We start from the raw sequence: 72,089 nt of genomic DNA, 5'->3' as shown, positions 1-72,089 counted from the left end.
TCACCCATGCGTCTGCAGACGACACGTTGGATGACCATCGCAGTAGACAGACAGTGCTTGATTCTTGGCCAAAAGGCAACCATCCTGAAGGACCTTTCAATAGAAAAAATAAAATGAGAACACAACCTTCTCTTTCGTTGGGTGTGCGGGATTGAGTCTGCGCACTGCATTACACTCACCAGTGCGTCTGCAGACGGCACGTTGGATAACCACCGCAGCACAGGGATGGTGCTTGATTCTTGGCCAACAGGCAACGATCCTAAAGGACGTTTAAATAGATGAATCAACTGAGAACACAACCTTCTCTTTTGTTGGGTGCGCGGGATTGAGTCTGCGCACTGCATTACTCTCACCCGTGCGTCAGCAGACGGCACGTTGGATAACCACCGCAGCACAGGGACGGTGCTTGATTCTTGGCCAACAGGCAACCATCTTGAAGGACCTTTCAATAGAAAAAACAAACCGTGAACACAACCTTTTCTTTCGTTGGGTGCGCGGGATTGAGTCTGCGCACTGCATTACACTCACCCGTGCGTCTGCAGACGGCACGTTGGATACCCACCGCAGCACAGGGACGGTGCTTGATTCTTCGCCAACAGGCAAAGATCCTGAACGACCTTTAAATATAAAAAATAAACTGAGAACACAATCATCTCTTTCGTTGGGTGCGCGGGATTGAGTCTGCGCACTGCATTACTCTTACTCGTGCGTCTGCAGACGGCACGTTGGATAACCACCGCAGCACAGGGACGGTGCTTGATTCTTGGCAAACAGGCAACGATCCTGAAGGACCTTTAAATAGAAAAAATAAAGTGAGAACACAACCTTCTCTTTCGTTGGTGCGCGGAATTGAGTCCGCACACTGCATTACTCTCACCCGTGCGTATGCAGACGGCACGTTGGATAACCACCGCAGCACAGGGACGGTGCTTGATTCTTGGCCAACAGGCAACGATACTGAAGGACCTTTAAATAGAAAAAAATAAACTTAGAGCACAACCTTCTCTTTCGGTTGGTGCGCGGGATTGAGTCTGCGCACGGCATTACTCTCACCCGTGCGTCTGCTGACGGCACGTTGGATAACCACCGCTGCACACGGACGGTGCTTGATTCTTGGCCAACAGGCAACCAACAGGTTTCTTTGATCCAGGAGTTCGGGACTCCTTGCTATTTTTCGTTCCGGTCCTCTTCCTCTCAGCCATCCCAGTACGTTATGGACGGGTTGTCTCCTACGGGTAGGGAAACCCTGAACCTCAGCGCAATTCCCTGTGCGGAGTACCTCGAAGACGAACTTGCCGGACACGAACGAATGATCCAAACGTTCGACGATTTCACCTTTCGGCCCCGACATGATGGGCTGGTTCGGAGTGCCAACACCCAGCTCCAGGACTCCTGTTAATCTATGGAGTGGCTTATTCCCCCGATGTCGTTCTCGAGCTGGAATGCCTACTCGTGTCATGGCTCGTTCAATTGATTTCTTGTTTGATGATGATGATGTCCTTTGTCGCCCAACAAAGACCTTCGTCTCCCTGACACAGCTGGTCAATAGGGGCCTGGATATGCAAGCATAAGCTATAAATATCGATTAATAATGCGAAAGCAATATATGTTAGATTAGCACGAACGCTGGAGTCCTTCGTCCATGGCAAGAAATTCGGATGTCAGCACCCCGGAAAAATGTGCCAACACATGCAACGAACATGTGTAGTTATGAATGACGAAACGTAACGTATACAAGTCATGACTTTAAAGTAATGCACTTTAAAAGTAATGAAATTTAAAATGCATACAGTTCGTACAAACTGTGCATAGTCATGCTTCGTAGCCATATATCATTGACTCTGTCACAACGTAGCATTGCATAACTCAGAACTTTAATGTAATCGCATTTTCACACTTAGAGGGTCTTAAGTTCCTCGCTAGAATTTTTGCTCACGCCTCCTCATTAGTAGCATTCTGTGTGGCGCATATAACGTCACAGTAACAGGGAAAGAAAAAAAGAGGCCGCTCCTCCGCAGGCGAGGCACGAGGACAAAGCGCGGGGGCGAGCGCGAGCGCGTGTTCTAGTGAACGAGCGGCAGAGGGACAAGAGGGCCTATTGTTGACACGCATGGCTGCCACTCGGCGCCATATTTATCTCCGATTGGCTCAGAGAGCGGTCACATGCAAGTCACGAGTTTAAAATTTTTGGCGCGAAACCATCATGCTCCGAAATCACGTTCTGCTTTCACGTCAATATATGACAGATACTGCGCCATTTCCTTTCTCCAAAAGCAAATTATTATTAATATTATTTCACGTCAAATTGACGTGACCTTGAAGACTGATTTTTAGCACGGTTATACTTTGAGTCGTTTGGTAAAGTGTCTGTTAAGGGGAAACGAAGCTACAGCTGGGAGGGACGAAATCACTTGCGCTCAATTTAGCAGTTTTCAGAAAATAGCGGCGCACTGAGGGAGCGTTCCAATACCTCCATGTAGACGGCTACTTAGACGTCTTGCCGGACAGCCGCCATCTTTGAACGCGTTCCATTTCTCACGAAGCAGTCCAAGATGACTGCTTCGCCTAAGTCAACACCGATGCAGGCTAACTTCCTGTCTCAAGATGGCGGAGCTTACGTACGCGGAGAGATTGTTGCTTTTCGCGGGCGTCGGACTGCAGCCGGAGTGTGGATATTCACCGTCCTTCAAGTGTGAGTCATTCCTTCAAGTTAATTGGTACGCAAACTAGTGGCTAATTAAGCTGTCTTCGTGGATGCGCGATTCCTAGCGGTGATTCACGCAAGAGAGAGTCGTGCGGTTGAGAGACGCTGTAGGTCTGCTTAAATGGTCGGTTTATAATCTGAGGATGCCGGTTCTTAGCGCCTTGATTATATGAATTAAAACTCGTCGCTGTCGCCGGGTTCTTCGCCGGCGACAAGACGGCTGGCGTAACGGTCTACAAGTGTGTTTTTCCGTGTCCTTATTAGCAGCATCAACTCTTTCATGCACACTCTTTTTATCTCTACAGTCTGGGAACAAACACACCAGCACGTTGCGAATTGATTTTAGCCTGTGCTGGATTAAATCTTGCTGCTGTATTTAGGTTTTTCGCCGCCGCCGAGTACCACGTACGGCAGACAGCAGGTTCAATAGCACGCATGTGTTTTTCTGTTGCGCTATCACATTTTCGCGCATATTAATTTTGTGTTTACAGTCTTTCGTATTTTTTATGTTCAGAGGGTCATCTGGACGAGCACATTCATTATCCTCTTGAGGACAACAACAATAATGGCGTAAATAATAAATGAATAATAGCATATGTCTTTAGCGTCGTCTTCGGAGAGCTGACACTACCGTCTGCTACAAGTAGACTGACCGATAGGCGCTGCCACTAGTCTGATTTACGCTTAAAATCATTTCAGCAGAAAATGTGTGAACCGTTGAAAGCGCGTTTTCAATAATCGTCATTGCGAAGTTTAAGAAAATTTGCAGTATAACTGTCCATAAGCTTTAGTTACATTTTCATGCCGCGAGGCGGCGTGGGTAGTAGACAAGTTCCAATATGTGGACATGTAGACGGCTTCCGAGACGTGACACTAGACGTCTTGTCGGACGTGGAGAGAATTGGAACGCATCCTGAGAAAGACGACTTCCTGAAATATTATTGGGTGTCAGTTACTGCTACGTGATCACGTGATGCGAAGCATTATGAAATGATATCGAAATAATGTTTACTGACGCAAAGGAAATGCTGCCATTGCTGAAAAATGCCTTGTTTAGCCGCCATAATTTGGGACGGCCGCAAGATGGTCGAAGTATGCTAATGAGAAAATGGCGAATACAATGCTGATTTATACGGCTGTTAGCTCACCGTAGTTTGGTAGGCGCTTATTTGAAAGTTCCGTTCTTTGGCATTCCTGCGCGCTAGTAGACTTTAAAACAAACATATAAATAAAATTGTAACAAAGCAACGAAAATAAAAGTTGAAAACACAGTAAATAAAAACTAAGAAAAACGAAAAATTAAAATTAAAAATGAACGCAAGGAAATAAAAAAAAATTAAAAGCAGGACGTAAAAGAAGACGGGAGGGGGGGGAATCAATTGCTGACACATTTGACGACCACGGCTTGGAACAAAGGGAAGCAAGGAACAGAGGCAGGTGCAATCAGCCAGACGTTTGCCAAAGCAGGTAAAAAAAGAAAAAATAAACGTAAAAATATAACACCGGCAATAAAAATAAAAGAAACAAAAGTTCATAAAAAGGGGGTACAGACGGGGCAAAAAAAAACGCGTTCTAGAAACTTCCATGCTTTCGCGTTCCTGCACGTAAACACACCTAAGGGCACTCCGAAATTTTTGAAGATCGCTTTGAGTAGCTTCCTTAGGGATATCATGTTTCCCGCGTGGAGGCTGGACTGCGCCGAGTGGTGCGGATGAACGCCACACGTCGTGGTAGCATGTCCCAGTGTTCCACTTCTTCCTTTTCGTTTGCTCGCATCGTGCTGAGGCTAACTTCCCTGCCTTTTCTCAGTACACGGAGAGAGCGCGAATAACATTATCGCACAAAAGAAGATGTGGCGGGGGCCAAAGCCCTGGAAGAGAGGGAGGCAAAGCTCACTGGTCGAGTGGTAGGCGAAAAAACCGTTACTAGGCGAGGACACCCCACCCTGTCTCATGACACCTATATTCGCCTATTACAAAGTGCACACCTGAAAAGAGAATCCACTAAGCTTAATTTAATGGTGCACTAATGAGGAATTTGAACTCGTCTTTTTACCGCGGGAACTCTATCTACACGTTCCGGGCATTCTTAGAAACCTCGAATTATTTTCCTGTGAGGCCGATTGCACTAAATAAATCGGATTAAACGTCTTGGCTCCCCCATTTTTTTTTAACTGAACGCGGTAGGTAAGCGGAGTCAACCAACGCGTGTAGTGCCTTTATCCATTCCAGTGGCGGCTTGGCTTTCGCTTTTAACGCGACAACGTTTAGGAGCTCGTGCCGTAGAAAAGCCGGTGTCGACGTCGGTGGCGTTGGCCGTCCGCGAAAATCCTCCTCCTCGCACTCCTCCACCTCCTACTCCTCGCAATGTACCCCACTGATCCAAGAGATGGCACGCGACGGTAGCCACGGTAGCGATGAAAACCAATTTTCATTTCATTTTCATTCCCTTACGGCCCGGTTCGGGTGTCCACTGAGATATGTGAGACAGGCGTGTTTTCCTTAAATTCACCAACGGGCCACGCGTCGCGCTGAACAGACGATGACGTTCCGTGGACCCCTTGGTAACGCTGCAACACGCTGTCGTGTCTCAGTCTTAAAGACGAAGCTTAAGCGTTCTCCAATTTTTTATTTTGTTTTTTAGGTTTGAGTGAATAAACACTTTCAGTCACAGATAATATAGCCTCAAATTAGGAACATAGAAATAAAAATACACGTGGACTCTGATTTACGTATCACTCCGCTGATGGCAGAGCGGCAAGCCGCCGCGCTATTGGCTGACGCCTTGGTTCACCGCTCCCACCTACCGCGTTGAGTTAAAAAAAGAGGGAGCCGGGACACTTAATCCGATTTAATTAATGCAAACGGCTGCACAGGACAATAATTCGAAGTTTTTAAGAATGCCTGGAACGTGCATATAGAGTTCCCGCAGTAAAACGACGAGTTCAGACTCCTGTTTAGTGCATCTTTAGGAATGAAAATCTAAAAATATTAGCTGCCGTTTAACTACTGCTAAACCTGGTTAGGGAGCGAAAGCTGAGGCAAGTAGGCGCAGCTTGGCGTCTGTAACGTTCAGTGCATTCCCCACAATGGACAGCCAGCGCGCCCACGCACACTGGATAGCCAGCGCGCCCGCAGTTTCATCTCGGCAGGTGGCAGTTAATGGTTCATCGCGAAAGGTTCGTCACCCAATGAACGCTGCGGCCTATTGCTGCAGTGCCGCGTGTTTGCCACAACGTTGTGAGCGCTAATGCATGCAACCCGCGTGTGCCTCACACCACCGCCACGTACAGTGCGGTACACTGTTAAACGGAACATGCGATCACGTGGCCTCCGCGCACCCGCGGAGCGCTGCCGCCGGGAACTTGCGCGAATTGACGGCAGAACGCCCATGCGCAGTGAGTATGGCGGCTCGTGTTCCCGCACATAGGCCAGATGTCGCCCATTCTCGCCGCATCTAGGCAGCAGTGCTTCGAGAAGCGCTGAGGCCACGCGATTGCATGTTTCCTTTAACAGGAGACCTTACTGTACCTCAAAGCGCGATTGAGGGGTCCACTGACCCAGGGAGCCAGTCATGCGTCCTTCCTTTGCTCAAAATTTTCCTGACTCAACATAGTCAACGTAAACATCAATGAACAAAATGAACGCCGAAGGCGTTCAGAAACAGGCGAGTGCTCGGTTTCGGCGTCGGCGGCGGCTGAGTGATGTCATAGCTGGCATATGGATAAAGGTTGGTTCAAGGTCAAACGCGTGCACACAGCGCACACGGGGAAATAGGTCGCAGTGTTCTTTGGGTGACCAGCTTCTCGCGATCAGACATTAACTGGCACCTGTCAGGGTGGCAGGGTGGGCGCGTTGCCTATGCAGCGTGCGGAACAACGCACCCAACTTTGCAGGCGCCAAGCCGCGTCTACTTCCCCAATTGAAGGTCGTTGAAGGTCATTCTCCGGCCTACCCGACGACTGCGTTACCTAGCATTGTGAAGCTTCTAGCTTCAAGAACATATACTGATTTTGCTGCAGTTGTTCTGTTGGCTTGACTATGGCCTTGCGTTGCAGCCAGACACACTGCTGAAGGCGACGGCCTTGCGCATGCCCTCTCAAAAAGTTGCACTACTGCGTCAAACACCCGAGCGTCCGCTACGGTTTGTTCATACTGCGTCGCAATGCGGACACCCGTCTAGAACATCGCTGATGATTCCGGTAGCAATAATCTTTCACGCACTCTTTCAGACGCACTTCCATTATGAAGTTGTCGCAAAGAATCTCTAGTCTTGCATAGCTGTAACATACTCGGAAATTGTCCCCCCTGGATCTCGCCATCTGCGTTGAAAACGCTGCCGCTCGATGATGACATTTCACGATAGGGAGCATATTTGCTTTAGAATGGGGAGCGTAGCTCTTCGTCTGGGGCGTCCTGGCCGCTTGCGTTCGACGTCGTTACAGGTGGCCGAGTAGCTTTTTGTGCGTAATAAATGAAACCGCACTAATCATCGAGGGAATAAATAAGTACATCACCTTTGTTCTCTGCTGCCAGTCGTGACACTCCTTACAACGACCTCTGGTATCAGCTAATGAAAACCGGGACCCAAGGCCGGCCGGTTTCAGTAAGGACGCCGGTGGAGGCTGCATGTTGAATTTCGGTATTAGCGCGAACTGAGACATTTTTTCAAACTCTTGAGTATTCCTAAAAAAAAATAAGTGAAAGTCACTTTTTTATGAGCGCTGACAGAATATTCCAAGTCTGCTACCGTGCGTAGAACTCTCGGTTCCGTTAGGCCTGGGGTCTGACTGTTGCCGCCATGTCCTCCTTCCCCGTCGGCAAGTGGACAGAGTTGTCGTTCACTTACGCATCATATTATCAAATTATTTTTTGGTTCCCCACAAAACTATTCAGTGCTTGGCCCTTTCCTTCTAATTTTCCCTCCATTATGCCTTGATTTGAAGTCGCTTGGCTGTATTTTATGTCGATGCGTATGGATTGAAGAACTGAGATCTCGCATGCCTCTTTTGATGAGACGCCATATTGTGCGCCACGAAGAAAACGTGTCCACGGACGCTGGCTACTGAACTCGAGCATTCCACATTAGCTTCGGGTTTTTCATTGAAAATACTTGTAGCTAGAGAACAGGCTTTTTATATCCTCTTACTAGTTCATTTAAATCATGCTGTAAGCCAGCTCTATTTCTGGATGATCATGGATTTCGAAGTGATGCCTTCGCACCGCGGTTACCACCGAGTACTAACGATGCCTGCCAAGGCAACCTCGAACACTTGAAAACAAATAAAATAATTCCGTCAAAAAGAATGCAGATGAGCAAATTACTTGAAATGGATCATCCCTGTAATGGATCATTTTGATCCCTGCTTGAGGGCAACGCTCAGTCCAGGCGAACAAAGGAAAATGGCGTGAAGGACTCACATTTCCTGTAGAAGTTGTGTCGACCAAGCTTGAAGTAACTCCCGAAGCTAAAGGACCCAATAAATATTAGTGGCCATTATTTTGCAGCGGCTTTTGCCATGCGGCCTAATTATAAAACTGGGGACCCATGTCGATGAGATAGGGAACGCAGGCCTAATCAATCAATGCGGTGGAGGCCGAAGCCTCTGAAGGAGAGAGAAGAGGCTCAGTTGGAAAGTGGTATGCGAAAGACGCGTTACGAGACGAGGACACCAATATTTATACCGTTTAGTCACATGACTGTTATAAAAGCCAATGACAATCTACACAGCCACAAAGACAAGACAATCCACTGAACTGAAACAAGCACGCAAACAAGCGACACAATAATGTGGTAGTGTTTCTTTATATTAAAATAATGGTAAAAAGAAAGGAAAATATTTTTGCTAGCCCCGGCATCTGCCATCGATACAGAAGCACCTTAGCGAGGGCTGCGGAAATAAAGGATAGCAGGCAGAATGGAGACATTAAATAAAAGAGGTGAGGGCACAGGACGAGAGGAAATGTGAAGAATTTAGTTTAGCCCTCACCTCTTCGTTTCCTCAATTTTTATTCCAATCTCCTAGAAATATCTGAATATTTATTATTCGTTTTCCTACAAAATTGAAATTGGAAATTGGCTTTTGCGGAAAGGAGATGGCGCATTATCTATCTCACAATCCCGGCCGACAACGAAACCGCGCTGTAAGGGAAGGTATAAAGGAGGGAGTGCAGGAAGAAAGGTAGAGATGCCGTGTTGGAGGGCTCTGGAATAATTTGGGGCACAACGGGTGTCACAAATTTATCCAAGCTTCACCTTCTTCTAAAAAGAGCTGTAAGATGCATTGCTGTTGTTCCTTATTGTTCCCCCACACATGACTTTTTAAAATATGAAATCCTGCCAATCTATACTTTAAACAATTATAGACGTTTAATGATATATAAACGCTCTTCACAAAGTGATGAACATTATAGTAGTTATTTGGCAAAACTTGAGAAAAACACCCATATCCAGCAGACTAGACATAAATAAATTTGGTTAGTGCTAACGCCTAGGGCATATTATACCGAGCAGTCTCTTTGTTATACTGTTCCAGTATTATTAAGTAAATTAAACAAAGAATTGTTTGACCCCTTTCAGCATTCAAGGGATGTTAATGAGCGATTTTTTTTAGCAAGATTATGTAATATTGCACTCAGTTTAAACCTATACCTGTTATTATTTTTTTTCGTTTACCTATGACCAGTTATTTGTTTTTCTAATACCTATGTTTGTGCGTGCTGCAATTCATAGCGCTGCTTTTTTACAAAGTGTTTTGTTACTTTGAAAACATCTGCCTGTGTACTGTACTGCCAAGTTGATAAAGGGAGCAGGACCTCAGTCAAGCTTACGAGCTTTTAGTCCTGTCTCCTCTGTCGAAGAGAAAAATAAAGACTGAATGAATGAATGAATTTCGACCACCTGGGGATTTTTAACGTGCACTGACATCGCACAGCACACGGGAGCCTTTCCGTTTCGCTTCCATCGAAACGCAACCGCCGCGGTCTGGTTCGAACCCGGGTACTCCTTATCAGTAGCCGACCGCCTTAACGATTGAGCCACCGCGGCGGATGTTTTCCCAGATTCCTCAATTTTTATTTATGAGCCACTTGAGATAAGCCTGGATGACTTTTTCTTCTCTTTGGATATGCACCAAAGCCTGGCCAAGAGAGAGAGAATGAAGGAAACGCAGGGAGGTTAACCAGATGTGAGTCTCCGGTTTGCTACCCTACACTGGGGATGGGGGATAGGGGTTAGAAAGATGACAGAGAGGAAAACGCAAAAAAAAGGAACGTGCACATATGGAGACACACACACACAAGGCGTTCCAGTTAAAGTCTTTCACACAGGCCGGTAGATTGTAAGAAGCGCTAAAGCGCTTGCACGGCCTTCTTCTGCGACGGTAGGTCCTTTCGATGTTTTAGAATTCGTTTTTCGGATAGCGGTTGGTCGTCCAGTTGGTCAAGTTAGTGGCTAAGGCATGCCCTCTGTGGAGTGTACTGCGGGCAGGAGCACAATATATGGCCAATTGATTCTTAATGGCCGCAGTGGTCACAGTTTGGGGTGTCGGTCATCCCTATGCGGAAGGCATAGGCTTTAGTAAAGGCAACACCCAACCAAAGTCGATATAAAAGCGTGGCGTCCCTACGGCGAAGCTGTGATGGCGCTCGAAGACTTAATGTTGGATCAAGTGAGTACAGTCGCGTATTTCTTAATTGTGGCTCATTCCGTTGCGACTCGGTGCACTGCCGAGCAAGTAGGCGGAGCTTCCGTGCCGCGTGAGGTCTAGAGAGAGGAATTGGGACGTGGCGCTCCTCAGTATGGGCTGAGCGGGCAGCGTGATCCGCTCGTTCATTGCCGATAATCCCGCAGTGACTTGGAAGCCACTGGAACGTTATTTCATGGCCGGCATCACTTATATGGTGTAACTTCTCTGTAATATGGAAGATTAGTTGTTCGTGCGGCCTGGCCAATCCCCCACTTTGAGTATGTGCCATCGCTTCCGTGGGAACAACAACGACAATAGGGGGTTTGCACGAAGCAATTAAGAAAGTCTATTCCCAGTCTAATCTTATTCGCGGTCTAAAACCTCTCTGCGTTTTGAGAAAATTAAGGGCGCATTGGTTCATTTCGTCGGCGGACGCCTCAAGCGCTCCACGAACGCTTATTAAAAAAAACAGTTGCCGAGATTTTGGCGTTCGTAGTGCGCTTGAGGTGTTCGCCGGCAAAGTGAATCAGATATGCGTCTTTCCTCCTCTGAAAACCGAGAGTGGTTTCAGACCACGAATAAGATTACTCTGGGAATAAGACATTTGCTTCGCTCAAGACGGCCCTAGTTTCCGAATATGTCTTTTTAAAAGCAGTTACTTTGAATAAGGATCATCTGTAATGATAATGATAATCATAATTGGTTTTGGGGGAAAGGAAATGGCGCAGTATCTGTCTCATATATCGTTGGACACCTGAACCGCGCCGTAAGAAAAGGGATGAAGGAGGGAGTGAAAGGAGAAGGGAAGAGGTGCCGTAGTGGAGGGCTCCGGAAAAATTTCTACCACCTGGGGACAGCCGGCTTCTTCACCTATGGGAGGCAAAGAGAGGACTCGAGAACCGACTCAAACGACAGCGGTAGAACCGCAATCTGCGCAGAAGAATAGCTAGGCTAAACAAGGAGATCGAGGATCATGCAGCTAAACTTACTCAACAAAACTGGGATGACATATGCAACCAAATGGATCGCAATATGGGAGTCTCTAAGACTTGGCACTTGCTCCGTCATCTACTTGACCCTACAGGTAGCAGAACCACCCAGAGGCAGAACCTGCAGAAGCTTGTGCATGAGTATGCAGGCCCACCAGAGGACCTTTTCCTTGAACTTAAAGATAGACATATTGGCAATGCTCCTATCCAAGCCTTCCCAGATTATGCTGGTCCGGAAAACACGCAGCCCTACTCCCCCATTACTGTGGATGAGGTTAGGGCAGAGATTGCCAGGCTAAACTGCAAATCCGCCACTGGCCCCGATGCAGTATCCAACAAGATCCTCCGCAACCTGGATGAAGTGTCGCTACAATCACTAACTGAGTATATGCAGAAATGTTGGTCGGAGGGCTCCATCCCACAAATATGGAAAACGGCAGAGATCATTCTCATCCCAAAGCCAGGGAAGGCACTCAGCCTTGAGAACCTCAGGCCGATTTCGCTCACGTCTTGTGTAGGTAAGCTCATGGAGCACGTAGTTCATACCCGCCTCAACCGGTTTATGGAGGAGAACGAGCTGTACCCTCCAACCATGATTGCATTTCGACCAAAACTTTCTACGCAGGATGTAATGCTTCAGCTCAAGCATCAGATTATTGAGGCAAAAACGCGGGACACCAGAATAATTCTTGGACTTGACCTGGAAAAGGCCTTTGACAATGTCAGACATGATGCCATCTTGGAGAACCTTCATGAACTCGGGGTGGGAGCCCGCACCTTCAACTATATCCGCGACTTTCTTTCAGGTAGAAAGGCGCATTTTCAAGTAGGAGGTCTCCACTCGCATGAATTTCCCCTCGGCAACAAGGGCACCCCGCAGGGATCGGTCCTATCACCATTTCTCTTCAACGTTGCAATGTTGAAACTTCCACACCTATTAGCTCAGGTCCCGCAACTCCACCACAGCCTCTATGCTGACGATATCACCTTGTGGACCGCCGAGGGCAATGATGCCGAAATCGAGGAGAGACTACAGCATGCAATAGATATCGTGGGGAACTATGTAGACCCTATGGGGCTGCGGTGCTCTCCAGCCAAATCTGAATTTCTCATATTCCGCAACATCAGATCCCTTGCGCAAACCCCACCGGCCATCGAACTCAGTATTCGCGGAGTCCCCATTCCTCGAGTGCCCAAAATTAAAATCTTGGGCCTAATTCTACAAGAACACGGCTTCAATGGTGACGTAATTCGGAAGTTTCAGGGAACCTCGCAGCAAATTATGCGACTCATTCGCCGCATTAGTAACCGCCACTCGGGCTTGAAGGAAAGCAATACTCTCCGTTTAGTACAAGCCTTTGTGATAAGCCGCATAGCTTACGTATGCCCTTACCTACATCTGAAGTCAGCTGAAAAAGAAAAAGTGGAGGCCATAATCAGAAAATGCGTCAAACAGGCAGTTGGGCTACCCATGCACACAGCGACTGAGAAAGTGTTAGGTCTCGGTCTTCATAACACCCTAAGCGAGATTATTGAAGCGGTAACCGTCTCGCAGTACGAACGACTATCGGCCACACCAAATGGCAGACACATTCTGTCCACACTAGGCATAACATACGAACGACAAGGCGGACCCACAACTGACCTTCCCAAACATATACGCCAGCTTCTGGTCATTCCTCCACTACCTCGGAACATGCACCCAGATTTCCACGCTGAACGTCGTACAGAGAGAGCCAAATCATTAGGCAAACGCTTTGTTAATGATACGTCAGTGGTATATGTAGATGCGGCAGATTCTTCGGCTGACAAGATGGTAGCTGTGGTCACCACGGAACGTGGTACACTCATAACTGGGGGCACTATACGCACTCAGCACACACATGTTGGAGAAGAAACAGCCATTGCTCTAGCCATTGTGGGATCCTCGGCAGAAACCATTGTCAGCGACTCAAAATTGGCTATACGTAACTACACGTTTGGAAGAATCTCCCCACAAGCAGCACGGATTCTGCTAAATTATCAGCCCACGCGGCGCATTCGCCTAATCTGGACGCCTGCTCATGCTTCCCTTGCTGGTAATGAGGCGGCTCATAACCTAGCTCGGGAACTGTCCCGCCGAGCTGGGTCGTGCAGCCCACCCGCCCTATACTCTGGCAAGGACAGGTTGTTTTCTTAGAGAGAAATCCTGCAGCACTACAGGCTTGCAAGACTCAGATTCCCCCCAGCAGATAAAACGCTCTCCAAGCAACAGGCCAAAGCCTGGCGTAAACTTCAAACTAACACCTATCCAAATCTCCAATTGTGTAGCTTCTATTCGGAAGGACTCTACTCAAACAAATGCAAAAATTGTGATGCGAAAGCCGATCTAAATCATATGATCTGGAACTGCAAGCAGTCCCTACGCGCGAGTCACTTCATTACCGAATCTTCTCATTGGGAGGCTCTATTGCTCAGCCCCGACCCGGGGATACAGATCAAGCTCCCTCAGCTGGCTGAAGACGCCGCCGCTGCCCAAGGGATAGCGGCCGCCGTTTAAGCGGGGGGCGACTTCGTGTCGCTCCTCTATATCCGCTGGAAATAAAGTTTCACAACCAACCAACCACCTGGGGATCTTTAACGTGCACTGACATCATCTATTCCTGAAGTGAGAATTTGGTCCCTACATCAAGCAGTTGAATACTCCACATTTTGTTTCATTTAGAATGCTTCTGTACGCAAGAAGACGTGGTTTGAAATGGGCCACTAAACACGCATCCTGAACCCTAATTCACGTTAGTGTCTTGAACAGGTTGTGTGATATCGGTTGATGAACGAAACACCTTTTATTTCCATAAGAAAAAAGGCGCCTGTCTCCCCGCCCCTGGTAAGCAGGCCTGGGAAACGGGCAGTCGTGCGCCGCGGATTAGCGGCGTAATACGAACGATTCGATATCCACAGGGTGTCTCCTAATGAAGCTGTCGGTACCACAGGCGAATTTCTACGCTCCAGGCAGCGAGAAAATTAAAAAAAATTCACTGAAGACAATTTTCTCTTGAAGAGAACACACACGGATGTAGCCCTTCACAGACGTGCTAATTCGTCCATCATACATCGTGTTTTATTCTATCCACACACAAACAAAATAATACAGGGCCAGAAGCCTTATTAAAGCCTAAGAGGTTACTAAGCAACTAATATGTGCTTCACATTTATCTGATCATGTACCCCACATTAAAGGTCATGCTCTGCGGGTATTATGTTTTCGAAATGTGTTCAATGAAATAGAAGCCCGGTTATATTACACTGAAAAAATTGGTTCTTGAAGTAAGGAGTGATCCGGAGTTCCCGGATTCGAACCCGACCGTGACGGCTGCGTTTTTATGGAGGAAAAAACTCTAAGGTGCCCGTGTGCTTTGTGATGTCAGTGAACGTTAAGGATCCCCAGGTGGTCGAAATTATTCCGGAGCCCTCCACTACGGCACCTCTTCTGCCTTTCTTCTTTCACTCCCTCCTTTATCCCTTCCCTTACGACGCGGATCAGGTGTCCAACGATATATGGGACAGATACTTCCCCATTTCCATTCCACAAAAACCAAATTATTATTATTATGAAGAAAGGAGTACCACACGCCGCGCTGGCTCAGGGGTTAGGGCGCTCGGCTACAGATCCCGAGCTCCCGGGTTCGAACCACTACGGCACCTCTATCTTCGTTTCTTGTTTCACTCCCTTCTTTATCCCTTCCCTTACGGCGCGTTTCAGGTATCCAACGATATATGAGACAGATACTGAGCCATTTCCTTTCCGCAAAAACCAATTAATATTATCATTATTATTATTAAGAAAGGAGGGATCGAACACGACCGCGGCAGCCACATTTCAACGGAGGCGAAACGCTAAGGCACCCGTGATGCGATGTCAGTGCACGTAAAGATCCCCAGGTGGTCGAAGTTGTTCCGGAGTCCTTCACTACGGCGTTTCTTCCTTTCTTCTTTAGTCATTTGTTTATCCCTTCCCTTACGGCGCGGTGGAGGTGTTCGCCCATATGCGAGACAGATACTGCGGTAATCCCCCCCCCCCCCCAAAAAAAAACAATTTCCGAAGAACGAAAATGACGCAATAGCCGTCTCGCAGATCTCGCTTGACTCCCGAACCGTGCCGTAAAGGAAGGGATAAAGAGGGAGTGAAAGAAAAAAGGGAGATAGAGGTGCCGTTGTGGTGGGCTACGTAATAATTTCAACCACATGGGGATCTTTAACTTGCACTGACATCGCACAGCACACGGGGTCGTTTTGCGTTCGTTGTTGTTTTTAGTGGCTATTTATTTATAAAATAAACATTTAAGGAGAAGATGGTAGTAGTGGTGTAAACTTTATTACATACAGGGGAGTTTAGGACGCACAGGTCCTTGGGCCTCCGAACGGCCCCACTGCACTCAAACGTTCATGTCCCGGAGGCTCATTACGCCGGTAGTCGGGCCTATGACGATGGCTTGCTTGGCCGGGTCCTCGGAGCGCAGTAGGGTCTCCCAAGCCTGCCGAGTGGTAAGGTACTCCAGGACCCGCGGGGGAGGATCAGCCGGGCAGAGGAACAGGATATGATCGAGAGTGGCTTTGGGGTGGTGGCAGAGGGTACAGGAGGGGTTTGTATGGACTTGGTGATAGCGCGAGCGTATATAAGGGGAAGATAAGGTGCGCGTTTGGAGCCGCCTCCAAAGTGTCTGATGATAATTGTCGAGGGAGGGATGGGGTGGGGTTACAGCCGACGCTCGGCTTTGCAGGCCTGCGTCAATTCACTGAAGGAATGCATGCGCTCCCGTGAGAACCCCAGATCGTAGGCCGCCGGTTCCCGGTTTATAGAACATCGGGCTAAAGCATTGGCAGCCTGGTTTCCGGGATTCCCGGAGTGGGCAGGCACCCATATGAGCTCCATGTGGCGGGGCGGGTGTGCGGCGAGAGAATTCAATATGCGAAATGCAGGGACGTGAACTCTCCCGCGGGCGAAATTTAGTATGGCAGTTTTAGAGTCCGATAGTATATACCGGGCCTCCGTGCGCATGATGGCTAGGGCAATAGCGGCCTCTTCAGCCTCCTCCGAAGTGGCAGTGGGGGATATGTAATCGGATAGCAATCGGTAGTAGGGTGGGGTTCGTGATAGCTACAACCGCGTCCTCACCTGTGCATGCGGCATCAATCCACTCGGCATCCGGTTCCATGCCATAGTTTTTGTGGAGCGCCTGTGCGCGAGCTCTGCGGCGGTGTTCGTGGTAGGTGGGGTGCATGTTTTTAGGGAGAGATTTAATAAGTAGTTCGCGGTGAATGTAGTGGGTGACCGGGAGCTGTGTGGGATCCGTGGCTTGTATCCTGATGCCGAGGGTGTGTAGGATGTGTCTGCCGGTGGTGGTTTTCTCGAGACGTGTGTATTGTGTCTGTCGGTGGGCCTCGATAAGCTCACCTATCATGTTGTGTAGGCCTAGATTGGGGAGTTTTTCGGTTGAGGTATTTAGGGGTAGGTGTAGTGCTGTCTTAAATGCTGTTCGGATCATGGAATCCAGGGTGGAGATTTCTGTGGCCTGGAGTCTCAGGTAGGGGAGCGTGAAAAGAAAGCGGCTGGGGACGAAGGCATGAATGAGACGACATAGGTCATGCTCTTTCATGCCCCGGTGGTGTCCAGAAACTCGGCGGATTAGGTGGGATATCGACACCGCCGTCTTCTTGAGTTTCTGGATGGTGAGAGTTTTTTTCCCGTTGTTCTGGATGTGGAGGCCCAGTACCCGGAGATTGTGTACCTCCGGGATGTACCGGTTTTCCAGTTTCACGGTTATGTGGGCTGTGGGGCTGTTTTGGGTTGTGGGGCGGAGTATGAGAAGCTCCTACTTCTCCGGAGAGCATGAGAGTCTGATACTCCTCGCATGTGTTTGGGTGAGGGTAGCTGCCGACTGCAGATTATTCTCTATGTCTCCATCACTGCCATGGGTGGTCCATAGTGTGATATCATGAGCATAGAGTGTATGCCGAAGGTGAGGGATAGTTAGTAGTTTGCGGGCTAGGGGGACGGGTGTGAAATTGAAGAAGAAAGGGGAGAGGACAGATCCCTGGGGGTGCCAACCCCACTAAGGGTGTATGGGCGTGATGTGTGGGGACCGAAGTGAATTTAAACCGTGAGGTTAGTAAGGAATGCTTGAATATAGGTGTACATACGCTCACCTATGTTCAAGGGGGAGAGTGCCGCCATGATTGCTTTATGGTCTAGGCGATCAAAGGCCTTGGAGAGATGGAAGGCGAGGATAGCGTTTGTGTGGCCCGGTTTGAGGCCGTCAAAAATATCCTGATTGAGCTGGAGCATGGCGTCCTGTGCCGACAGGTGGGGAGGGAAGCCCACCATGCTGTGCGGATAGAGGTCTTGCTCCGTCATGTGTTAGGTGAGTCGGGCGAGTGCGACATGCTCCAAAAGCTTGCCCAGACATGATTTTAGTGAGATGGGACGAAGGTTTGCAGGTGTAAGGGGTTTGTTGGGCTTGAGTATGAATAAGATTTTGGCGTGACGCCAGGATTGCGGAAGGGTTCCCTCCTGCCAGCATGTATTGTAGTACATCGTGAGCTGGGCAATCGACTGATCATCCAAATCTTGGAGCATGTTATATGAGATACGGACAACTCCTGGAGTGGAGTTAGAGCTGAGAGTCAGGAGGGCCGCTCTGACTTCTGTTTCTGCAATATCCGCGTCGAGATTCGCATTCGGGGTGCCGGCATAGGGGGCAGGAGGTTAGAGGTACCGGGAGTTGTGTGTTCCTAAGTTTGTCGATGAGTGCGTCGGGACAAAGGTCGGTCCTTTGTATAAGGCGTGTAACGTGGTGTTGTGTGGCTTTTTTGGATTGCTTTGGGTCAATAAGTGACAGAGGAGTTGCCAACTGCGTTTGGAGGAGAGATTGCCAGCCATACTGTCGCAAATCTGTCCCTAGTTGGATCGGCAAAGCTCCTCAGAGTGCTCAGTAATTTGTGTTTGCAGTGCGGCTAGCCGCTTTTTAAGAAGATGTTGCTAGCCGCGGCATCTGCCGACGAAACCCGAAGCACCTCGGCTGCGGCTAGCGGGAATAAAGGAACAGGGAGAGGGAAAAAAATGGGGGAGCGATAGTGAGAAAGCAAAGTTGTAGGGGGTCCCTCTTGAGCTGTACAACCCTCGGATTCTCACCAATCACCGAAACAAGAAAGTTAGTTGAAAACTGAAAATTGGTGGCTGGGCAAAACCCGCCGCGGTGTCTCAGTGGTTAGGGCGCTCGGCTACTGATCCTGAGTTCCCGGGTTCGAACCCGATAGCGGCAGCTGCGTTTTTATGGAGCCAAAACGCTAAAGGCGCCCGTGTGCTGTGCGATGTCAGTGCACGTTACAGATCCCAAGGTGGTAGAAATTATTCCGGAGCTCTCCACTACGGCACCTCTTTCTTCCTTTATTCTTTCCCTCTCTCCTTTATCTCTTCCTTTGCGGTGCGGTTAAGGTGTCCAACGATATATGAGACAGATACTGCACCGTCTCTTTCCTCAAAACTAATTATTAATATTTTTCCTGGGGAACGGACACGGCGCAGCATCAACCCCACACACCGGCTGATACCCGAACAGCGCCGAAAAGGGAGAGACAAATGAGGGAGATAAAGAAGAAAGGATGAAAAAGACGCTCCAGTGGAGGGCCCCGGAACAACCTGCACCGCCTGGGGACCCCCAACGCGCACAGACATAGCGCTGAACACGGGCGCCCCAGCGCCCCCCTCCCCCGATACGCAGTCGCCGCGGTCGGGTTCGAGCCCGGGAACTCCGGATCAGTAGCCATCGCAATAACCACTGATCTACCGCGGCGGGTCAAGAAAATAGGTTGATTTTGGGAATTGGAATTTTCGGGAATGGAAATAGCGAAGTATGTGTCATCTGGGCGGACACCTGAACCGCGCCGTAAGGGACAGGATAAAAGGAGTGAAAGAAGACAGCAAAGAAAGAGGTGCCACAGGGGAAGTCTCCGGAATAATTTGGATTACCTGGGGATCTTTAACGTCCACTGACATCGCACAGCACACTGCCCCTCTTGCGTTTTGCCTCCATTGAAACGATTTCAAGCTAATGCGCAAAGCGTCAGTAGTGCTTCCACCTGGTTCCATATGCAGAATTGTACCTGCACATATTGAGTAGGAAAACTTTAGAGATGCCTATATTTCAGAACAACAGCGTGAGAAACTATCTTTGTGCAGAAGTTAAGCAATAACTGTTAGCCATAAAGGAGACAAATGAAATTGAGATGAGAGGCGAAACACATTAAGCAACAATCGAATTCGGCATAAAACAGTCGCTGCTCATTCTGTTGGGAGGTGGCCGGCATCTGTCACCTGGTTTGGGCATGCAGACAAAATTCTTCTCTCCTCCATCACCCTTTCCTCTAGCCGAGAAAACTGGCAGACGGCTCTGCTCGGCTGCCAGGAATTATCGGCCCAACAGGCCCTAGTTCGGCGGACCTGCGCAGTGGTCCGGACCAACGGGGTCCCCGAATGAGGGCCTCCGCTCTCTATTCGAAGGTGCGAGACCCACTAGGGGCCTCTCCCCGAGCACCTCTCTGTACATAAGGATAAATAAATGCTTTTCACCACCGCCACCACCAGGGCATCCACCCCCCAAAGCGAGGCCCAGGCGCTTGCCGAGATGCGAGGAAGACACCGTGCCACCAACTCCTCCCCCCCACCCACAAGAACCTATTTTCATGCATGAAAATGAACATTGGTTCCTTCGTTTCTGGAAATGGAGACGGCGCAGCACCCGCCCCACACACCGGCGGACACCTGAACCGGGCCGAAAGGAAAGGGTAAAGGAGGGAGGGAAATAAAATAAGGATTAGCTCAGGTAATTCAGGATATGGAAAGCGAAAGATGTAGGCGTTCAGTGTTCATTGGCGTTGGCGTTGACAATGTTCTGGATTGCGATTGCTTTGAGGAAAGGAAGGGCGCATAATTGGCTCCCTGTATATGCGGGCGCCTCATTCGTGATTTGATACATGTGGCGTTGGTGAGAGATAGATGTGACCTGAATGCATTAGCGCTGACAGCGTTCTGGCTCATATGCGGCACTGCAGCAACAGTTAGGCCCCAGCGTTCATTTGGTGATGAATCTCGCGATCAACCATTAACTGCATGCCACCTGCCAGGGTGGCAGGGAGGGCATGCTGCATATCCTGTGTGTGTAATGCAATTAAAGCAGGATTTTGCAGATGGACACCAGCGCCACATATATGATAGCGAGATTGAGGTGTCCACTAACCCAAGGACTGACTGGCTGCCTGATGTTGCTGAGAGGAAGAAGGAAAAGAAAAGTGCGTGGGCCTGCCTACTGGCTAGAGCCGAGACACGCCGGCTCCCGCGTGCAGAAAGTAGGAGTGGCAAAGGATAGGAGAGTAAAGATTGTAAGAAAAGACGACGCCGCGCCAGTATGCCCCGGCCCGATCCCGGAGGCAGTGCAATACCGGGCCGACCCGTGGCAGAGTATTTCAAGCCAAGCACACCGCCATATTCCAAAAATAAGTTTAATATCTTAGGTCCAAGGACGTGGTGCAAACATTAAATCAGGTATTAAATATCATTGTGTTGATACAACCTCACAGAACCCTTACCGACGGATACATACATAGATAGATAGTTGCCAGGAAGAAGGAAAATAAAAGTGCACAGGCCTGCTCCCTGGCTCAAGACGAGCCACAATCGCTACCACGTGCAGATAGCAGGAGACTTGAAAGATCGGATAGAAAGACAGGATAGTAAAGACGCGCTAAAGACAAGGCCGATCCCGGAGGTAGTACAATACCGGGCCAACCAGTGGCGGGAGAGAAGCATCCTTCAAACTCTCCGCCACATTTTCAGAAATAAGTCCAATTGGACCCGTAACAGATACTCTATACGGGGTTCGGACATTTTACCCTTACCGACCAAGCCGGTTATGCGCCTTATATAATAATAATTGGTTTTTGGGGAAAGGAAATGGCGCAGTTTTCTGTCTCATATCGTTGGACACCTGAACCGCGCCGTAAGGGAAGGAATAAAGGAGGGAGTGAAAGAATAAATACAGAAAGAGGTGCCGTAGCGGTGGGCTTCGGAAGAATTTCGCCCACCTGGGGATCTTTTAAGTGCGCTGACATCGCACAGCACACGGGCGCATTAGCGTTTTTCCTCCATAAAAACGCAGCCGCCGCGGTCGTGTTCGAACCCAGGAATTCCGGATCAGTATTCGAGCGACCTAACTACTGAGCCACCGCGGCGGGTGATTTCCTTTCGCAAAAATGAACGGCTTTCGCAAAGTTGTCAACCAACCTGGACTCTATGAATACCGTCGGCTCAGTTGTTTTGTTTGGTTTTTGAACACAGGAAATGGCACAGTAACCCTCTCGCACATCTCGATGGACACAGTAACCGCGCCGCAGAGGAAGGAATAAAGGAGGGAGGGAAAGAAGAGAAAACTGAAAATTGAAAGTATTTTGAGGAAATGCGCGGCGCTGCGCCGCGGCGGAATGCCAGTGGCTCGGTGCTACTAGTGGCGCATGCGCAGTAGTGATTAAGGAGCTAGAGAGAGAGAGAGAGAAATATCCGCGGCGAGGCGCGCGTTGTGACTTCATTTGCCTCCTGGGAGCACCCCCTCGGCGAAATCGCAAGTTCGGGTCAGTAAAGCTCTCGCTTCAAAAAAAGGAAGAGGCGCCGAAGCGGAGGGCCCCGGAACAACACCGACCACCCGGGGAACCCCAACGCGCACCGACATCGTAAAGCACGCATGCGCTCCAGTGCCACGCCCCAACCGAAACGCAGCCGCCGGGGTCGGGTTCGAACCTGGGAACTCCGGATCAGTAGCCGAGCGCAGCAGCCACTGAGCCACTGCGGCGGAGCAAAGTTTTCATGCCTGGTATTTCATTTAGGTGTGTAGAAAATGAAAGATTTAAGCCTTAGAAAGTTATCAATTTTTATTGAAAGCTTTACTCCGGCAGCCAGCGAGCCATATCGGCTCGTAGCGCACTTCAACCGCATGCCGTATGCCGTGGCCAAAGAACGACCTTGAGCCGCCGTTGCCTAGCAACGCCGCAGCCGCGCTCTTACAGATGGCGCCGCCGTCGACGCCGCTGCCATCGCTGCTCGCTCCCCCAGATGAGCTCCGCTGGGGTAGAGGGAGAGGAGGTGTATCCTCACGGTGGATATATATATATATATATATATATATATATATATATATATATATATATATATATATATATATATATATATATATATATATATATATATATATATATACATATATATATATATATATATATATATATATATATATATATATATATATATATATATATTAGCAGACAAGGCAAATGAAATGAGGGGCTCGTTTGACAAACATATTGAGGAAGCCAACAGTCACCGAAACCAAGGTGCATAGGGGAATGTTTTTTTTTATTTTTATTTCTAATGCCAATCAATTGGTCTAAAGAAAATTACTTATAAACCACCAGAAAAACAATCATGCTGCCGGTGGGATCCGAACCCACGACCTCCGAATATCGCGTCCGGTGCTCTTACCAACTTAGCTACGGCGACGGCTGTCCAATCTGCTGCTTTCGTGGGTATTTATGTTTCACCTGTAAGCGAACCTTGAGAGTGTTCACCAGCGCCACCCTCGTCCATAGCGGTGGACGTAGCACGTCCTGTAATATTCCAAGTGTGACGTAGAACGCAATCTAACGGCGAGGGCGGACATTTTGCGAGAGCCCTCTTATGCTACTTATGACATCAAGACTGCCAGAACCGAGAAACCCGTTAAGCTATTAGCAGACAAGGCAAATGAAATGAGGGGCTCGTTTGACAAACATATTAAGGAAGCCAACAGTCACCGAAACCAAGGTGCATAGGGGAATGTTTTCTTTTTTATATTTTTTTATTTCTAATGCCAATCAATCGGTTTAAAGAAAATTACTCATAAACCAGCAGAAAAAACAACCATGCCGCCGGAGGGATCCGAACCCACGACCTCCGAATATCGCGTCCGGTGCTCTTACCAACTGAGCTACGGCGACGGCTGTCCAATCTGCTGCTTTCGTGGGTATTTGTGTTTTGCGTGTAAGCGAACCTTGAGAGTGTTCACCAGCGCCACCCTCGTCCATAGCGGTGGAGCGTCAGCTTCTTCTTCGCAAACTGATACAAAAGTTCGAGAGCGTCAGTTTCGTCTTCTTCAGCTTTCCCTCCTTCGGCGGCACTGGCCGCTGGGGCAGCAAACCCCAATTGTATGTCTTACAATACCGCCGGGGTGAAAAGGCGCCATCCTAGCGGCCTAAGGGCACGAGATGATAGCAGGGTCGTAGTAGGGTTTCAGCCGGTCAAGTGGACGATTTCGCGGCCGGGGCGTCGATGATCAGGCGAAGGCGTGAGGGGCTCGACGAGGTAGTTAACTGGAGATATCTGCTGAACTACGCGATAGGGGCCGTGGTATTTGCTTAGCAGATTTGTCGACAGGCCCGGGCTGGAGGAGGGCACCAAAAGCCAAACTAAGAAGTCAGGAAGGTAAGCCGGCGGCAGACAGGTAGAAGTGGCGTGGGCACTTTTCTGACGGTACTGATCGTGGGCAGTAAACGAACGGGTGAGTTGACGGCATTCTTCGGCATGCGCAGCGGCTTGAGAGACAGTTGTAAATTCGGAAGAATCTGGCCAGTAAGGGATTACGGTGTCCATAATTGAAGATGGCTCACGGACGTAGTGAAGAAAATACGGGTAAAAACCAGCAGTTGCTTGCATTGCAGAATTGTAAGCATAGGTAACGAATGATAGAATGCGGTCGCAGTTGGAGTGATCGGATGAAATGTACTTGGCCATCATGTCGCCGAGGGTCCGGTTAAAGCGCTCGGCCATGCCGTTCGTCTGAGGATGGTAAGATGAAGTTGTACGGTGGACGATGAGACACTCCCGAAGAAGTGCCTCCAGGACGCCGGACAAGAAGAGGCGACCTCGGTCGCTGAGCAATTCCTAAGGCGCACCGTGGCGAAGAATGATGTTGTGAAGTATGAAACCGGCGACGTCGCAGGCCGTTGCAGCTGGTAACGGGGAAGTTTCCGCATAGCGCGTGAGATGATCTATGGCGACAATGATCCAACGGTGCCCAGCAGAAGTGCTAGGAATAGGGCCATAAAGGTCGATTCCAACATGGTCGAAAGGGCGGGCCGGACAAGGTAAAGGTTGCAGTGGAGCCGGTGAGTGCTTTGGTGGATCCTTGCGCCACTGACAATCGAAGCAAGAGTGGACGCACGGATGGACAGAACGGTACATGCTTCGCCAATAATACCGAAGACGTAGGCGGGTAAAAGTTTTCAGCAGGCCGGCATGAGCGCAATGCGGGTCGTCATGATAACTGGCACATATAGCGGAGCGGAGATGCCAGGGGATCACGAGCAGCCATTTGCGGCCATCTGGTAGGTAGTTGCGACGGTACAGCAGCTGGTCACGCACAACAAAGTGACGGGCTTGGCGACGGAGTGCTCTAGAAGGGGCCCTGGCAGAGCGGTTGGCTAAGATATCGAGAATTGAAGCTATCAAAGGATCCTTGCGCTGCTGAGAAGCCATATCAATGGTATTGAAAGAAGGCGTGAGGCTGGAAATAGAGCCTTGGTCGAGTTCTGAGGACACAGGGGAGCGTGAGAGGGCGTCAGCATCGAAGTGTCGGCGTCCGGAGCGGTAAATGACCTGAATGTCGTAGTCTTGTAATCGGAGAGCGCAACGAGCGAGGCGGCCGGAAGGATTCTTGAGCGACGACAGCAAGCAAAGGGCATGGTGATGCGTGATGACAGCGAACGGGCACCCATATAAGTAAGGGAGAAACTTTGTGATCACCCGAATAATTGCCAAACATTCTTTTTTCGTGACGTAATAATTAGCCTCCGCTTTTGTGAGTGCACGGCTTGCATAAGCAACGATGCACTCATTGAAGCCGGGTTTCCGCTGAGCAAGAACGGCACTCAGACCGATGCCGCTGGCGTCTGTGTGGAATTCTGTAGAGGCGGAAGGGTCGAAATGGCGCAAGATCGGAGGGGAGGTGAGAAGATGGCGCAGCATGGCAAAAGCTTCGTCGCATGCAGTGCACCAGGGCGGTAAGTCGTGGCTGCCGGCGAGAAGTTGTGTAAGTGGGGCGATAATAGCAGCAAAATTCTTGACGAACCGACGAAAGAACGAGCAAAGGCTAATAAAGCTTCTAAGTTCTTTCAGGGAGGTGGGCTTCGGGAAATCAGCAACTGTTCGTGGCTTGGCAGGGTCCGGGAGGACACCATCCTTGGACACGCCGTGGCCTAAGGTAGTCAGGTGTCGGGCGCCAAAGTAACAATGCAGGCCAGTGTCACTGAGACACTGAAGGACACTCTCAATGCGAAGAAGATGAGACGGAAAATCCGGGGAGAATACGACCACATCGTCCAAGTAGCAGAGGCATGTTTGACATTTCAGCCCGCGTAGGATGTTGTCCATCAAGCGCTCGAGAGTCGCAGGCGTGTTGCAGAGACCGAAGGGCATCGCATTAAATTCATACAGCCCATGAGGCGTGACGAAAGCTGTTTTCGGGCGATCAGCGTCGGCCATCGGCACCTGCCAGTATCCAGAGCGCAGCTCTAACGAAGAAAAGTACTCTGCCCCCTGCAGGCAGTCAAGCGAGTCATCTATACGAGGCAGGCGGTAGACAACTTTCCGAGTAATTTTCTTTAGCCGGCGGTAGTCAACGCAGAATCTAATGGAACCGTCCTTTTTCTTGACGAGTACAACGAGAGAAGTCCACGGGCTGGAGAGGGCTGGATCACTCCACGGTGTAGTATGTCGCTCACCTGAACATCAATTATGCGGCGCTCAGCGGAGGAGACGCGGTAAGGGCGCTGGCGCAAAGGTAGATTTGTTCCAGTGTCGATATGGTGGCGAACCGCTGTTGCACGATCCAAGGTGTCTTGATGAGAATCGAAGGACGGGCGGAAGCGCTAAAGCAAGGCGACAAGCTGGGCGCGTTGGAGAGGTGGCAGAGCGGCATCGACGGAATCGGCGAGCCGGTCGGGTGAGGTCTCATCGGTGGCGACGATGGGAGGAGTGAGGGCATTGATGTCATACGCGGGAGGGTCATCCGGAACAGGTGAAGCGTCGTTGAGATCGATGACATCAACCGTGCCAAGCGATTCTCCCCGAAATAAAGCGGTCGCGATAGGCTACGGGTTCGCAACGTACAGGGCACTACGACCACCAGAAAGTGTGAGCACAGCATGCGGGAACATGAGAGATTTGCTGTGCGCACAAAGGGGTGAGGGCGAAAAAAGGACAGTAGCGTCAGAGATTGCAGCACAAGTAAGGGGCACAAGAACAGAAGTGTCAGCGCTGGCGGTTCGAAGGGGAATTTCAGAAAGCGGCGTCGTCACTTTTTTTAGTTTGCGGCACAAGTTGCGGCTAATGATATGCACGGCAGCACCAGTGTCAATGAGCGCATGAAGAGGACCACCTTGAAACAGCACTTCAAGAATGTTCACAGGAGCGGCAATAGGACTTTAGACGATCGGTGACGGCGCAGTTCTTGCCTTCGGAACTGCGGCACCTAGTTTTCCGCCACTGACGACACCGACGTGCCGGAATAATTTTATAATAATTAGTTTTTGTGGAAAGCAAATGACGCAGTATCTTCCTCATATATCGTTGGACACCTGAACCGCGCCGTTAGGGAAGAGATAAAGCAGGGAGTGAAAGAAGAAAGGAAGAAAGAGGTGCCGTAGTAGAGGGCTCCGGAATAATTTCGACCACCTGGGGATCTTTAACGTGCACTGACATCGCACAGCACAAGGGCGCCTGAGCATTTTTCCTCCATAAAAACGCAGCCGCCGCAGTAGGGTAGTCGTTATAGAGAGCGCGAAAGGAACGAAACGACAGAGCGAAGCGAGGAAGAAAGAACGCGCTGCACGACTCGAGAAGCGTCCTAACGAAGATGTGGCTAGGAGTCATGCCAGGTCCCGGAGTAACTCCAACTGCGGAAGAGCCCGGTTTGAATTCTCGAGAGCGTCGGAATGAGACGCTGCGTAGGCGACGTGCCGAGGAAACGAAGCTTTCGCTATTCAGCCAGGATTAACCAGACCTGAACCACAGCCAAATTTTTATTTTTCGTCATTACCCCTTTCTCCAGGCTCTGCCAGATTTGCTTGCCAGGACGCTCTTGTCCCGGGTCCACTCAAAATTATATTTACTTTACGCGCAGTGACAAAAATTTAAAATAACAACCTAAGATGATATGAGAAACAAAATGCAATGTATTAATTTCCTGGCATGGCAGTGGTCGTGGAAGAAATTTGCGACAAGAATTTAGAGCCAAAATCGGTACACCTATACAGATTTTTAAACATCTCACTCGGGGACCGGAGGGAGAAGCGTTCGGAGCCAGGGGTATTTAAATGCACCGTATATAACTGTAATGTTTCAGCGACTTTTGCAATTGTTTGCTTTGTTATTGATGCTGCATATAACTTCTAATTTAACGCGACAACGTTATGCTGCCTTTGTGCACAGAATGAGCCATCGTAGGACCTAATTTTACGCGACAACATAATACTCCCTTTGCGAACAAAATGAGCCATCATCGGGTACGGTGGCGTGAAAGAAAACTCCGGATTGGGCGAAAGGGCAAGAACTAATGATAACTTCTTGCTTCTTCGACCAATCAGGAGATTCTCCTCCATCCAAACGCGGCCGGGTTTGAACCTGGGGACTCCGACTCAGTAGTCGAGCGCTCAACTACTGAGCCACCACGGCGGGTCGCAAAACCAGCAGAGAGAGTGTATTCCATAAAAAAAATATTGTTCATTAGCTCAGCTAATCCAGGATATAAAAAGTGAAAGATGTCGCCGTTCACAGTGTTCATTGACGTTGGCGTTCACAGTGTCCTAAACGGCGATGGCTTTGAGCAAAGGAAGGGCGCATAACTTGCTCCCTGGATTTGTGGACGCCTCCGTGGGTTTCTGTACTGGGTGGTTCTCTATATACACCGAGATGTTCTGCGCTAGGGGTGTCCTTGGGTTCTTCAGGATTAGCAACTCGGACTTTTCCGGCGCACACTGGAGACCTCTCTCCCTGGCGTACCGGTCCACCGTGTCGGCTGCTGCTTGAAGACGCTCCTCGATCTCGGCGTCACTCCCCGAGTTGCACCAGACAGTGATATCATCCGCATATAATGTGTGTTTGACGCCGGGGATTTCGGAAAGAAGGCCTGGTAGATCTTTCATAGCCAAATTGAACAAGAGGGGTGACAGTACCGCCCCTTGCGGAGTTCCCCTCGGGCCTAGAGTGATGGGATCTGATTTTATTCCACCGAAGTTTATAGTGGCTTGCCTGACTGATAAGAAGTTTTTGATATAGTTGTAGGTTCTTGCGCCACAGTTGGTATCGGCGAGGCTTTGCAGGATGTTTTTATGTAGAACGTTATCGAACGCTCCTTTCAAATCAAGTGCCAGGATGGCCCTTGTCTGTGACTTGGGAGGTGTCTCAAGGAGGTCTTTGTACAGGTACAAGAGGGCGTCCTGTGTCGATAGGTGAGGGCGAAAGCCGAATTGAGTATTAGGTAGGAGGTTGTTTTCTTCTAAGTATCTACTCAGTCTCGTGTTGATGACCCTCTCTATGAGCTTCCCCAAACACGAGGTCAGCGATATCGGTCGTAGATTATCCAGTTTAAGGGGTTTGTTCGCCTTCGGAATGAACCGAACCTCGGCTGTCTTCCAGGATATTGGTAACGTTCCTGTAGCCCAAAGCTGCTCGTTGAAGCATTCCACCAGCGCGGTGATGGTGTCATCGCTGAGGTTAAATAAGAGCTTCGCTGTTATTTGATCTGGACCTGGAGCTGCATTTTTTCTCATGGCCGCGATTTCTGCTTTGATTTCTTCTTTCGTGAGTGGGAGGTCCAGCTTGGGATTTGGCAGTCCAGGATACTCCGGCTGTTCCACGACTTGGTCCGTGCACAGATACCTGGTCTTGAGCTTTTCGATCAACTCTGTGTCCGTACCCGGGGTGGTGTGTAAGATCTTCGTGAGCCTGTCTTTAGTGGCCGACTTGCTGCTGCTGGGGTCGATTAGGACACGTAGGAGCTTCCAAGTCTTTGACACACCTAGCTTCCCCTGAATACCATCGCAGAGCGAATGCCAGTTCTGTCTGGTTAAGGATATGGCATAGGATTCTAGGGCAGTATATCCCGCAGTATATACTAGGGCAGTATATCCCGCAGGGGCGACAGAACACCACCACTATGAAGAAGCTTACAACATCCACCGAGCAAATCCTCCGCATGATACATCGTATCCGAAATAAACACCATGGCATGAAGGAAAGGGACACCATCCGCTTAGTGCAAGCTTTCGTGATCTCTCGGATAATGTACGGGACGGCATTCCTTAACCTCTCCAGGTCGGAAATTGAAAAGTTGGAGGTACTCATCAGGAAAGCCTACAAGACGGCACTGGGGCAACCAAACTCCACGCCAACAGCAAAGCTCATGGCTCTAGGAGTACATAATACCCTCAAAGAGATGTGGGAAGCACAGTGGTTCTCACAACTGAATCGGCTCGCACTCACAAAACCCGGCAGAGAACTGCTCGATAAAATCCATATTAATCTGCCCTATACAATTGACCAAAGGGAAGAGGTCCCACGCGATGTGAGAAGACGCATAAACGTGCACCCCATTCCGCGGAATATGCATCCCGCATATAACACCGAGAGGAGGAAAGCAAGAGGTGAATCCCTGCAGAAGAAATGGGACAAGCAAATTAACACCCTTTACGTGGACGCAGCAGGACCAAATAATGGAGTCATGACTATTGTGGTGTCAACGCCTTCAGGGTCGATGGTGAACTGCGCCTCGGTGAAAACATCTAACCCCACTCACGCAGAGGAGGCAGCTATTGCATTAGCTGTAGCATCTAACCCCAACGCCGTTGTGCTCACTGATTCCCAGAACGCCTGTCGAAACTTCACTAACGGATTAATTCACAAGTCAGGGTTGTCATTGCTGACTAAGCATCCACCCAACCAGGTCTCAGTAATCTGGTTCCCCGGTCACCTGGAACTACCAGGAGGAAACGAAGCCGCCCACAGGCATGCCCGAGCTCTTCTATACCGGACGTCTCCCCCTGATGACCATGAAGGGTGCCGCGACCTAATAGGCTTAGCAGTGTATGCTGACAATCTTGCGCCATACAGAACAGCCAGAAAGGAGTACCCAACACCACACAAATCCCTCAACAAGTTAGAAGAGAACACCCTTAGGAGACTACAAACCAACACCTACCCAACACCAGCTAAATTACACCAGTGGTACCCTACACTATACTCTCCACAGTGTCCACATTGTGGAGCGGTAGCTAACCTCTACCATATGGTGTGGGCATGCCAATATAATCCCTTAGTTGACCCCATTCCCAACCCCTCGGAGGAGCAGTGGGAGGCTATTCTGCTCAGCGATGATCCTGACCGTCAGCACTGGCTGGTGGGGAGGGCCAGCGCAGCAGCAGCAGCCAGTGGACTACCGGACTAGGCGGTCCACCCACATGTTCGGAGAACATTGAAGAAATAAAGACGTTTGTAATCAATCAATCAATGTGGACGCCTCATTTGCGCTTTGATATATGTGGCGGTGGTCAGAGAGATGTGGCCTGAATGCCTTAGCGATGAGGGTTTTGCGACTGTCATGCGGCACTGCAGCAATATCTAGGCCGCAGCGTTCATTTGGTGATCAATCTCTCGAGATCAACCATTAACTGCATGCCACCTCCTATGGTTCCAGGGAGGGCGTGCTGCCTATCCAGTGTGTGGAGCGCAATGAAAGAAGCTTTTGCAGTTGGGCACCAACGACACGTGCATGAAAGCGAGATTGAGGTCTCCACTGACTCACGGAGCCAGTTTTGCGCCTTTCCTTTCGTGGATATGAACGGGCTTTGCAAAGCTGTCAACGCCAATGAACTCTATGAACGCCGTCAGCTCACTTGTTTTTTTTTGGTTTTTGACGAAATGTTATTGAACAGTAACCGCCTCACATATCTCGGTGGACACCCGATCCGCGCCGTAAGGGAAAGGATTAAGGTGGGAGGGAAAGAAGAATGAGAACACTGAAAATTGAAAGTTTGATATAATTTCGACCCGCCGCGGTGGCTCAGTGGTTAAGGCACTCGACTACTGATCCGGAGTTCCCGGGTTCGAACCCGACCGCGGCGGCTGCGCTTTTATGGAGGAAAAACGCTAAGGCGCCCGTGTGCTGTGCGATGTCAGTGCACGTTAAAGATCCCCAGGTGGTCGAAATTATTCCGGAGCCCTCCACTACGGCACCTCCTTCTTCCTTTCTTCTTTCACTCCCTCCTTTATCCCTTCCCTTACGGCGCGGTTCAGGTGTCCAACGATATATTAGAGATACTGCGTCATTTCCTTTCCCCCCAAAACCAATTATATATTATATATAATTTCGACTGCCTGGGGATCTTTAACGTGCGCTGACATCGCACAGCACACGGGCGCCTTAGCGTTTTTCCTCCATAAAAACGCTAAGGCGCCCGTGTGCTGTGCGATGTCAGCGCACGTTAAAGATCCCCATATGGCCGAAATTATTCCGGAGCCCTCCACTACGGCACCTCCTTCTTCCTTTCTTATTTCACTCCCTCCCTTATCCCTTCGCTTACTGCGCGGTTCAGGTGTCCAACCATATATGAGACAGATACTGCGCCATTTCCTTTCCCCGAAAACCAATTATTATTATGGATTTTGAGGAAAGGTGTGGCGCTGCGCAGCGGCGGAACACCTGATTAGGGAGTAGAAATGTAGAGAGAGAAATATCCAAGGTGAGGCGAGGCGCTCGTTGTGATATCACGCGCCTCTTCGGAGCACCGCCACGGCGGAATCGCAAGTTCGCTGGCAGTAAAGCTTTCGCTTTAAACTTTAACATGGTGTGGTAAATGTCTGTATTTTTCTCCAGGTTACCTGTTATTGTCTGTTCAGTAATTTTTGTGGGGGTGGGAGAGTTCTTGTTTATTTTGGTTATTGCTGTAATGTCATTGTAGGTTGTGAATAGCTCTTGGGTAATCCGGATTGTCAGGGGTGTCGGCAGCTCACCATTGGACCCATTTTTCAAAATCTTCATGAATACACAGCCGCCGCGGCCAGGATTTGCTCCCGAGCCTTCGAATTCAGCAGCCAGCCCCTTTAATCACTGAGTCACTGCGGCAGGGTAATCTTCAAGCTAATCGCAACGCAAAACTTGAGCGGCCTTGTCAGCCATAGTGCTGCTGCACTTCCTCACTCTTAATAAAGGCCATGCTTTAGATCGAGGCCTAGAAGCCTTAGCTTAGGAGCGGCGATGGTGATGGCAGCAGCGAGGAAGTTTTACTTATCTGCCCGGAAAAAACTCAGTACTTGAAAGCGCGAAACCACATAAAACTATTTTCTCCCACAGTTTAAAGCGAAAGCTTTACTACAACCTTCTTGCAACTTGTTGGGCACGTTATATTTACTGCAACACTGCAAAACTGCAAAGATTAGCGGCATTATGGCGTGAACCGACTAGAACCACGTGACTTCGCGTAGCCGCAGCTATGGCGAAGGCAATAAAGACTGGGAGCTTCGAAACCAAACCAAAAGCAATAACTGCCCCCCCCCCCCCGGAACAGTGGGCACTTAAGTGACTCATTGAGCTACGTGGCGGTAGCGACAGATGTGCGCTGCATGCGTTGGCATTGAAAACGTGGCAGAAACGAGGCACTGAAGCTATAGACCGTCAGCGTTCGTTGTGTTCATTGGCGTTGGTTTCGACTACGTTCTATAGACTCCGATGTTATTGAGGGAAGTGAAGGAAGGGTGCATGACTGACTCCTTGGGTCAGTGGACGCCTCAGTTGCGCTTTGAGATACGTGGCGGTCGTGAGAGAGACATCGGAGCTGCATGCATTAACTGTCGCTGACAACGTTGTGGCAGACACGTGGCACTGCAGCAATAATCAGCAGCATTCATTGGGTGACCAACCTCTCGCGATCGACCATTAATCTAACTTCCGCAACAGTCAGGGTGGCAAGAGTGGTGCTCTAAACAGGTTCAGCAGTAGTTAAACAACCCGCCACGATGGCTCAGTGGTTAAGGTGCTGGTCTATTGAGCCATTTTACCCGGGTTCGAGCCCGAACGCGGCGGCCGTGCTTGTATGGAGGCGAAACGCAAAAAGTCGTCCGAGTCCTGTGCGATGCCAGATCACGTTAAAGATTGCCCCCACTATAAGGGTGGCAGAATTCGAGCGTATCTCTCTTGGAACACCATACTGCGCTCCGAGGACTCGGCCAAGCAAGCTATCGTCACAGGCCGGGCTGCCAGCGTCATGGGCCCCCGGGACATGAACGTTTGAGTGCAGTGGCGCCGTGGGGAGGCCTTGGACCTGCGTGTACGCGGAAATCATAAATCACTACAGAGGACAGAGGATAGCGTATTCTCCACCACACCAGCTATTAACGCAATATCAGGGAGTCGGTTTGCGTAGACTGCAAAAAGAAAGCTTTCATAATTTACACATACTTCACAAAATGTTTCCGAACCAGTACGCGGACACATCCATGTGGTGTGGAGCCACCCCCCACTTTATACCATATTACATGAAAGTGTAAATACAATTATTCATTCCATAAACCAAAAGAGCCGAATGCGGAACAGAGGGAGAGCCTGCTCACCAGCAGCGTGCTGGCGGTCCAAAAAGGACTGGTCCAGCATGCGTATGAGGTAGCAAGATAAATGATTTAGCCGGTATTAACCCGACCGGTGTCGCTGCGTTTTTATGTATGCAAAACGGTAAGGCGCCCGTGCGCTGTGCGTTGTCAGTGCACGTTATAGATGCCGAGGTGGTCGAAATTATTCCGGGGCCCTCCACTTCTTCTTCTTCACCCCAGGTATAAGGCACATACCCACGCGGGGGGATTGGCCAAGGTGTAGTAGAATAAACAAAGAAGTTTCCATGGCAGATGACAAAATTGTAGCACCAATTGTGAATTTTGAAAAATCAATGAATAAAAACAACAGAACAATATTCACAGTTAAATAACAGACAGCATTACGGCGCCTCTTCCTTTTTACTTTCACTCGCTGCTTTGTCTCTTCCTTTACGGCGCGCGGTTCACGTGCCCAACGTTATATGAGACAGATACTGCGCCATTTCCTTTCCCCAAAAACCAAGTATTATTAATAATCTTATAGCCGGTAATTCTGTAAATAGTTTGTGTGTATCACCTCTCCCCCTATGCCCTCTTCCTGTCCCTTCAGCGCTTTCATTTCATTTCTCGATTCTGCCTGCTATCCTTTATTTCCGCTGCACCAGCTCAGGTGCTTAAGTGCTTTTCCTTCTTTTTTTATTTTAATAAAAACACTTACTACTACTACTACTACTGCAGCCGGTACTCAAACCAATGCGAATTGAGCCAACCCTCGACCCCTACGAAAATTCGGTCGACTTGGTTAAAGGGAGGCCTTGGCTGTCTTGGGGTTAAAAAAGATGAAAAAAAATCAAAACGTAAATTGAATACAACAAAACTGGGAAGAAAATGTTTTAAAGTAAAATGCAGCAATATAAAGAGCAGTGTTCGTATCTGCGAAGTGATAGGCGGTTCTTACATTCTTCTCGTGATAGCACCCAGTGTCGTGTGGAACTTATCGCTTAAATCTTGTTCATCATGACGCATATGAAAACCGCTGATATCACTGGATGTTTAAGCCCCACGGCCGAGCGCTGCGTCGCTCTTTCCTGCCCGGCTGCCGAGATGGAATAAAGACATTCCTGACAACCTGGGGCATCGCCGCTTGCTCGCCGGTCGTCGAATCGCCATGAAACATATCACGGTGGCTTCCGGGCCTCACAGGCCTGGGACCTAGGGGCTCTCACACATGTGGTGCGGCCTCCTTGTCACAGGGGGTATCTGTTGCTAAACCGTCATCATCGCTCCATATGACCCGGTTGTTGTGATGCGCGTCCTTTCTTTTTCTATTTCCTCTCGTATCTCTTTCCACTCTCCTAGAGTCGCACGAAACTGGACGTTTACTGCGGCAGCGTCGTCTCAATCCTCCCATTCCCACCCCAAGAATTCTTACACCTTACACGATTTAACTGCTCACGCAGAATCACATATCTCAGAAGCCCCTATCATGCATTTTGAGCGCTAGCCTCCATCAGGGTAGGCAGCAGGCTCGAGCGAGCCAATACACCAAAACATACACCGTTCCGATATCCTTTATGTCGATGCGGCAGAAAATTCTAAAGTAGGATTTATCACGGCAGTACGCCCCATCCCCAAACCCCCTCATTCTTCCTGGGAGGCTGATTTATGGGCCGCTCTGCCCGCCGGACATAAATGTCTGGTGGACGAGCATTATGTGAAGCACAAGCCCGAGGACTGCTCGACCAGTAGCGGACCACAATGGAAGATTTTTGCGTCTAATAAAAGTTGCTTCCATCCATTCATCCTGTCTGCATGAGGCAGCATTTGTGGCTCAGCTTGAGCCAGTTGGCAGTCCTGTGCACTTTCCTTTTCATTCGTCCGTCAGTCGCAACAAGTGATTAGCAATGAAGAGCCCAGGCTGCCTAAGGAGCTCAGTAATTAATTCCGAGCCTACGTGTAGCCCGAGTGCATTTGCATAAGTCGAATTAGGTTACGTTTCATGACTCCGAGCGCTTATGCTTCATGGTCTAGATATTGCCACCGAAAAGCCGGCAGAAAGGGCAGAAGGACACACCAGGGGTCAACTACTGATTCGGAGTTCCCGGGTTCGAACCCGACCGCGGCGGCTGCGTTTTTATGGAGGAAAAACGCTATGGTGCCCGTGTGCTGTGCGATGTCAGTGCACGTTAAAGATCCCCAGGTGGTCGAAATTATTCCGGAGCCCTCCACTACGGCACCCCTTTCTTCCTTTCTTCTTTCACTCCCTCCCTTATCCCTTCCCTTACGGCGCGGTTCAGGTGTCCAATGATATATGAGACAGATATTGCGCCATTTCCTTTCCCAAAAAAAAACCAATTATTATTAAAAAACCATATTCTCGATATTCGCCGATCCGCCCTGAGCGGGGCGTTCCCGTGACGCTTACATCGGGGCGGTGCCAAGATACGTCAACGCAGAATGGGATGACGAAACTGGCAAAGAAATAAAAAAATATGAAAACGATACATACTGTCGTCTGCTACTTGTCACATAGTTCGAAAAACACCGATGCACTAAAGCGTGCCTGAAGCCGAGCATTTGCGGGCGTAGGTCCGTACGCGTCCCGTATTACAGCCACTGAGGGAACCAGTGCAATGCGTTGCGGTCTCAGCGTATCAGTGCATACACATGAGTTGGCCAGCAAAGGAATATATGGCCCTAGCGTTGGTTCTCAACGCGGCGCGGATAGTCGCAAGAATATTGAAGGTAGTTTAGTGGTAACTGCGTGAGGCGATGTTCTTTGCGACCCTACCGCTGCTATACCCACAAGAAGCGACGAAAAATGGCGGCAGAGCGTGAAAAATGCTATGACTGAGAATTGTTTGACAGTCCCTGACTGTCGCTTCGTTGACACATGTGGCGTTAAGGGGGATAGTATTCGGGCTGCCATACAGTGAAGGCGAAAGGAAATGATTTACTGAAAATTTACCGCTTTATTACTTATTTTCGTGGCATGAAAGAAATGTAATAAAGAAATGAAATGACATGAAAAATTTGTACGTTTCTTCATTCACGGACGTTCCCTAAGAAATACGGGGACGAGCTCTACGAAGCACGCAATCGCGGCAGATCTAAAATGGAATCTGCAGCGGGCAGCAGTGACGGCGATAGCGAGCAGCGCGGCGCATAGGCACCGTACTGCGGCGCTATCCAGCTCGAAGCGCTTCTTAACTTTATCTAAAACAACCGCGCGTTGGCCCATGCGGCCAATGACAGCATGTCAGCGGAGGAAAGGCGGCCGCTGTGGGCGAAGCTGACAGCACAGCTTAATGCCAGAGGGCCGGCCACTCGCTCGCCTGAAGGGTGGAGGCGGCTATGGCAGGAGCGGGTGCGAGCCGCCCGCAAAGCTGGAGCGCTGGCTGCTGCCGACCAAAGGTAAGCTGAAGCGCTTACAGAGCGCAGCAGGGGTCACGGAGGCTTGACTTGCATTAATAATACATGGAATGCACAACACAGTTACATCTCTTTTGCCCATCCGTCCACTGAAGTGCACGTGTGTAATAGTCAGCTCTCGTATTGTTAATGCAGGAGAACGGGCGGAGGGCTTCCGAACCCTGGAGCAGTCATAAGCAAGGTAGATGCATGGATTCTTCCCATCGTCGGCCAGGACTGCTCCGGTGGCTGCAGGGCCCCCGCCGTTTCTGGATCACGCTGGCGGGCAGAGACTCTGCAGGTAAGAAACCTTGCTTCCAAAAATGTGTTAAGCTTTGCATAGGAAAAAGGACTTGCTGTCGGGCAAGATGTGTGAAATTGCAAGGCAGTTTCAGATGTGCATTACATGCTCAGGAATACAAGTTTGCACACGAAGTATGAAAAGGGTTACGCAGGTTTTGTGTCGCTGTCATGTCTTCTGAGAACGCAGTGCAGCATACGATGCTTGACAGGAATGAGCTGGAGGTTGAAAACATATTCTACTCCTTTTCATTCCAATTACTGAGAGCAAGAGAGCGCACATTTTCACAACACACAAATGCGCAGAGCCATGTTGGCAATGTGTGTAGTGCACTTTCTGAAATGTACAAGACAATTTCAGTGCATCCCTCTCTGTGAACTTTATGAAAAAAATATGTACCTTAGCACTGCAAACAGTACACTACATGAGTGTTAACACAAACAAGCACCACAAAGATTGCTTCCAACTTACAGGGCTCATTAGCATGCTGTATAAACAGCGCTGCACACAGGTTTACAAAAAAGTTGTACCTTTAAAGTCAAAGGATTCCTGCACAAATTGGCATTCCAACAAACTGCTGAAAGCCTCAATAGGCAACGTGCTGCAGCTGAAACATGATGCATGAGGTAATGTAATCCATCTCCCGCACATCCAGGCAGCCAGGCCCGCACCAGCAACAACAGCTCCACCCGACAAGCATGATTACATGAACCAAGGTTTGTGACATACACCACTTGACAGCAGCTTTGCATACTTAATGTAGTTAGATGTAGGTATTTTAAAGCAAGAAGACACATCGAATTAAAGCGCTGTTCCTGCAAATAATCAACAATAGCTACTGCATCAGTTGTTCCTCGTAGCTGCGGTTTTACTCTCAAGGAATATGCCTCCTTCAGGACAATTGTGCTTTTGTCACCACAGCATTAACATTATGAATTAAAGGCCAAGTTGCGATGTGATTGGTAGGCACACTTCAGCGAGCACAACCTGAGCTAAACAGTTAAATATGTGTCCTATAGACGCCGCAGAATGAAGTAAAGCAAAAGATTGAAAATACATGCCCTAAATTCGCTGCATGTGAAGTGTCCACATTTCAGCACATAGGCATTAGGTCCAAGGTATCCCTTAACCTAATTCGACATGCACCATTCCCACTTCGAGTTGCTGATCGATTCACTCTGCCTACCATCTGTTCGCCATCCTGGTTTGCTTGGCACACCAAGTGCACTGGACAGGGGGTGGTCCCAGGTTCAATACCCAGAGCACAATGATTTTGTAATGAACTGTGTGGCTTTCCTTTTTAACCATAAGGGTGCACTTAGGTGAGCGGTAATGAGTAATTACTCCAGTATTTCAGAAACGTGTTCACAACACACTGCAATAACACATATGCAGAGGCCCTCGCCAGCACCTCAACATCACCAGCCGCCACCCCCAAGTACTGCCGCCTGTGCACAGGCGGCCGCACAGGCTTCCACCTGTGCACGCAAGCTAACTCCTTCCCTCCCAGGAACCCAGGCCGCCACCTGCAACAACGGCTCCACCGCCGAGGAGCATGGTGATGTGAATCCAGGTTTGTGACATACACCACTTCATAGCAGATTTGCATTCCTCATGTAAATGATACCTGAAAGCAAGGTAACACATCAAATTAAAGCGCTGTTCCAGCAAATAATAAACAATATCTACGGCACCAGTTGTTCCTCGTAGCTTCGGATTTACTCTGAAGGAATATGGCTCCTTCAGGACGACAATTGTGATTTTGTCACCACAGCATTACCATTATGAATTAGGGGCCAAGTAGCGATGTGCACGGTAGGCACACTTCAGCGACCAGTACCTGAGCTAAACAGTTAAGTATGTGTCCTAAAGATGGCGCAGAATGAAGTAAAGCAAAAGATTGAAAATAACAGTATACATGCCATAAATTCGCTGCATGTGAAATGTCCACATTTCTGTACATAGGCATTCAGTCCAGAGTGTCTCCCAAACTAATTAAACATGCACCATTCCGACTTCGAGTTTCTGACCGATCCGCTCTCTGCCTACCATCTGTTAACCATCCTGGTTTGCTTGGCACACCAACTGCACTGGTCAAGGGGTAGTGCCAGGTTCAATACTCAGAGCACGATGATTTCGTAATGAAATGTGTAGCTTTCCTTTCTAACCATAAGTGTGCACTTAGATGAATGGTAATGAGCAATTACTTCGGTATTTTATAAAGGTGCTCAGACCACACTGCAACAACACACATGCAGAGGCCCATGCCAGTCCCTAACATCACCAGCCACCACCCCCCAAGCAATGCCACCTGTGCACAGGCGGCTTCATAGCCTTCCTCATAGGCCTCTGCGCCAAGCCTGTGCACAGAGAAGGCGTGCCTTGTATCATAGCCAACGACACCAGCAGAGGCGCTTGGTGACTAGTCAGGAGCACCAGCGTCAACAAATAGGCCGGGACCTGGCGCACATCAGGGGCCATATGGCAAGGGTAAGTAATCAGCAATTCCTTCACCGTTGCCTCTCTTAAAGTATTTAATGTTTATGAATAGTTATGTTGTCTTTGCAATACAGATTGAAGGCCATATGGCGCGCCAGGCTGACGCCACAGAGGAGCTGGTGCGGACTGTGCAAGCAATGCTTGCTTTAATGCAGAGTCGGAACCAGGTGTCCAGTGAGGCTGCTTGAGGCCAAAGAGGTGAGGCTCCTGAGCAGTTGCAAACTTTGAGAGACACATAGAAGAAAATGTCCCTTGGCAGTCAGTGTGACACAGATCATGCATGGCGGGCCGTGCTACTAAGGCTAGTAGAACGATGTGGATGACGACAGGCTCTGACGGCCACACCCAAGATAGCCTTCAAGAAGTCATCTAGGTTATGGAAAACTATGCGACTGAGAGCGGGCTTATGTGCGCACCTGAGAATTCAGAACTGCTCGTTATCCGCGCGTGTTCGAGGACCCAAGTAGTCGACCCCGATATTGACCTCCACTTCGAAGACACTCCCACCCCTACAGTAGACAGACTGCGTTTGCTGGGCCTGTACCTCCTACACCGTGCAGCAGCTCCAGAAGTATTCTGCGCAGGTGGCACACGTGATCCGCTGCATCTCCAAGAGTCGTTTTGGGCAGCTGGGGAGATTCCGGCAGAGTGGAAGCATGCTAGGATTACATTTATTCCTAAACCACGGAAGAAGGTGTGTATTGAGAATATTCATCCCATCTCGCTGATGTCCTGCTTGGTCAAATTGATGAAGCATGTGGTCCGCAACAGGCTTCAGGGTTATGTGGAGGACAAGAAGTTGATACCTGAAACGATGGTTGGCTTCAGGGCTAATTTATCAACGCGGGACATCATGATGCAACTCATAAAGGATGTATTTTATCCTGGGTACGGCACAAGCACCAAGGCAATCTTGGGGCTCGACCTCAATAAGGCTTTCGCCAATGTTACCCATGAGGCAATATTCAGGAACCTATCGGACATAGGACGAAGCAATATTAAGGAACCCATTGGACATATAACCGGGGGGTAGAACCTTCCGATACATCAGATCATTTCTGGAGGGTAGGACTGCGGAGATTGTAGTCGGAGAAGTTAAATAGGATCCCTTCTCGTTGAGGGGCAGGGGGACATCATAAAAGTCGGTTTTATCGCCGTTCTTGTTTAATCTCGCCTTGATTAAGATAGAGTCATGGCTGGCAGGGATATCGGGACTTAAACATACATTTTATGCGTATGACATTACCCTATGGGTAACAAGGGGATGCGACGCACAATTGGACAAAACTGTACAACAGGCAGTGGATATTCAGGAGGAGCTAGCAGGGGAGGCAGGACTCTTGTGCTCTCAGCCCAAGTCCGAGCTTTTTGTGCTCAGAGATAAACCAAGAGGGATAAATGCGTGGCACTATGTGCCGCCACCACTGCTAGAGGTGAAAGGAGGGGTGCTATGGCCGCTGAGGTCCAAACGATCCGGATCCTTGGTCTGTATCAGCAGACTAACAGGAAGAATAGGGAGGTTTTAGAAAGGCTTAAAAATACAGTCAATGCTACCATGAGGCTAATCAGGAGAATCGCCAATCGTAAGAGAGGGGTCAAAGAAAAGAACTTGTGTAAGCTGGTACAGGCGTTTGTACTCACTAGAATAGTGCATGCGATGCCTTATATGAAGATGGACGCGACGGACAAAGGCCACGTGGAGGCTATGATAAGGCAGGCGTATAAAGCGGCCCCTTGGGTTGCCTAGCAATGCGTCTACCGAAAGGCTGCTGGGATTAAAGGTGCACAGCACCCTGTAACAACTGCGGGAGGCGCACTTAGTGATGCAACTCCGTAGAGTTTCCAAAAGCGAGAGTAGGAAGGGACATATTGGAGAGGATCGGCAGTGGAGTTGATGCTTCAGCTGGGGACATGAAAAATCAGGTGAAGCGAGAAATGCACAAGGGCTTGTACATAAAGCCTTTGCCCAAAAATATGCCTCCGATACATCACGAGGACTGCAGGAAAGCAAGAGCCAGAGCTTTACATGCTAAGTACGGGAAGTACAACGGTGCAGTCTACGTAGATGTTGCCGAGTATAAGGACAGGGACGCATTTGTAGTTGCGGTGGTGGACGGGCGGGGACTCTTGGTCACCTCTGGATCAGTCAAAATCCCCTCCTCAAAAACTGCAGAGGAGGCGGCGATAGCACTAGCTATAGCTAATACTAAAGCTGACCTGATTTTCAGCGACTGTAAAACAGGCATCCCAAATTTGGCGAGGGGCATAATATCGGTCACAGCGGCACGATTGCTACGTTGGGCCACGGGGCGAGAGGCTGCAGAGGTGAAAATTGTCTGGGTACCGGCACACTCTGAGAACCCTGGGAACGAGGCGGCTCACATGAATGCTCGAGGTTTCGTCAGCCAAGCAGGTGAGCCGGATCTTCCGGGGAAGTCCACAATGGACTAGTGTCCTTTCACGACATTACTATCCATTACAAACTTAAGCGGAGAATTTACCCGGCCCAGGACAAGCAATTGGTGAAGGCGCAGGAAAGTGTCTGGCGAAGATTACTAGATCTGTCTATAACCCGTACGTGTTAAACAAAATCTACCCAGACGTTCAGCCGGAATGCAAATGGTGCCAGGGACTGGCAACTTATGACCACATATTACAGAGCTGTAGCATAGCGCCGCCAGCGGCGGATATTCTGCGTGATCCTTCTCTCGAGCAGTGGAAGGCCATGTTGGCCAGCTCAGACATGGTCGTCCAGGCGAGGGCCGTGGAGTGGGCCACCCAGGTCCCAGTCAGCCATGGGTTGATGGCCGTCTAGCACGGAATCGTCCGCACATGCGTTCTGGCAAAAATAAAGTTTTTCCATCCATTCATTCATACAAGAGCCATGAAAAGTGACACCATGCAAATCATGCAGGCATTGCTAATTTGCAGTGTGAAGTTCCCCGCACCTTATCAACGACATAGTCGAAGCGAGTTGAATCAGCTGAATGTCCTCCTGCGGTTGGCGGTCTAGACTGCCCTCGGACTGCCTCGACACCTCGACGCACCTGTACACCTGTACACCTCGACGCACCAATTGCTCTAGCTGGGGCAACACTACACGGTGGAAGCCCAAAAGACCATTCCGTTGCAGCAGAGGTACCACGCCACCCCGCCCAAACTCGCACCAAAGATCACAGTAGCTCCAGTCCCGGGCAACATGAATCCCGAGCTGCACACTTGCTGTAGAACAGCCAGAGTAAAGGCACTCATGTGCCAATACGGCTGTGACCAAAACTTGCTATATGTTGATGCGGTGGAATACCTGTCCGGCACAGACACTAAGGCACTGGTTGTTACAAATGCCACTGGCTCAATTCAGATTATGGGCTCCGTGATGAGCATGAGCTCAAGCGCGATGACTGAGGAGACTGCCGTAGCGGTAGCACTTGTTTTCATACACATAATGTGTGCGCCGCCGCGATGGCTCAGTGGCTATCGTGCTCGGTTGCTGACCCGGAAGACGCGGATTCGATCTTGGCCGTGGCAGTCAAATTTCGATTGAGGCAAAATTCTAGAGGCATGTGCACTGTGCGTCGGTGCAAGAACCCCAGGTTGTCGAAATTATCGGGAGCCCTCCACTATGGTGTCCCTCATGTCCTGAGTTGCTTTGGGCCGTTAAACGCCCAGAAACCATAAACCAAACATGATGTGCGGCCACACATGATGAACACTACGCCAGTTCGATATACACAATAATTAGACTCACAGGCTGCGAGCAGCGCGTTCCGAATATTATGTCATCTTTGCAGACTGCGCTTGAACTCTCGCCAATCAATTCAATGAAGTGGAAGTTGCGCTCAATCCTTGCAGGGCAGCAAAGAAAAGAAGTCAACCACGATGCACATAACATGAAATATTAATGCAATTAAGGCAATCAACAGTATTCAGCATTACAAATTGGGACTGTACACCTCATGGCCCACTGAACTGCCAATGGCAAAATAGCACTAATACAGTGCTCACCAGTGGGTTTTGTCCCAAACTAGAAGACTTATAACTCCACCATGATAGTGAAGCGCGAGACTGAAGAGAAAAAATCGTCATTCTTTCATGGCTAGGTGCTGAAAGTGATGGTTCTTCTTTTGGCGTGCTGCATACACACTTACATTGCACTGGTGCACTAGTAGAGCCACTTTTCACATAATGAGCACAGGACCAAGGCACATATGCAGTGTTCATGGCAGAGGCCTATTGGTTTACACTCTTTTTTGGCTGCCCCACCATACTTTTTGTCCATTCTACAATGGCAAAGAATTCACGATGCTCATGGCACACAAACACAATATGCACAAAGCCGATTTTTTCAAAACACGGCATCACCACATATCACTGCACAATACACACGTAGAGCTTGCAGCTTGGAAGTAGCCACTGTTGCTCCAACAGAACGACTGCCAGGTTTGGCTGCTGAGCATCACAAGGTTGCAGATTCAAGCTGCGGCCACATTTTTATGGAGGCCAGAGCTAAACATGTCCATGTGCTGTGCTATGTCATTGTACGTTAAAGAATTCCAGCTGCTGGAAACCTCGCATGCCATCAACACCACTAGATTAAAGAAGTACACCGTGTACTGCAATTTCTTCAGCATCACTTCAGCACTGTGTTCAGATCACATGCAGTTGATACTTACGTAGAGCAAGAAGCATGAATATCCCGTTTCAGAAAAATTCCATGAAAAAAAAACGTTCTGTAGGCTTACAGACGCAGCAAAGCACCATGTCATGGAACCTACGCCATGGCACACGCGTGGGGAAAATATTGCAATTGCGTTTTCACTGTACACATGAAAACAAAACCGAAAGCGGCAACATATTTGCTACTGCATGAAACAGTATGCAGCACTGCAAAAACTGGTGACAGATGTAAGTGACATGCCTTATGGTGCTATTGACTTGGAAGAAGGTGCTGGTGATGTAGCTGGCGGTGCTGAGAACGTGGCTGGTGCTGATGACGCAGCTAGTGGAGCAGACAGGATGTCTACCGGTGGTGCCTATGAGCGAATGCCTGTAGCAGCTGCTCACGCTTGCTCCCGCCTATCCGGTAGAGTATGGGAACTTCCTGTTCTTCTTCCCACTGGTCTGCGTCCCCATCAGGATCGTCACTGTCGTAGCTGTCGAGATAAGGCTGCGGGGCATAAATGCACACATTGTGCAACACAGCACAGGCTGCAACAATCTTTGCAGCGACCTGCGGTTCATACTGCAGTGCTCGATACCTCTGACATCAGAACCGACTCTTCAGGACACCTATGTTCCGCTCAACAACAGACCTGAGTGCAGAATGAGCACTATTGAATCTATCTGCTGGACTGCCATGTGCCTGACGACCGGGGATAGGCGTGATGAGCCATGGCTGCAATGGGTAGACGCCGTCTCCTGAGTGTGAATGAAAAATAACGTTTTAGAGTCTGTTCATGACCCTTGTTCAATAAAAGTGTTTGTTGTTTTTATTACCTCACTTTTATAGGCTGCTTGTTATGCTTACCTGTATATACATATGTCTGCCAACATTACTTTCAATACCCATTGTTAATTTATTACTCACGTTATTTATATGTATTCAACGTCAGTAGTTTCAGTGGTGCAATGTTTTTATTTAATGAATAATTCATCTTTTATGAACTATATTTCTTTTTAATTTTCTATGTCCCTATTCATAGGTTATGTTTTACTCGATATTGTGTTACTTATGCCTGTTCTCTGAGTTATTCGCTTCCATTTTTTAAAGGGACACTGAGGAACACTACATCCAGCAAATGTCAGTAAAATTGGATTCTCTGACTCTTCCTGCCTATGGTTACGTTTGCCTTGTAACAAAACACACATTTACCAATGAGAAGTTAGATTAAAAATTCTTCCTGCCATTCATTTCAAACTTATGTCCTCGCTAAAAAGGGTGGGGTGCCACTGCAGTGAAGTGAATAGCCTCTGGAATCCGCGACCAAAATTGGTGTCGGTAAACACGTTTTACTTGCAAAACGTTATGAAGATGGCGAAGTCTGTATCTCGTTTGCTGGCCTCTTCTATTTTATAACACCTCATTTCTTAAAGAAAGTGGTCGTTTTGAGATTACAATGTCATACCCTAATGATACAGCCCAAATTATATTTGTCCTCAGTGGGCCTTTAGCTTATACACAGTATTCTTTGCTTTATACTCCAAGCAAACATTTTGGATAACCGCCAAATGGTGCTCAAACTAACATATATGCCTCATAAAATGAACTTGCAAAGCCTTCATATTGTTACGGAGAAGAAGAGGGCAGTAGCAAGGGACGGAGCGCTCAGCTAGGGCCGCAGTCAATAAATCATATTTAATCATGTCGCCCTGTTCCTTAGCTTATGACCTCGCAATAATGTGAGATCCATATGACATGGCAAGTGTTCAAGTGTTCACTGTGTTCATGAGCAACGTTCAATTAATTTTGTGCAATACCCCGGTGGGAATAAACAGCATGTCAGCTGTTGATCTGCGAACCTTGTTCGACATACTTAAAGGCGTGTTGATATCACTGTTCAACAGCATTATCTCAAATGGCATGATCCCGGCGAACATGAAAGCGGATATAATTACCCCAATTCACAAAGGTGGTGCACATAATAGGTATGACAATTATCGTCCTATTTCAGTCTTTCCCTGTTCGACTTAAATATAAGAAAAACATCTGTTGGTTACAATTGCAAGTTTTTTAGATGCACACAAAATACTCTCACAGCGTGAGTATTATTTTTTGCTAGGTAAAGGGATGGAGATGCTTTTGGAGGACTCATATGACATGTTAAATCGATCTTTTGAACATAACCAAGTAGTGTGCGCACTGTTTCTAGATGTCAGCAAGGCTTTTGAGAGCGTGTGTCACAGATTGTTATTGTGTAAACTGTGCAGGTTAGGCTTCCGTGGACTGTTTCTTTCGTTTTTGGATAGTTTCTTGCAGCACAGGACGCAATATGTCTCGATTAAGCAGGCAAACAGCGCTTATTTGCTAAAAGAGCTGGCGTTCCTCAAGGTTTCATAATTAGTCCCCTCTTATTTCACGTCTACCTGAATGACCTTTCAAACGCTGTGCCTGTAGGCCTGTATCAGTACGATGACGATACTATCCTCGTATCCCAGTCGCCAAACTACTCTGACTCACTTTCTTCTCTTCGAGCTGCAGTAACTATTGATATGGACTGGTTCTTTCAAAGCCCGATGAAGAAGGTAGATTTAGCCATCAGCTGTTCTTGCATGGATCTTTTTGCTTTCAATGACATGTGTACCCCTGAGCTATGCAACTACAGTGAAATACTTAGGAGTATACTTTGACAGTGCTCTTTCATAAATATTTGCTTATCCCACGTTTGTATAAAGCTCCGAACCGTTTCCTGTGTGCTTTACAACATTAGGTACCCCATGCCGCTTTCAATATGCAAAGTTATTGCAAACGCTCTTGGTTATAGCGTACTGCGTTATGGCATATCGATTTATGGTCACTGTGCAGTTCGTTGGGAGTGCAGGATCAACTCTCTTCTACGAACTTTGTTAAAAAATATCGGCTATGATTTAGGCCTTCACTTTATTTCAGACATCTTTAAGGTATTTCCGCTACCTGATATTAATCGCCTTTTGATGGGAATGATTGTCCTAAAACCTTTTTGGTTTAGTCACCCACACGGTCTCTTCGACGGAAAGAACCTTTTTGTATTCCTCAACGGTGTACAAGATATGCAAAGCGAGTAAAAAATTATTACGTTCTCTTTTACATTAACAGGCTACCTCCAAGTGTTTGCCGGGCAAAACCTAAATATAAAATAACAAAGATGCTGCGATATACTAATTAATGGGCTTACGACGTTGTACATATGCTTTGCCGCCTGTCAAGTAAATCCTGTGATTTCATTAGTTACTGGTGTATTTTTGCACTGATCTGAGGTATTGTCATGCCATTTTGGTTTTCCTTCCTCGAAATTGATTCTGAAGAGGCTTTTTTTACATGTAACATGGGTTTTCTGTCTATTTTTATTTTGGCACTGTACTTATTCGATGTTCTGTAATTTTTTATGAGCGTTTATGCCTGTGTGTATGTCTGTGCGGTTCCGTTGCCTGTCGGTATCTGCCATTCAAGCCATATGGGCTTTGGCAGGCCGGATTTTTTGAACATATTTTAAAAATTTGTTGCAGTCAAGTAATATTATTATTGTTATTAAACTTCGCTGTTAAAGCTACTCGCTGCATTCATATTTGTTCAGTGCAGACATTTTCCCACCACTCACATACCTAGTAAGTATTCACCAGACTGGAGGAAGTTGAGATGGCACAGGTCATAGTGTACGGGGTGAGCACACCACACGAATGAATCGTGTGGAACAGATCCAGGGTATGTTGCATCGACTGCCTTGATACGCAGGTTTGCATCGCACACCTGTGGAGAAATGTGCACAAATGCCTTTATTAATCTGACTCAGTTTACTATAGTATGATTTACATGATATGATGCAGATGTTATGCTTATTAATGCCATTAGAGTAGATGTTATTCTTGAACATTGTTTATGACAAGTAGTAATCATAAGTTCGGCACCCTTTCTTTACTTGTGCCAAGTGCATCACTGCTCCTCCTGTTACTTGAGTGCTTTTACATATTCATGTCAGCTTACTTGCAAGTACTGACATCCGATAACACTTTGGAGTCGACACTAGGGGCAGTGCAGAGGAAATGAGCGAAATTGAAAATGAAATTTCTCCAATCAATACTATGACTACTACACCATGTACAGCAAAACGCATCATATACGACACACTGAATGCAACATATTGCCCATGTCTCCAAGACAAGTGCCTTGAACAATTGGTAGACTTGTGACTTACAAAATAAATTTCACTGTGAAAGTGACGTAAAAGCACCAGCACGAAGCATCATAGCGTTAATAAGTAACAGTAATTGTGCATGTCTTGTTTGAGAGCACGTGAGTTCTGCGCGTATCTTGTTCGTGCTTATTTTTTACTCTATTAATGCACAGATTAGGCTTCTTTACTAATGTAGACATGCACAGCTGAAAGAAGTATCCAGTCTAGTGCCTCATTTATTTTTTCTTCAATGCCGCGTGGCTAATTAACACCTACTAGAACGTCGGAACGACTTAACTCCTGTCCTTCTGGACATTCCGGGCATTGTATGTTTGTTTTTCAAAAGTCATGATCGAACCATTTTTTATGCTTTCCACTGCGGTCAGATGTGTTAACCCGCACTCTCCAATAGGTCGTTTCCTCTTCATTGTAAACTACTGCTCGCGTAAGTGCAGCGCACGTACATACCGAAATACTCCTCAAAGGAGGCCCTCCAATCAGTGTTATCATCAGATATTCTTCACGCCGCGGTTCATCGGTATTTAATCGCCTTGCACATGTGAGCATGAGGTCTCAGGAGCTCACAGGTGCTATGAGCTGCAACAGGGCTTAACCTGATTAACCGCGGTGTCATGAAAATCCGTCGACACTACTGGCTGGACGGCCTCCTGGCGCTTCGTTCTTGGCTTGCATTTGACTATGTTACTAATGAACAAAGGGCATCGAAGAGCACCGTTACAAGGCTCGTTACTGTCGCTCTTACCACCATGACGTTCAATGCGTAATACCCTTTGTGGCAGAAGTACGCCGGCTTTTTCACTGTGTCAGATGGTGCGCGGATGCAAATTAAAGTTCCATCGATGGCACCGATGCACCCCTGGAATCTGCTGTCCAGCCGCTCAAACCCGTCCCGCGCAGTCGCCTGTTCTGCCGCAGTGTATTAGAACAAAATCCATTCCTGCCCCGGCAGCTTACAATGGCGTCTGTTACTGCGTGAATGCAGCGACTGACACTTGGCTGGCTAATGGTCAAATGTTCGTCGCTGGCAATCACCCCTGAAAGCTGCCTGTGCCGTAAAAGCAGAGCGCGCACAGCACCTGCTGCTCCACTGTCAAAGCAGTACTTGTGTACACGCGCTGCCTCTCAAGATCTTAGCGCAGTTCGTCGCAGAGCCACATCACAAAATCCTTCGTGAATCGGTAATGTCCACGGGACATTTCGTCAGGCATATCCAAGGCGTCACGATGATCGTGATAACGGCTGCTCTCTGACTCCATGCCTAAAAGAGAGCGGGCAAAATAGACCTAGCTTTGTAACGGGCACTTCGATCAAGAAAAGCCACAAAGAATCGTACTTTGCAGTAACAAAGTTAAAACGCCACAGCCAGTGCGTCGACTGCATTTGCCTGTGTTCTGTAAAAGGCATGGACTAATGATCACGATCGCGATACCCTGGACCAATGATTCCTCACTGAGAGCAAAGTGTTTGAAAGGGGAGAGCAGTTAGCGCCCCTATGCGGCTGCACATTTAAGCTCTGGCTAATAACGCTCAGAACCCTTGCTTATTTCACAAGTGCCCTTAGGACGCCGTTTCATTGCATTGTGCAAACAGAACAGGAGTTTTATAACCTTAGTTTTGGCTTCAAAGAAATACATGTAAAACTGCGGCGACCTAATGTCGTATAAATCAGCGTTACATTCACTCATTTGCATAATTCGGGTACCTTTCGCCGGGCGAAATTACAGCGGCGAATTGCAGCTATTTTTAGAAATGACGGCACACCGTAAAAATGATGAACCGTCAATTTGACCACTCCTAATTTTGTGCGTATCACGTGTTACACGTGAATTGTTCCATCCAATCAGATTTCATTAAGCGGCCATTCTCGGTGTGCATTTATTTTTCTAAATTGGCTAGTCGAGCACAAGTGTTCTCATACGTACAACCAGTACCTTGTTTTTCCCTTTATAATCACTTATATTTACTATCCGGGCACCAAGAATAGCGCCGCTGAAAATGTGTTTTCAATGCTATGTCAATTTGACGTCAGCGCGAAAAGTGTGTATGCCAGAGGCGATGATTGACACCCACTCTGCGCTTCCTTGTCCCTGAATGAAACTTCCGAGAGCCAATGAGAGAGGCAACATGGCGCCGACAGGCGAATGTGAATATCGAGAATAGACCCCTAGGACTAGCAAAGCAGACACACTCAGCGAACCAATGCACGAGCCGGGGAAGACAACGAAGACCAGAGGGAGCTCTCGCTCCACATGGCGGCGCCAGTAAATGGCTAACAGTGAGGCATTGCCCCTCCTCTTGTAAACGGCATCGTCCTGATTATGCGGCATCAAGGGAAGCCGGAATAAAGTCTGTTGCGCCAGACTTGGCAGAATAAGTCCTAGCGGGCGTAGTATGGCTTCATCCTGGCAACGTGGACGATTTGTGGGGCCGCCTGCCGCATGAAGGAGCAAAGAGACTCTGGCGGGAGCACTTCGTAGTTAATGTCACTAAGTTTGCGTAGTACATCCCAGGGGTCGAAGTAGCGGCGCAGAAGTTTCTCGTAGCGACACCGCAGACGGATGGGGGTCCAAACCAAAACTTATACGCCAGGGAGGTAAAGCACCGCCCGGAGATGAAGCTTGTAACGTTGAGCATCGCCTTGCGGTTGGGTACGGGTTGGTTGTCTAGCTAGCTGGCGGGCGGCTTCTGCGTGCCGAACGAACTATTCAGCGCCAGCCACTGAGGGACGTAAAAAATCTAGCAGTAACAATGAGTCCAGCATAGTAGTGGCTTCGCTACCGCACACCAAACGGAACGGCGTGAAGCGCGTTATCTCTTAAAAAGCAGTGTTATAGGCGAACGTGACGTAAGGCAAGGTCTGGTCCCAGTTCTTAAGGCCGATGTCGGCGTACATGGCAAGGATGTCGGCAATGGTCTTATTAAGCCGCTCAGTCAGTCCATTTGTTTCGGGATGGTAGGCAGTGGTTCGACGGTGACTGGTGCCATTGAGACGCATAACGTCCTGAGTAAGGACATATGTAAAAGCCGGGCCTCTCTCACTTAAAACTACCGCAGGGCCACCGTGACGGAAGACAATGTTAATGATGAAAAGTTCGCAATTATGACAGCGGTGCTGAAGGCAAGGGCTTTCATCTCACAATACCGGGTGAGGTAGTCGGCGGCAAATATAATGTACCTGTTTCCCAATGATGATGTCGTAAAGGGTCCCGGCAAGTCCATGCCGACGTGGTGGAAAGGAATTCGACGCCGGTCAATGGGCTTCAGTAGGCCGGCTGGCTTCACAGGCGGTGTCTTTCAACGTTGGCAGTTGCGGCAAGACTTAACATATTGCTTGACAACTGCAGTAAGCCGGAACCAGTAATACTTCTGTCGTATCCGCGCCAACGTGCGAGAAAAGCCGGGGCGATCGGAAGAAAGCTCGTAGTGGCTTGCGCGCCGAACTCCGACTCCGAGCACCGTTGGAACCACGAGCAGGTACGGAGCGTCCGCGGGCCCGTAGTTTCTCTTGCAGAGGTCACCCCGCAAGCACAATGACGATAGCCCGCCTGTGAAGAAAGGGGGCGGCGACGAGGTGCGGACTTCGCGGTAATCTATGAGGGGTCGTAGCTCGGTGTCATCTCGCTGTTTTTGAGCAGGAACGGACGTGGTTAAAGCGCCAAGAAAAGCGGGATCGTCTTCCGTTTCAGCAATGGTTTACGGGACAGGAGCACGGGTCAGGCCGTCTGCGTCACTGTGTTTGTTGCCCGACTTGTACAAGATGGTAACATCGAATTCTTGCAACGGGAGGCTCCAACGCGTTAGCCTCCCCGATGGATCTTTAAGGTTTGCGAGCCACCAAAGAAAGTGGTGATCGCTCACGACTCGAAATGGGCGACCATGGAAGTATGGGCAAAAGTTCGTTACCGCCCAAACTACAGCAAGGCACTCCTTTTCTGTGGTAGAATAATTCGATTCAGATCGCGATAGAGTGCGGCTTGCATAAGCAATCACCCGCTCAACACCATCTTGCCACTGAACGAGAATGGCACCCAGACCGATGTTGCTGGCCTCGGTGTGTAGTTTCGTGTCCGCCTCCTCGTCGAGTGGCCAAGAATGGGCGTAGTTTGGAGGCGGTTCTTAAGGTGTTCGAAGGCCTTCTGCTGTTCTTGGCCCCTGATGACAGGTTGCTCGTCCTTTGTCAATCGAGTTAGAGGCTCGGCTAGTCGGGAGAAGTATCGCATAGAACGTCGGCGGTAGGCGCAGAGGCCAAAAAACAGCGCATAGCACGCTTTTCAGTGGAGGTCAGAAACGTAGAGACGGCAGCCGTCTTGTCGGGGTCAGGGCTAACACCTTCGGCACTCATGACATGGCCGTCACGTCGCGAGGCCGTCAGCTTCTTCGTTGCCGGGATGCCGCAGTGACCGGGCACCCGCTGTGCACGCACGGAACATCCTCTTTCCGCGAGGTGCTCGATGTGCGAGCGAATTTCCCGCACTAGTGGGGTACCGCGGCCGTTAGATTGCAGGCGGCTGAGAGCGGCGCGGGAGTCGCACTGCAGAGCACTGCTGGTGGCGGAGGGCCGAGGGTGAGCAGCAGGTCCAGCCCGTGCCGGATCCCCGTCAACATCGCCGTGGTGGAGGAGCCCAAGAAGGTTGCGTGTTGCTGGCTGTGCAGTCGCAGGGCGGGGATGGTAGCCGCCGCTGCAAGGGAGCAGCTGTCGCGGTACACTGAGCCGTCGGTGTACAGGAGGAGATGGTCCTGGAGCTCCTCGTGTATGACGGCTCCGGCCCGCTGGTTCACAGCACAGAGGGGTGTGCTCCGCTTTCCCGCAATGCCGACGATCTCTCGCTGTACCTCAAAAGCAGCAGGCTGTAGTGGAGGGCTGCGGAAGACTTTTCACCACCTGGGAATCTTTAACGTGCACTGATTTCGCACAGCTTAAGGGCGCCTTAGAAGCGCAGCCTACGCGTTCGGGTTCGAACCCAGGAACCCGACCGCGGCGGCTGCGTTTCGATGAAGGCGAACTGCTAAGGCGCCCGTGTGCTGTGCGAGGTCAGTGCGCGTTAAAACAACCAGTTTTCAAGCCAGATACGTCAACGTCTTCGACACCAACGGGAATCAAGAATGCAAATTGGTTTTGAGGAATGGAAATGGCGGAAAATTTGTCTCGCATATTTCGGTGGACACCCGAACCGTACCGTAAGAGAAAAGATAAAGGAGGGGGTATGAGAAGAAAGGAAGAAAGGTGCTGTGGAGGGCTCCGGAGTAATTTCGACCACCTGTGGATCTTTAACGTGCACTAACATCGCGCAGCACACGGGCGCCTTTTTGCGTTTCGCCTCCATAGAAACGCGGCCGCCGCGGTGGGGTGCGAAACCCGGTACTCCACGAAACAAACAGGCCAGAGCCAAGTAGCTAAACATGCTCGAAAAGAGAGCGAAGCCAAGTAGCTAAACGTGCTCTAACCAGAAGAGCAAAACCCACTAGCTATATATGTGTAGAGCTTGTTGGTCACGTGCGTGAAATGTCTGTAAACGTGCTTGAACCGGCGTGAGACCTACCTTACACCCCAGAAACGCCTCTAATTCCAACCAGCTTTCGCTGGTTAATGCACTAAGCTGATAATCTTAGTTCTATTAATTTTTTGTCTTGTTTTGTCTCAGAAAAGGCTCGCCGCGAGAATTTTGTGCAGAAGGAAACAAGACAACGATGTTAGCCAGGGCACGAGGAAAGCGAATAACTTGGAACGCAGATCCGCGTGCCTGGCTGTGCCAACGTGGCTTTCAGCTGCACCAGACGTGTCGGAGGTCATTCTGGGAAGGAGCTATGAGCACAGGTGTGTAGGCCCCCATCGAAATGCAAAAGGTGGGGTCAGCGGCTTCTGGAAGGCACCGGCGACATTCTGCGATGATTGCCTGGTTTCCAAGTAATTATAATAATAATAATTGGCTTTTGGGGAAAAGAAAGCAGTATCTGTCTCGTATATCGATGGGCACCTAAACCGCTCCTTAAGCGAAGGGATAAAGGAATCAGTGAAAGAAGAAAGGAAGAGAGAGGTGGTGTAGTGGAGGCCTCCGGAATAATTTCAACCACCTGGGGATCTTTAACGTGCACTGACATCGCACAGCACACAGGCGCTTGCCTCAGTTCCCAACTATCCTCAACAGCGGCGGCGGACAGCACAACGAACCGACACGTGATTATACAAGCAGAGCATCGGCAATCGCTGCAACTGCGAATCGATAACATCTTACTTGCGGTTACAACTATTAGCGATAAGTGCAGCGATGCCTCGGGAATCTTCTTCTTCTTCTTCACCCCAGGTATATGGCACATACCCACGCGGGGGGATTGGCCAAAGTGTAGTTGAATAAACAAAGAAGTTTCCATGGAAGATGATGACAAAAATGTAGCACCAATCGTGAATTTTGAAAAATCAATGAAGAAAAACAAGAGAACAATATTGACAGTTAAATAACAGACAGGATTTTGGTGAAAAAAGAAGAGCTCGTAGAACTTTAAAAGAATTAGCACATCAACCTACCAGTTGCAATTATGTAATCGTGGAGAAACCCACAAATCGAACCCAATGCAAATCCCTTGGCGTTCTCACCAAACGATAATAATACTGGCAAAGATAAAGGGAGCCCTAACCTGGAGAGAGGGACCTCCAGGTAAATCTTTCTCTGAAGTGCGAACTTTGGGCAGCAGAGGAGAAAATGGTCTAAAGATTCAACCTTCCCACAAGCGTCACATAGGTTTGTCGGTGTCAACCCACACCTGCATAGATATAAATTTAAACTTGGAATCCTGCACCGCAACCGCGTCATTGTTCTCTCACACAGCCTGGATTTACACGAACGGACGTTCCAATTATATGGTGAATGCTGATAGTCAGTGGTATTTAGTAAGGGATCTCTTAACCTTTGCTTTTCTCGGGAATCTTTGCTAGTAACGTTGTTTTCTTTTGATGTAATGGAATGTATCGGCTATGTAACTAGGTCAGTTGGCACCGCGCTCGTAGCCGTGTTAACGAACCAATGGTGTAACGTCACAAACGCGCCCACTTATTTATGGCGGTGAAACCCTACGCAACCAAGATCTGTAATCTTTAGATCTGTACTCTACTTTAGTTCGGTTTCATTTCCTCGCTGCCTTAATCAGACGCGAGGCATATTACGAGAAACTTTCAGTACTTTCCGCAACTGCTAGATTTCTGTCGGCGGGAGAAGGAAGAAAAACACTATGTTAAAAAAAATGAATTTTGATGATATTTGGAAGATATTTGTTTCCATCCTTCTAAGTAAGCTGGCTGCTAAGGGGTGAGTGCCCGTATGCCAGCGCATGCGTTCACATTGGTGCTGCCAGTGTGCAGTCGCGGAGTGCTATTATCTCTAAACGACTTCGTAGACGTCCAATTGCTGCACATAAAGCTAAATTCCTAACTGAAACGAGAGTCGAATGCACGATACACAGGGGCGGATCAGGGGAACTCTTGTAGGAACTGCTCCAGTCGGCATCTTGTATTCATCATCTCGTCGAAATAGTGCGGGAGTTCTCACAAGACCTCTCTCCCCTCTCACTTCAACACCTGAATCAGGGGGCCTAAAATACAGCTTTACTGTACCTCTGTACTGATCATGTCGTGGGTATTATAGCTGAAAATTTTGGCTTCCCTAATAGTGTTGCAGGCTCGAAAAATATTTGCGAAAGCGCGAGAAGATTCAGCGAAGAAAGGGGCGGATAGTCAGCGCTTTTTTCTATCCGCCTCTTAATTCCTCGAATTTACTCGCACAGCCGAAAATATGCCCCAAAACCTTGTCCGAAAACTTGTTTGATTTGTGGTTTATTCGGGTTTAACGCCCAAAGAGCCTCGGACAATGAGGGAAGCTGCAGTGAAGGGCTCCGGAAATTTCGACCACCTGCGGTTATTTAACGCGCACTTACACCGCACAGCACACGGGCCTCTGATATTCAGAACATTGTCTTACTGAAAATTGCATCACCTTAAGGGGAAGCTACACTGAAACACCGAAAAATAAGGTGGGCGCTGGTAGTGGAGGTGGAAACATTTATTGCCAAGCAATACCTCGGTAGTAGGTATAAATATCTGAACGTAAGCAGACGCTCCTGGACGGTGGAGGAGGTCCAACTCCGGCTCGTGAAATGAGACCTCCGGCGAGGCAGTGGACGTCCTCGTCACCCGGAAGGCCTGCGTGTGCGGGGGTCCAGATAAGGGTTACGGGGTAAAAGGTGTGCCAGAAGTGTAGACGCCGAGCCGCCATGCGGGATATGAGGCCTTTGGCGAAATTGGAAAGGGTGGATTTTGAGTCGGAGAGAATTTTGGTGGCGAAGGTGGAGATGGGAGCGGGCGCAATGACCACTTCCTCTGCAATTTCGGATGCGTCTGTGGTGACGAATCCAGATGAGAATGGTCAGGCCTGATTATCAGCGACGGCGAGAACCATGCGGGAAATCAACGAGTACGCTGCCGCGTCCACGTAGGCTACCTCGGAGCTGTTGCCGTAGACCTTGTGCAGGGCTGTAGCGCGGGCTGCACTGCGTTCTCCGTCGTGCTCACGGTGCATGCTCTTAGGGATTGGCAGGATGTTGACATGGCAGCATAGGTCTGGAGGTAAGGGAACCTCCTTGGAAGGATGGGTGATCTTTGCGGTACATAGCTGACAGAATAGAGTGCGGCCTTCCGCGGTACTCGTTAGGCGAGTCAGCTGTGCTGTTAGGGTGGCTTCTGCGAGCTCCTCAAACGGGTTGTGGGTACTGAGGTTGAGAAGCCGGGCAGTAGAGGCGCTGGAGAGTAGGCGGAGGACCAGCTTCGTGCAGCTCCTGAGGAGAGAGTTGATGCGGTCCCGCTCCTTCTGCTTTAAGGGGAGGTAGGGGAATGACTACGCTGCGCGGCTCGTGATGTAGGCTTAAGTGAGGCGGAGAGTGTTCTGCTCTTGCAGGCGCGCGCGGCGGTTCGCTACGCGCCGAATAAAACGGGTAGCTTGCTGGGATTGAGTCTGGAGAGTTCAGATGGCATTCTCATGAGCCGTGAGAGTGAAGGACGAGGCCCAGAATACGAGTCTCGGAGAGCAGGGGAATGGTGTGGCTCTCTAGAGTGAGTGATATGGGAGGGTTGGCGGGGTCGTCCGGCCTGGGGTGGTAGAAGAAGAGTTCTGATTTTGAAGGAGAGCAGGCGAGGCCTCGCGCGCGAGCATATGAGTCGGTGATGTTGAGGGCCGACTGTGGGTTGTGTTCCATGTCGGCATCAGTGCCTCAATTAGCCCAGGCAGTGATGTCAGCATAGAAGCTGAAATGTATGTCGGGTATTTGGGCGAGTTGGTGGGAGAGTTCCAGAAGGGCTATAGGAGTTAGGAGCCTCAGGAGTTTCCCGTGCTCCCAGTAAGACACCGGACAGCCTGTGGTCGCCCATGGTGAGTGCAGCTGTGCGCTCGGAGAGAAAATCGCGGACGTAATAGTACGCCTAGGGCGTGGAGGCCTTCTAGGATGGCTGCTTGGGTAACATTGTCCAAAGCTTTTGTTACGTCTACGCCGAGGATAGCCTCGGTGTCGCCCGCGGGGGAGACAAGGATTTGGTGGTTGAGTTGCAGAAAGACGTCCTGGGTCGGTAAGCCAGGGCGGAAACCGAATATTCATGAAGGCATAAAGTTGTTGTTCTCCAAATACCGGCTGAGCCGGGTCCGGAGAACGTGCTCCGTGAGCTTGCCCACACACGACGTAAGAGAGATGGGACGGAGATTAGCGCACAGAAGGGGTTTGCCGGATTTGGAAATAAAGAGTACTTTGGCGTCTTTCCACTGAGGTGGGTAGGCGCTGCGCGGGCAGCATTCGTTGATGTAGTCAATAAGGGCCTTGACGGAGGGGGAATCGAGGTTGCGGAGTGCCTTGTGCACTCCGTCGGGGCCAGGAGCTGAAGACGCGTTGAGGTGCTGAAGTTCTGTCCTCACTTCCGGCTCGGTGATCGGTTGGTCAATAATGTCCTTGGGGGAACCTGTGTACACAGGGTGGCCTGCGGAGGGGTATGCAGGGAGCAGAGATCACGATGCTCCTCGAGGAGTTCCTGCGCAGAGGTCTCGGATGTGCGTACGAGCTTGTTGAGGTTGTGATTCTTGTGTGTCTTGGACTGAGTCGAATAAATGAGATGGCGAAATAGGTTCCAGGTCTGGGGCAGGCTCTTGATGCCGTCCAGCTTGTTACAGAGGGATTCCCAATTTTCGTGAGACAGAGTTGCAGCATACGTCTCAATTTCCTTGTTGAGCCGGGCCAGCCAATGTCTGAGTGTTCTATCCGAGCGCTGACACCAGCACCTCCATTCGAGACCCGCCTTGGCGTCCCATAGGTGCAAGAAATGGGAATCCATCGCGTCTGCAGGGCAGTCTTCTGGGAGTTGATTAGTCACGGCACAGAGTTCTGCTGGAGTTGGTCGCACCAAGTAGCTATGTCTGAGGTCTAGAGTGCGGGCTGCTCGGAAGGTGCGGAACGAGACCCACTCCGTGATGGTAGCATCACGAGAGGGTCTACGTGTTGGGCCTGCTTGTAGGAGAATCTCGATAATGTAGTGATCACTGCCCAAATTCTCCTGGGTGTTACATCACGCAGCGTGAGGGAGGCGGCTGGTGAAGGTGAGGTCAGGAGCAGTGTCTGCGCAGATGCGGTTCCCGGTGCAAGTAGGGGTGGTGTGGCCTGTGAGAAGAGAGAAGCCGGCCTGCTGAGCTGCGAGCCATACCCTGTGCCCCTTGAGGGTGTCGGCTGTGTAGCCCCAGGCCGTGTGCGGGGCGTTGAATTTCCCTACAATTAGGAGGGGGCATTTGTGTGCGCCTCGCTTGGTAAGCGTGAATAGCCGGTTGAAGTCGTGCCGCAGGCACTTCGGTTGGCTGTATACGTTGAGGATGAAGAGATACTATCCCGAGTGGGCTGCGGCACGAGTTCGATGAGGAGATGATCAATTTCGGGGGCGTCTATGGAGTCGAGGATAGTAGTAAGCGCACGGTGTACAAAAAATGCAACCCGAGGAGGTGTAGGAGAAAAGGGGGCGATGGGCACGTAGCTGGACAGGGTGAGGAATTTGGAGGTCTCTTGCAGCGCGAGCACATCGGGGCCGTCTGCACAAGCTAGGAACTGGGGAAGCAGCCCACGCTTGGAACAAAAGCCTCGACAGTTCCACTGCCAGATTCTGAGGCTAGTGCGTGGTCTCGTCATCACAGAAGATGTCGTTAGTCTTGGAGGAGTTGGAGACGATGTGGAGCCGGGCTTTCTTTCTAGGCCGCACTGCAGCACAGGCTGTCACGTGGTGAGCCTCTTGCTTTTTAAAGCGCACGTCAATTTGGCGAGAAAATTAGTCTAGACGGGTAGTGAGGTTGGCTAACTGATTTGTGATGGCCTGGATGGCCGTCTGCACCACGGCCTGAATTCTCGCCTCCATGAGTTGTTCGAAACTTGGAGGCCGGGCTGGCATTCCCTCGGTCGGGGTTGGTGTGGTCAGGGGGTAGTGTATGTTGCGGACCTCTTCTTGGCCGTCGGTTCTCGAGTAGAGAGAGATGGCGGTGGAACAGTGGGAGTAGGAGAGACAGGGGCCGCTGGTGCCGGTTACTCGTAGCATGATCCGCCGCGGCGGCTCAGTGGCTAGTGCACCCTGCAACTGATCCTTAGTACCCGGGTGCGAACCTTACCGCGGCGGCCGCGTTTCGATGGAGGCGAAACGCACAGGCGCGTTACAAATGCCAAGGTTGTCAAAATTATTCCGGAGCCCTCCACTGCGGCACCTCTTTATTCCTTTCTAATCTTAGTACTTTCCTTATTCCTTCCCTCACGATGTGTTTCAGATGGCCACCGATATTTGAGACAGATACTGCGGCATTTAATTTCCCCAAACACCAATTATTTTTTTTTATTGGTAGCGTGAACGCTGGTCACCGACATGACACGCTTGTGTTTGTTCTGGGTGTTGCTGTGACCGAACGAACGCTCCTCGAGTTTTCGTTCGATGTTCCGATTGACTTTGAAATGAAAATTGGTTTTTGGTTTTTGAGGAAAGGATATGACGTTGTAAATGTCTCGCAATCTTTGTGGAATTGATTGATTTGATTACAAACGTCTTTATTTCTTCAATGTTCTCCGAGCATGTGGGTGGACCGCCTAGTCCGGTAGTCCACTGGCTGCTGCTGCTGCGCTGGCCCTCCCCACCAGCCAGTGCTGACGGTCAGGATCATCGCTGAGCAGAATAGCCTCCCACTGCTCCTCCGAGGGGTTGGGAATGGGGTCAACTAAGGGATTATATTGGCATGCCCACACCATATGGTAGAGGTTAGCTACCGCTCCACAATGTGGACACTGTGGAGAGTATAGTGTAGGGTACCACTGGTGTAATTTAGCTGGTGTTGGGTAGGTGTTGGTTTGTAGTCTCCTAAGAGTGTTCTCTTCTAACTTGTTGAGGGATTTGTGTGGTGTTGGGTACTCCTTTCTGGCTGTTCTGTATGGCGCAAGATTGTCAGCATACACTGCTAAGCCTATTAGGTCGCGGCACCCTTCATGGTCATCAGGGGGAGACGTCCGGTATAGAAGAGCTCGGGCATGCCTGTGGGCGGCTTCGTTTCCTCCTGGTAGTTCCAGGTGACCGGGGAACCAGATTACTGAGACCTGGTTGGGTGGATGCTTAGTCAGCAATGACAACCCTGACTTGTGAATTAATCCGTTATTGAAGTTTCGACAGGCGTTCTGGGAATCAGTGAGCACAACGGCGTTGGGGTTAGATGCTACAGCTAATGCAATAGCTGCCTCCTCTGCGTGAGTGGGGTTAGATGTTTTCACCGAGGCGCAGTTCACCATCGACCCTGAAGGCGTTGAGACCACAATAGTCATGACTCCATTATTTGGTCCTGCTGCGTCCACGTAAAGGGTGTTAATTTGTTTGTCCCATTTCTTCTGCAGGGATTCACCTCTTGCTTTCCTCCTCTCGGTGTTATATGCGGGATGCATATTCCGCGGAATGGGGTGCACGTTTATGCGTCTTCTCACATCGCGTGGGACCTCTTCCCTTTGGTCAATTGTATAGGGCAGATTAACATGGATTTTATCGAGCAGTTCTCTGCCGGGTTTTGTGAGTGCGAGCCGATTCAGTTGTGAGAACCATTGTGCTTCCCACATCTCTTTGAGGGTATTATGTACTCCTAGAGCCATGAGCTTTGCTGTTGGCGTGGAGTTTGGTAGCCCCAGTGCCGTCTTGTAGGCTTTCCTGATGAGTACCTCCAACTTTTCAATTTCCGACCTGGAGAGGTTAAGGAATGCCGTCCCGTACATTATCCGAGAGATCACGAAAGCTTGCACTAAGCGGATGGTGTCCCTTTCCTTCATGCCATGGTGTTTATTTCGGATACGATGTATCATGCGGAGGATTTGCTCGGTGGATGTTGTAAGCTTCTTCATAGTGGTGGTGTTCTGTCGCCCCTGCGGGATATACTGCCCTAGTATCTTGATCTCCGTGGGTTTCTGTACTGGGTGGTTCTCTATATACACCGAGATGTTCTGCGCTAGGGGTGTCCTCGGGTTCTTCAGGATTAGCAACTCGGACTTTTCCGGCGCACACTGGAGACCTCTCTCCCTGGCGTACCGGTCCACCGTGTCGGCTGCTGCTTGAAGACGCTCCTCGATCTCGGCGTCACTCCCCGAGTTGCACCAGACAGTGATATCATCCGCATATAATGTGTGTTTGACGCCGGGGATTTCGGAAAGAAGGCCTGGTAGATCTTTCATAGCCAAATTGAACAAGAGGGGTGACAGTACCGCCCCTTGCGGAGTTCCCCTCGGGCCTAGAGTGATGGGATCTGATTTTATTCCACCGAAGTTTATAGTGGCTTGCCTGACTGATAAGAAGTTTTTGATATAGTTGTAGGTTCTTGCGCCACAGTTGGTATCGGCGAGACTTTGCAGGATGTTTTTATGTAGAACGTTATCGAACGCTCCTTTCAAATCAAGTGCCAGGATGGCCCTTGTCTGTGACTTGGGAGGTGTCTCAAGGAGGTCTTTGTACAGGTACAAGAGGGCGTCCTGTGTCGATAGGTGAGGGCGAAAGCCGAATTGAGTATTAGGTAGAAGGTTGTTTTCTTCTAAGTATCTACTCAGTCTCGTGTTGATGACCCTCTCTATGAGCTTCCCCAAACACGAGGTCAGCGATATCGGTCGTAGATTATCCAGTTTAAGGGGTTTGTTCGCCTTCGGAATGAACCGAACCTCGGCTGTCTTCCAGGATATTGGTAACGTTCCTGTAGCCCAATGCTGCTCGTTGAAGCATTTCACCAGCGCGGTGATGGTGTCATCGCTGAGGTTAAATAAGAGCTTCGCTGTTATTTGATCTGGACCTGGAGCTGCATTTTTTCTCATGGCCGCGATTTCTGCTTTGATTTCTTCTTTCGTGAGTGGGAGGTCCAGCTTGGGATTTGGCAGTCCAGGATACTCCGGCTGTTCCACGACTTGGTCCGTGCACAGATACCTGGTCTTGAGCTTTTCGATCAACTCTGTGTCCGTACCCGGGGTGGTGTGTACGATCTTCGTGAGCCTGTCTTTAGTGGCCGACTTGCTGCTGCTGGGGTCGATTAGGACACGTAGGAGCTTCCAAGTCTTTGACACACCTAGCTTCCCCTGAATACCATCGCAGAGCGAATGCCAGTTCTGTCTGGTTAAGGATATGGCATAGGATTCTGCCTTTGGAAGAAAGTATTGAGAGGGTGTTGCTGGAACCGCGCCTAAGGGCTGCGATAAAGGAGAGAGTGAAAGAAGAAAGGAAGAAAAGAGGTGCCGTAGTGCAATGGATGGAAAACTTTATTAAGCAAGCGAGTTTGGACCGTGCAAGGTCTCAGGGCCACCGCATAGCCCTCACATTACGCGCATGTGTCCAGGCCACGTAGGGCCATGGCACTGGCACCCCGGTTCACACAGCGAAGTTGCGTGTCCGGGTCCTGCGACGCAAGAAGGGCCTCCTATTCCTCCCATGTACCGATGGCGGGCTGTCCCTGCGGGGGAGAATCGGCAGGGCAGCCGAAGAGGATGTGGTCCAGGGTGGCGTGCGGAGCTCCGCAGAGAGTGCACTCTGGGGAAACATGGCGGAAGTAGGAGAGACGCTGAGGGGTAGGAAGAGTTCGGGTCTGGAGTCGCCTCCAGAGGATTTGTTGGGAGTGGGATAGGCGGGGGTGGGGAGGGGGATAGAGTCGACGGGCGAGGCGTGCTTGTTGAGTTAATTCTGAAAACGTGTGTGCCCGCTCCCTCGAGAAATCCCGGCTGGGGTCGCCATTTGCCCGGCAAATAAGTCCTCGGGCTATGTTATCGGCGGCCTCATTTCCGGGATTGCCAGAGTGAGCCGGCACCCACACGAGCTCAATACGCCTATCGGGATTTAGGGTGCACATTCTCAATATCTGCCACGCGGGGGGATGGACGCGTCCGCGGGCGAAGTTAAGAACGGCTGTTTTGGAATCGCTAAGTATACAAGCCGCATTGGTTTGGGCAATGGCTATTGCTATAGCTGCTTCCTCTGCTTCTTCCGGGGTACAAGGGGGGTCTATGAAATGGGTAAATGGGGGGCTGCTGGATGGTAAGCCACAGCTACTGAACGGTCTGGACCATATGCGGCGTCCACCCAGCGCGCGTCCTCTGAAGTGCCATATTCTTTATGAAGAGCTTTGGCTCGCGCGACGCGGCGGGATTGATTGTATTCAGGGTGGACATTCTTAGGAAGGGGTTTCAGGATAAGCGCGGTGTGTATGGCGCGAGGGAGAGAGCTGAAGTCTATCGTGTGGGCCGGTATGCGAATTCCCAGAGAATCCAGTATATATCGTCCGGTTTCCGTGCCAGCCAGACGAAGGTACTGAGTGTAGCGATGTGCATCTATAAGTTCTTGTATAGTGTTGTGCATTCCTAATTTGAAGAGCCTGTCCGTGCTAGTGCTCTTTGGTAGGTTTAGCGCTGCTTTGGTAGCCATGCGGATTAGAGCATTGATCTTGTCTTTATCCGCACAGGAGAGGTTCAGGTAAGGAGTGGCGTAAAGAATGCGGCTAAGCACAAAGGCATGCAGCACCTTGAGATTGTCTGCTTCGTCTAGACCGGCTCGTGAATGTGAAACCCTTCTAATAAGATGGATGACGGAGTAAGTGGACTGTTTTAGTGCTTTCAGGGTAAGGTTGTTTTCCCCCGTGTCCTGTAAATGCAGGCCAAGAATGCGGAGGGTAGGTGTTTGCGGTATGGGAGTGTCATGCAGGTAGATCGTGATGGGGGAGGTAGGGACGCGCCGCGGGCGGATTATGAGGAGTGCCGACTTTGTGGGGGAGCATTCAAGCTCAATGTTTGCCGCGTGAGTAGCTATAGTTGTGGCGGCTTCCTGAAGGGTCGATTCTATGTCGCCATCCGAGCCGTATGTGGTCCAAACCGTTATATCATCCGGGTAAAGTGTGTGTCCTAAGTGCGGAATGCTGCTGAGAGCCTTGGCCAGGGGGATGAGGGTGAGGTTGAAGAGGAAGGGAGATAACACCGCTCCTTGCGGGGTACCAACATTACGAAGTGTGAAGGGGGGGGGGGGGTCTGGATATCATCTATATGCAGTGAGGCTGTGCGACCGTTTAAGAAGGCCCGAATATAGTTGTAGGTCTTAGGCCCCAACTGCAGCTCTTGGATGCCCTGCAGGATGGCGCTGTGCGTAACTTTGTCGAATGCTTTGGTGAGATCGACTGCCAGGATTGCTCTGGTGTGATGTAACATGTCATTGAGGATAGCGTGTGAAATCTGCAGTAGGGCGTCCTGTGCCGAGAGGTGGGCTCGAAATCCTACCATAGTATGGGGATATAGTCCATGGGATTCCATGTGTTGTGTGAGACGGGTGAGGATGACATGCTCAAACAGTTTTCCCAAGCACGAAGTCAGCGAAATGGGACGGAGGTTTTGGGCGTTAATGGGCTTATTTGGTTTAGGAATGAAAATTATTTTCCCGTGCTTCCATTCAGCGGGTAGCGCCCCCATTTCCCAGTACTCATTGAAGTAGTCGGTGAGAAGGGAAATTGAACGGTCATCTAGATTTCTGAGCATGACATTTGTGATTTGGTCCTCCCCAGGGGTTGATTTTCGGAGCTTGATAAGGGCTGCTCTGACTTCAACCTCCATAATGGGGGCGTCGAGGGAGGGTTGATCGGGGCCTACATAGTCGGGATATGATACAGCTTGGCCCACAGTGGTATAAGCTGATTATAGTTGGCGTAACAGTGCTTGATGATTTTGATGATTTTTATGGGTAAGTCTTTTGAGTGTAAGCCGTGTTTGCTTTTTAGATTCAGTGGGGTCTATCATATGCCGTAGAAGATGCCAGGCCTTGGTGCAGGAGAGATTACCGCGTAATCCGTCATATATTTGGTGCCAGTTAGATTTACTGAGTGCGGCACTGTGCTCTTCTATTTGTTTCTGTAGTTGCGCTAATTTTAGCTTAAGTTTCCGATTTTGCTTCTGGGTTTTCCAGCGTGTGAGGATACTGTTCTGAGCTTGGAGTAGGTGCGCTAAGCGACTGTCTGCAACGGGAGTCTCGGGGGTGGCGTCTAATGTTTGCGTGAATGCCTGGACATCGTGTTTCAGCTCTGTCATCCATGTGTGGAGGTTAAATGGGGATTCTAATGTTTTGGCCTCTCTGTGCTTCCGAAGATTATCCCAGCTGGTAATTCGGACACGGTAGTTTTTAGCTTTTTTGGCGAAATCAAGCTGTATAGTTATGACATAATGATCACTGCCCAGGGCCTCATTTGTGTTTGTCCACACCGGCGTGGGAAGGTTGCGACAAAAAAGTAAGATCTGGGCTTGTGTCGACAGTGACACTATTGCCAATTCTTGTAGGTGTGCTCAGATCATTATATATGGACAGGCAGTGCATCTGAAGGGTGTTGCGCAATTCCGCTTCTCTCTTGTTAGTGCTGGTGTACCCCCAGTCTACATGTGCGCAGTTGAAATCCCCTAATATAATGAGGGGATTTCTTTTTGCAGCGTTGGAGGCGGCTTTAAGTAGAGAGATTAAATCTGAGACCAGTTGCCTCGGAAGGAGGTAACAGTTGAGGATGAAGAGGGGATGAGACCTGTGAGTGGAGGGGATTAATTCTAGGAATGTGTGAGCTACCGGCGAGGTTAGTACATGACAAGTGTATGGTACAAAATGTTGGAGATACGTGGTAACCCTGGGGTTTGGAGTGGTGTCAGAGGGTACCAGAGCGTATCCTGGCAGCGATAAATTTGTGCCAGCATCCTGAAGTGCTACTATATCAGGGGGTGTGGAGGAAGCAGAGAGGAGCTGCTGCAGGGGGTCTCGTTTGCGACGAAACGCCCTGCAGTTCCATTGTAGGATGCTTGATTGGAGATTATTGCCCGTCAACTGGGCCATTCTGGGGGGGGGGGGGGGGAGGATGGGAGCAGCTATGGGGTTGCTAGCAGGGAGATGTGAAGACATTCCAGCAATTATTTGTGGAATTTGTTGGAGAATGGCAGTGGTTACTTGACTGATAATAGTTTCTGTAAGCTTAGTGATGGTGGCTTCAATGTAATTTTGAGTCTGAGCCAGAATACTGGCTTCGAGCTGTTGGGCAAAGGTTTGTAATCTAGAATCCATGTCTGGAATGTCTTCTGGTCTGCGTTTCTTTTGTGGAGGGGGTGTGGAGGGTTGGGGTGTAGGTGAATAGGTTTGGGGTGTTGGTGAAGGAGTGGGTGGAGAAACGGTAGGATGGATAGAATTAATGGCTGCCCTAAGATGCCTTACCTCTTCCCGCAGGAGAGCTATCTCTTCCTCCCGTTGTGAGGTTTGGGGTGTACTGGTGGGTTTGGTCCAGGCTCGCTGGCGATCTTGATGAGGCACTAGCGGTGGAAAGTCCTTTGGCGTGGGCACTGGTTGCTTGGGTTTCAGCGCGGTCTGTTTACGAGGTGGAGGGGTCCTGGCTTTGCACGAGCCGGTACCGGTAAGGTGGGAACCACCACAAAGAATGCAGCTTGGTGTGCATGGGGTCTCTTGAGGGGTGTGCTTCTCGCCACACCGCGGGCAGAGTCCAGCCTTCGGGAGAGGGCACACGTCGTACCTGTGTCCAGGCTTCCTGCAGTTTGTGCAGGCATCGGGGCTACCCTTGTATTTGGTGCAGCGGTGTACCACACACATATATTTAATTGTGTGAGGCACGGGACCTGAGGCAAAAGTTATTAAGATGGACGCTGTTTTCCCCATGCGTCGGGCCGCTATAATGTTAGCGTCCGGGTTTCTGTACTGTAAGTCAGTCAGGATTTGCGCTGGTGTTTTATTCCAGTAGGCCCGGGAAATGACGCCCTTGATTGCCGCTGGAGGGGCCGCGATGTACGCGGCTACCGGGTATTGTTGTCCAGCTAAGGTAATTTTTTGAATTTTGACCAATGCCAGAGCTGTTGCCTCCGCTACCGTCGCCACTGTGAAGGTGTTGTTGGTTGGGTGGATTCTTATGTGCAACTCGCCAATCACTGAACAGCTGAGAGTCGTGTGAAGTGCCTGCAGGATACTGGGAGCCGGGATCTTCTCCAGGGAGAGGCCGCCTCGCGGGCGAAAGACGACTCTGATGGTTCCCGCCGGCAGTGCGGCGAGTTGCTTACTTCTATGGACGACGGCGCGCGTCATGCGTAGGAGCTGCGGCGTCTCCTTGAACACGCTTCGGGTGTTCCCAGATGCAGCGTCCGGTGGCGCGCCGGCGTTGCTGGCGCTTGGTTTAGGTTGAACGGAGGCCGATACCGGGTGTTTTGGGGGCGAATTCGAATCCGTGGGCCGATTACGGTATGCATGGAGCACAGTTTTCCACTCACCAGGGTGGCAGTCCAAGGGGTTCAAGGTCTCTCCATCCACGGGCTCCTCCATGGTTGTTGGGGAGGGAGGAACGCGGCGCGCCGGCGAGGCTCGCCTCGATGAGGCGAGGCTTAGCGCAGCGGCGTGGCTGCCAAAAACATTTTCAAGAGGTAGCTCACCGAGGTCATTGGGCACATCCAAAAGATGGTAGCGATTGGGGTCCGTGAACCTTCCAGGATCCGTTGAGGGCCTTGGTGGGTCCTTGAAAGGACTTAGCTGGGCACAGGAACCAGAAATTGGCGGAGCCGATAATAAACGCGTCCGCTCACTCGGGCCCCCTAGCGGCCGTTTTTCCCGTAGTGCAAGCCTCCATAATAATTTCGACCACCTGGGGATCTTTAACGTGCACTGGAGCCGAAATACGCAACTGTCAATTAGGAAAGTTGTCAAAAGCTTGTCAAAAAGGTATCAAATAGCCTCGCTCCTATTTGCCGGTCGTGGCCGGCGAACATTTCGCTTTTTTTTTGCGTCATCGGTGGCTGCAGATTACGCCTCGGATGTGGCAGAAGTGATGACGTTGCACACCTAAATATGCAGGCGCAAATTGACACTTTATTTGTGACAGTCTCGAGGCAGTCAATTTGACCGTTGAGTTTTTGACAGTAAATGGCGGTTATGTACGCGGCCATGGCAGCATCGCTGGCGCGAGCAACGGCGGAGGAGGGCGCACGAAGAAGCGTTTGACTTGCCGGACGAGTTGTTTCGACGCCTTTTTCGAGTCGAGAAGCAGACTATGGAGTGGCTAACGACGAACTCGCCGATGAACTGGGAGGTTTGCGTCGAGCGCGCTGTCGGTGCGGCAGCAGGTGGCGTGTACACTGCGGTTCTTTGCCAAGGGCGGCTCTCAGGCTATCGTTGGTAGCGAGGCACACGTCGGTACCGCACAAGCGACGGTGAGCAAATGCGTGCGGCGGGTGGCGCAGGCAATTTGTAAAGTGGGCGCGCAGAAGGGCTGGGTTCACTTCCACGTGAGCCTTGAGAAGTCAGCAGCAAAAGAGGGCTACTTTCGCAACGGCAGTATCCCCGGCGTCGTCGGTTGCATAAATGTCAAGCTCGTTGCCATCAAGGCGCCGCGGAGCAATGTTGCCCACAGGGCAGCGTTTTGGAGCCGGAAGGGATACTACGACCTAAACACACAGATCGTTAGTAGACTTCAGCCTCTGCTTGCTCACATGTGTTAGGTTACGAGTTCTGGCCTCGAGAGTGGAACTTCAAGAGGGAATTTTTCTTGTGTGCTTTCTACGGATCTACGACGCCAACATGCGTATTCTGGCCGTGGACATCCGCAGTCCGAGGTGTTTTCATGACGCATTTGTGTGGCGATATTCAGCGCTCCGGCGAGAGATGTTGGCAGGCCTGCTGGCCGAAAGAGAGTTTCTGCTCGGTAAGCGTTAAGAAAGCCCTGTCAAGCATCGGGCCACCTCGGTTTGACGTATAGCGCTATGCAGTGGCCCGCATGCACTCAAGCAAAAAGAATGAAGCGCACTAGTTAGTCATGCGCTGCAGCACGATATACACGCCTTGTGCGAGTTTCCGCATGTTACTACTTGTTATCACGGCTGAACACAAGGCATATAAAGCATTGTTGAAATGGACTTTATTATCTGCCCCAAGTGAAATCAATGCAGAATCATCTGTGCTGTGTGAGAAGTTAACTGGTTGGTCTTGCAGCGGCAGTTACTTAAGCGTCTGAATTATACATTGTATGCATGTGCATAAATACTGTAGTGTCGGCATGGACGGACGCCCAAGAAGCGAGTCAAGACTCGGAGCTTCATGATGAATGAGGTTTTATTCATGGCGGGTTGGTTTTTATATAAAACAATCACGTAACAATGTAAGGCATTCATGAAGTGAGATGTACCTAAACAACATAAAATCCAAAACAGAAACGCAAAGCACACCAATTTCCATGTACAGAAACCAGCGGAACAGGACGTGTACACAAAAAGGAAATCACAAGGATGACCCTCGAGTGTGGAGAGGGGTCCTTGTGATTTCCTTTTTGTGTGCACACGTGCTGTTCCGCTGGTTTCTCTAAATATGATGGGCATCTTGCTTGTGCATCCCTAGTTTACAAAGCAACTTTGACGCCAAGAGGTAAACATTCAGCCCGGGACACCCCCCAAAAACTTACCTTGGCTGATTCGGACCAAAATCGATGTCCAACCAGAATTGGCCATGCCCGAAACGATGGCGACCTCCATGCTTGACCCGGGCCGTTTCCTACAATTTGCCGGGGCCACCCCAGAAAACATAGTTCACAGCTTTGAGATTTACGCCATCTCGTTCCTATGGTGCAGCTTGTGGCGCCATCTTTTACGCCACCACACTTTCGCAAGTCACACGGTGGTTTAAGCGGAGATAAACCCCGGCTATTTTTTTTTTGTAAAAACAGTAGCGCTGCTTTGCCCGGAATCACAATTTTCATTTGACTAACTTGCAACAAGTCCTTCGCTGGGAGGAGATGGTTGAGGAGTTTTTTACCTGGATTATGGAATCCAAAATCAGCCTCAGTTTTTAATTCGGTATTCACCTTCATACGCTATTGGTCCAGACTGCAAAACCTGTCGGTTTTCAGGTATGTTTTAATGATTCCCGGCGCACTGACCTCCGCTGTTGCCGCGTTTGTGTTACCGGGTTGCACAGCTTTTAATCAGGAGTACATTATCGTTTAAATACTGTGCTTGTTGACGTAACCTGAGATGATAAAGTGGCCAAAGAGATTCAGCGTAGTCTAGAGCCTTTTTTTTATTAGTGTAAACAATGCTAGTGCCATTTTTGGACTTGCAGATCGAAAATATTTTCTATTTCATTTCTCTTGTCAGCGACGTTCTTTGCTGTGTCATTTCGAACAATATAGTATCTTCACCTGTGCTCTCCAGCCCACTGCGATGCGTCATCAGGTGGGGGCAATCCAAAGAAGCAAAGAAGCAAGCAGGCTGTCTGTGTCAGCTTTGAGCTCTTTTGCCCACCTGACTTGATGCGGTGCGCCTCCCTGTTTTTAATAATATTTTGCTTGCGTGGTTTTTGCTTATTTCACT

General features: G+C 49.6%; 2 pseudogenes; one reads left to right on the top strand and one right to left on the bottom strand.

The window, feature by feature from the left end:
* Positions 1 to 20,823: 20,823 nt before the first annotated feature.
* Positions 20,824 to 20,964, bottom strand: LOC144122230 (U2 spliceosomal RNA; annotated as a pseudogene).
* Positions 20,965 to 41,143: 20,179 nt separating this feature from the next.
* Positions 41,144 to 43,105, top strand: LOC144119280 (uncharacterized; annotated as a pseudogene).
* Positions 43,106 to 72,089: the final 28,984 nt, after the last annotated feature.

Source organism: Amblyomma americanum, chromosome 2, assembly GCF_052857255.1.
Source record: "Amblyomma americanum isolate KBUSLIRL-KWMA chromosome 2, ASM5285725v1, whole genome shotgun sequence".
Lineage (NCBI taxonomy): Eukaryota > Metazoa > Arthropoda > Arachnida > Ixodida > Ixodidae > Amblyomma > Amblyomma americanum.
Note: the sequence above shows the minus strand (reverse complement) of the source record. Positions and strands in the feature narration are given on the sequence as shown.